The sequence below is a fragment of the Opisthocomus hoazin genome, chromosome 18 (assembly GCF_030867145.1).
Source record: "Opisthocomus hoazin isolate bOpiHoa1 chromosome 18, bOpiHoa1.hap1, whole genome shotgun sequence".
Taxonomy (NCBI): Eukaryota; Metazoa; Chordata; class Aves; order Opisthocomiformes; family Opisthocomidae; genus Opisthocomus; species Opisthocomus hoazin.
In genome coordinates this window covers 13,351,483-13,422,897 of record NC_134431.1, presented here as the reverse complement: position 1 = coordinate 13,422,897, position 71,415 = coordinate 13,351,483, and the positions used below count along the sequence as shown (strand labels likewise).

Genomic DNA, 71,415 nt, shown 5'->3' with positions numbered 1-71,415 from the left:
AACGCGAGGCGGTGGGGGCCAGCGCTGCAGAGACGTGGGCTCAGCAACCCCCGGCCCCTGGTCACGAGCGGGTTTGGGTGGCCGCTGGCAGCAGAGCCCTTGGCTGTGCCCCCACTCCTGGGGCGAGGCAGAGCCTGGAAAGGGCAGAAACCTCACCGCAGCCACCCTGTTCCCGTGGTGGGGAAGCGGGGAGGGTCTGGCACCAGCCACGAAGCTGGGCAGGCAGCCTGGGGTCGGGGCTGTCTCTCAGCTCGTTGCTGCGGGGTGGGAAGGGCAGCGATGCCGGGCTGCGGCTGGGCCCTGACCAGGACCCCGGCACTGGCGTTTATGGTGACGCTTCCCCAGGACAGCAGAAGGGCTGCACGTGCCCCAGCCCACACAAGCCAAAGCTCACCCCGACAGCCCCAGTGCGACGGCTTCCTATGAAAAAGATTTGAGTCCGTGATGCAAATGACTGGGCATGCGGGCACGGCTGCTGGAGGCGGCCTGGACTGGGTCATGGTGACGTGCCCAGGACAAGGTCTGGACCCCATGGCTGCTCCCACCCCTGGACGGTGCTGCCAGCGCTGCCCTGCCAAAGCCACCCAGCCCTCGCCGCCTCTCCTGTGTCCCTGCGGCTGCACGTTGCTGCACCGCAGCTCTTACGCCGGCACTGCGACCCCCCAGCCCGTGCCCACCGCGGGCTCCCGTCTGCCCGGAGCAGAGCTGAGCTGCCCAGGGCGAGCTCGCTTCGTCCCAGGACAACATAGGGCACATGGTGCAGGTGAAAGAGGATGCTCTGTCAAGCAATGTATGAAAAAATACAATAAAATACAATAATAAAAAAATAAAATACAATAACAAAAAATAAAATAACATTAAAATAAAATAACATAAAATAACATAACATAAAATAAAATAAAAATAAGCAGAGTTTAAGGAATTGCAAAGTGATTGTCCTGTGCTACCCTGACCAGTCCGGAGCCCCGCTGCCACTGTCTCTGATCCGCACCCCACCGCTCATGCACAGCGTTTAACCCCTGTCCCTCTAACACAGCGACCCGTTGGGCTCGTCCCGCTTTCCCAGCCTAGCACTGGGCCAAGGAAGGAAGCCCTTGGGCCCCTTTTTGGGGGGCCACAGGCTGCCCCTGCCACCTGCCATCACAACCCCGCTTCCACCCGGGACGCTGGACCGTGGGTTTCATTATTCTGCCACCCGGCCACAATTTCACAGCTGGGCTTCGCACACAGGAAGGCGGCAGGTTGGGCTGGTGTTTTGATGCGGTTGTTCCTCAAAACGAGGCCGGAGCAAAGCTGAGTGGGATCCAGGAATGGCACTTGGCCGCGGTGGGCTGGGTGCCGGCGAAGGAGGCACGCTGCTGCTGCTCAGCGCCGCCCGCGCCCTCGCTTCCTGGCAGCTTTGGCCAGCTTTCAGGAAATTAAGAGACAGCTAAATGGAAAATCATCACTCTGTTCACTTTAAAATGCACCGGACATAGATTTTTTTTTCGACGACAAATAAATCTTTGGAGGCCTCAGCCTTCCTATTGACCTGGGGAGACACAGGTCCTCGGTGCAGACAAATGCCGACATTCAGCAGCAGACAACATGGCCCCTGGCACCACAACCTGCCTCCAAAACCCTCCCTGCCTTCTCCTCCTCCCGGCTCATGACAGAGAGATAGAAGAATTGCTGAATAATCTCCAGCCCCGATAGCACTTCAAAGGCAGGTTTCTGGGGCCAGGCTGAGCTCCTCGCTAGCGCTGTGCTGGATGCAGCGCTCAGCTCTAACTCCTTTGGCAGCCCCACAGCCATATCCAGAAACTAATTACTTAAAAAGGAAATAAATGTCACCCGCACGGTTGTAAGCAAAACCCTGGGCAGGACGAAGAGCCGCACCAGGATCTGCATTCTCACGCAATATGAGCAAGGGAGGAATGAGCTGTTTTCATTCATTGAGATGGGCTGTTTACTCTGAAGCCTACTGATGACGTTAGACATGCCCACTGTATGTCTTTGAGTTCACCAGGGCAGTTGATCAGACACAGTGCTGAACTGCCTCTGCTTTCACCCCACAGCACCCTCTTCCCCCAGGATGGCTTTAGGCATCATCACTTTCTGGACAGCAATACACACCGGTGCCAAAGATGCAGCAACTTCAGGCACCAGTTCTGCTGTAACCTTGAACTAGATAACTAGCACAGTCAAACAGAATAATTTAATTTACTTTCACAAGCTGATATTCACAGCTTGGAGTGGTCAAAATCTGAGAACCAAATTCCTAAAGCAAGTTGGCAAGGGAAAGTCCAACATGACTGAGTAACACAAAGGAGGCTCAGGGGTGCAAGCACCCTACCAGAGCCTCCCCGCAGCCTGCCCGTGCCCTGGCTGGATCAGAGATCCCTTCACTGGAACAGGGCTTTGGCAGACCACTCATTTTTGGATGGATTCAATTTACGAAAAAACCCTTATTCTAAGCAAATAACAGAAGCAGAGTGGTATCCTGAGGATCCTGGGGCAGGATCCAATCTCAGCTATCCCGGTTTCCACCGGAGCTGCACCAGGACAGCAGCGCTTTTCACCCTCCACTCCGCACAGGCTGGCTGTGAGCCAGTGGCTGGTGCTGGGCACGAGCACTGGGGACTGCACAGCTCCAGCCTGATGCTCCAGTAGCTCAAAAACACCGAGATGCCAAGAGCTACAGGTGACTTGGGACAGGCAGAGAGCGCAGTGGGACGCTGCGAGGGACGGCCGTGCCCGCGCGACGCAGTGCCGGGTCAGGGTGCGAGCAGGGGACGGCTGTGCCCCAGAGCCCGCCAGTCGGAAAGCACTCCCTAACGGACTCCAGCCAAGCAAACATGGTGCCATACAGTATCGAGTAATTTTAAAAGTTAAAATAGTTTATTGCTGTTCTTTGTAGAAATGCACTTAACTTACATCATCTGTTCTCTTCCTTTATTTGGCTGTTGGGTTATAGGCATAAAAAGGCTACGTTCACCCATTTGTTCAATGACATAACACCTTCCTCTCTTTGCTCCACACATGATATTCTCCTAAGCTTCGCTGGCCAACAGCCCCAAAACTCTTCTGCATAAATACTGTAAATGTCTCCATAGGTTGCAGCATTGTAACAAAAGATCTACCAAAGTAGACAAAATGTTCGGTATTCTTGGTTGGTTTTTTGCATTTAAAAATATACCTAAATTTGAGATAATCTTAACAGAGCAACAATTACAATAAGAAAATAGTACAGTGCGTTGACTAACGGAATATTCCGCTTTCCTTCAAGCCAATATTCCCTTTTGCATGTTGAAGTGATTCAGCAATTACTTAAGAACTTTTACCTACATACAATAATTTAGTAAAATGAGAATTAAACAAGGCAGATACTTACTACTATTCTTCTGTCTGCAATTCACAGCTCATGCGAATAAAATCGCAATAAATATTAAAAAATAGTTTTTCTTGTTTTCTTTTTTTTTTTCTGTAAGGCATCTCTGAGTATTACAAAGTTTTTGTACAACCAAAAAATAAGATTGCTTTTTTCCATGTTCTCCGAGTACCCCTCTGTACCTCAACAGTAATTAGGAGGACTGCAGGTTTGATGAGGAGGGGAGTGCTGACGGGGTAGGGCTGGAAAGACGACCACAGGTGATGGAAGCAGACTGCAATGCGTGCAAGAATCTGTAGTTTTCCCATGAAACATTTCAGTCACTTTCAGCACATCTTCAAGACAACTATCAGTCCAGATTGAAAAAAAAAACCCAACTTACCAGAAGTCCATTTTCATGAGCACAGTCAGACTGCACGGGTTTGGGTTCGCCCGTAACACTATAAATAGCTCAGGTATTGATATGCCCCTACGCAACGGGGATGAAGGGGCGGCAAGATTTTTTTTTTTTCCTCGTTTTATTGTTTGAGGGTTGTTTTTGTTGTTGCTTTTGTTGTCCTAGTCGTATCCTTCCACTGTAAAAGATTGTCCCGGGTGGCGAGGCGCGGGCAGGGCCCTCACTGCATGCGGTCGGGCTGCAGCTGCTGGGGCTGGTACTGCACGAAGGCGGCAGCGGGCGCTGCCGGGGTGCTGGCCGTGAGGGGGGGCTGCACTGCGCCCGTGTAGCCGTACCCCACGAACCCGGCCGCGGGCGAGGCAGCGTAGGGGTACTGATCGTAGGCAGCTGTGGTGTACTGGGAATAGGCTTGGCTGGCGGCGGTGTAGTCGATGTAGGGAGACGTGATGGACTGCACGGGGGTAGGGATCACCACGCTGGGCTGGATGATGGCTTGGGGGTAAACATAGTGAGGCGTGAGTCTGTGGAGGCAAAGGGAGAGAGTCAGCGAGGGGCTGGGCTCCCTCCAGCCCGCGTGGCCCCATCCTTCCCCCCCGAATTCATGTGCGTCAGCCACAGAAACGGTGCTCCCCAGCAGTGCTGCCCTCGAGTTGGGGGTGCTGCTCGGGCTGGAGGGAATGAAAAGCAAAACGCTCCTAGATCCCGAGGGTGGAAGTAGCACAAGGTGAAGCACGGACTGCAAGAACAAACACGCGACCTGGTCTCCATCTCTTGTATCTCCCACTGCCCAGGCTGCTGGCCCTCAAAATAACCTCCTGGGGCTATAACCTCCCTGTGTCACCTCCTGGTGACACAGACCCTGCCTGACCAGCTTGCTGCATCTCCCCAGCCCCCACGTGCCCTGTCTGGCCCCACCAGCCTCGCCACCTCCATATCCTCCAGGTCCACGCTCTACCTGCCCCCCCCTGCCCCGTGCCCCCCAAATCCTGGGGCAGGCTCCTGAGGACCCCCAGCCCTCCCGGCACCGGGGACACTGGGTCACTCCAACCATCCCACCAGGGACCACCACTGTCCCCAGGGCCTTCCAGCTTGCCAGCTGTTATCAGTTACTACACATTTAAGACTATGTTTCCATAACACTGGATGTTTAGGGCAATGCTACAGGATGTTTGTCGTAAAACACGAGACATTCATTCTGGTTTTCTTCCCTTCCTCAGCAGGCATCGTGCCAGCAGCCCCCGGGCCGGCAGCGATGCTCGTATGCCCATGGGCTTTCACACCCAGGCTCTGCGGCCAGCCAGCCCAGCATCCCCTCTGCCCGCACGACGCAGGTCCTAAAGAGCTGCTCTTCACCGCCCGCTCTGCCCCGGAATTCCTTCTTCCAAGAGGAATTTAACAATGCCACAGCCAACTGAAGCCCACAGACCGAGATCCTGGAGACGATTAATGCAGGATTGCCTGCTAATTTGCTAGAAACTGCTCACGAGGAGGAAAGAAATAGAAAGCAGCAAAATGAAAGGGCTATATTTTCCAAAGGGCCCACAAGAAGTCAGGCCTCAACCACGAGCCAAACCCGCGCACACCTGAAGGTTTAGGTCCATCCACACAAACCACCATGGGCCAGGCAGGCAGGGCACCGGCCCCAGCAGCTGCGGAGTGCCCAGTGCCTGCCCGCACAGCCCGCGGGAGCCGAGAGCAGGCTGGACAGACCTGGGGCTTGTTTAAGAAATAGGGGTGAGCAGCCTGTCCCCAGCAAACGGCACGTGACTGCTGAAAGATCAGAGCCACGGGCACCAAGAAGTGCACGCTGTGGGAAAGGTCCCTTTGGCCGGCTCCTTGCTCATCGCATCAGGCAGCAGCAGGATCCAAAAGCCATCCTCCAGAGAGCTCGTTCCACCCTGCCCCCAAACCCAACTCGTTCTGGCAAACAAAAAAAAAACCCAAGGTAAAACTCTGCAAATAGTTTATGCAGATTGAAATATTTTGGGGATTTTTGTGTGGATGTGTGTGACAGCACATTTTCAAACGCGACCACTTTTACGAGCCTCCCACAGGCTTTTCACAAGACGCAGGCTTGTATGTGCCTAAACTGCTCGCTCAAGCTGAGCTCAGCTGCTCAGGGAGAGGATGCCTTGCCTGCTCGCCTGTCCAAGCCCTGGGGTCAGAAGCCCCGGCAGACACTGTGCTGCCCAGCAGCAGGACCCGCTGCTCTGGTGCTTCCTGAGGACTCGCAGCCAGGGACTGGAAACGTCAGCTGGATGGGTCACCAGCTGCCCTCGTTCCACCAAGCGCCCATCCTACGTCTCGGCCATCACCTACAACGTGCTGGGGTCCACCTGGGGCTGGTCCCTCCTATCCAGCGGTTATGGGGCTGCTCCCAGCCAGCACTGGATGGTTTAACCTGCTCTAGGGGCAGGAGAAAGGCTTCTCGCAAACAAGTGCTCATCTGAACTGAGTTTTCTCTAGTTTTCCCACTCACATATGCACTTTGGTTTTTCTTGAGGCAATTTGCATGATGAGTTCTTCTACCCCCACGCAGCAACACTGCCTCCAAATTCAGAGCCCTTAGACATAACGAGGCCACGTCCTGAGGAGCAGCACCGGGAAGGAGGACGGCCAGTGGAGAGCAGCACCTCAACCTTTGGCTGATCAAGTGCAAGACCATCCCCAGAGGCCAGAGCCATCCCCGGCACAGTGCAGAGAGAGGGACATCACAGCCCTTTCATCCATAAATGCACCATACTCAACATCACCCTGTGACTAACAAGAACGAGATGAGGCAGCAGAAATTCCCTGAACCGCTTTTAGTTTAGTGGCCACCTCGTCCGAGGAGCTGGGCCCCATCCCAACCCAGAGGTTCCTCACACTTGGTCACTGGGGGTTTGTTTTGTTTCATTTTGTTTTAAATAACGCAGAAGTGCAACACTGCTCTCTTGCCCTGCCAGGGTCTGGGGAAAGGCTCCGGAGAGGCACCCCCGGGCACCAGCCCATGCAGCCACTGGGGGCAAGGCAAGCAGACCCCACGCACGCCTCTTGCTCTGTCCCCTTGTAAATTGGCAGCTTGGACAACAGCCGGCATCCCAGACTGCTGACGGATGCTCTGGCTGCCTGTCGCTTCTTCCTACACGTGGTGTCCCACCACTGGGCTTCCCACTACTCCAGTGCTTGATAAAGTTAAAACCACCCCACAAACACAACGAAAAAACCCCAAATGCACAATCCTCGCACTCAGGACTCACTAAAAACACCCACCAGCAGGGGCAGAACAGGGGCCCGAACTCTTCCTGCCCACAGACATTCAGCCCGCACCTGCAAAATGACCAGGAGGACGGTCCAAGAGCCTCTGAGCAATCCAGCCTGAGGACCACCCTGTCTGAGCAGCTCCGCAGGTCACCGTCACCCCCCGACGTCCCTTGCCACCACCCAATCACTCTTTGGAGCCAGCACACCCCATGTAGAGGATGTGGCCACGTGCGGGGCCGTCAGGGTGAGCGCACGCTCCCAGCTCATCCCCGAGAAACTCCACACGTCGGCTGTGCTTCCACGTACGCAGCTCCTCCATCGCAGCTCCCACGGCGCGCTCCACAGACAGCAAATCCACGACATCCTGCACTAGATTTTACAGAGCAAGGAAAAACTCCAGCGCTTCAATGCTACTTCAAATACAAAGCACCACTAGCTAAGACGACAACAAGTGTTCCTGTACTCAGTTTCCAGAAATACACCCCAGCCCAACACGTACACAAGCGCACGTCACACACTGTAGTTTACTGCGCTAGAAAATCACACTCGGCAACTCCAGAATCTGCTTCCACGTAGCAAGGAAGGTTCTTTTGGTCTGTGGGTTTTTAATAATTCAGCTAGAAATTTCAATCAGGATATTACGCCATTTGGACTTCTGAATTAGGTGGACAGATGGCAACTCACCAATCAAAACAAAACACACAACCCAAGGTAAGGCCACTTTGATGACTTGCAACCCAAAAAACCGCACAAAACCAGTGCAGCACGATGAAGTTCTCTGTTGGCTAAGTTGAGCGTCCACAGAAGGTCTTAAAATATTTCTCTTCCCATTCTACAGGTTTTTTTTTTTCCCCAAGAAAAAAAAAAGCACTCTTTTGGAGTTCTTTCTCTAGAAAACAGCAAACTCTCATCTGAATTTCTACAGAATGAGTCACATCTGTGTTTTAAGATGCCTTTTCCTTCCTCCCTGCAGTTTTCTTCTGTCCCCCAGGATAGGCCCTGCCAGCCAGAAGAGAACTTCACCTACAACACACGCAATGCGATCATTAGACGTCAATCAAGCGATCAGCCATCGCCACCACACATCAAAGTCATCCCGCAAACAGCAGACGTACGAGATGCTTACGGCGTTGCAATAAACGGCAGGCAAAGGCCACAGAAGGCAACGAGCATGGTCAAACCTAAGCCTAGAGCCGGTGGTGGACGCCAGAGGGACTCGGTACGGCCGTCGCGGTGCAGGAGGGCAGCCGGGACCGCCACACTAGCCCACGCTCCTAACTACGTGCCACGACGCCGCGCTGCCCCGGCAGCCAAAATTGAAAGACACAGAACAAAAGAGCTGGTTACAGAGCCATCGGCAGAGGAGACGCAGGCTCGGCTTCTGCTTTTGCTGTGCAAAACGAAGGACAGAACACAAGCAGCCCGGTTTTGGTGCAGTCCTGGCTGGAGACGTTCGAAGGCACCAGTGAGGCTTGCGGCTGCCAGGGACAAGTCAGAAGCCTGTGTGTCCTACACCCCTTCCCAAACACAAGGAGGAGGAATGAGTTAACGAGGGCCTTTGCCTTGTCAGCAGCCCTATCTGGCAGAGCTCATCTCTGAGACACTATATATTTGATTATTTTAGGTCAGATTTATGCCTAAAACATGTTTTAGCTGCACCTTCTCAGCTCTCCCCTGTCCTGCAGGACTGCCTGTGCATGAGCAGCTCCTGCAAGCTGCCTGGGTCCGGGAGAGCAGCGTGGCAGGAGCTCCCCACCTCCCCAAGCTCTGCCAGCCATGCTGGGAGCGGTGGGAGACAGTGGCAGTCCTCTGCCAGGAGGGACACGGCATCACGCAGACACTTGGGAAGCACGGAGTGGGCACAGGGCTCTTGGCAGCCTCACAGAGATCAGCACACAAATGCCACCGCCACGACCAGCCTTTTATTCCCTGAGGAATACAAGAAACAGAGCCCTTTGTGTCTGCCAGTGAAGGCACAAGTTCTGGCATTTGACCCCAGGAATTTGGCCTCCATTTCCACTAGAGCTGACCCATTAGGTGCTACGGGGACACCCACACTGCCACAACACGCGATGGCAGGCGGTGCCGGGCTTGATGGTGGGTGGAACTGCAGAAGCAGCCGAGCACAGCCACAGCTACCCACAGCAGCAACGTGAAAACTACCTCTGGTGAGGTGACAGCTCCAGCCACAGCCTGGAGGACAGGTCTGCAGTGGGTTCACGAGTGCGAGAGCAGCACACACGTGCCGCTCTGGGAAGCGCAGCCCAGCAACACCGAGAGCAGCGGCAGCCCCAGAGCTCTACACCCACATCAGCAGTGCCACAACGCACGGACACATCCCGGCGTGACTCACGCCCCAAGAACACCGTTCCCAAGGGACGCTCCCGATCCAGCACGCACCCACCTCGTGGAGCTGCCTCACGCAAACCCGTGCGGAGCGCTGGCAGGCTTGGCAATAAGTATTGTACGGCCCCAGCCACAACATGCAGCTGAGAAAGGTGAGAAATTCAGGCCCTGCTCTCAAATCGAGACGTGACGAGGAAGGGCCACAGGCTGGAGCACGGCCAGGGCAGTCCCTGCCTGCCAGCAAGGGCTCTGGCTCCCGGAGATCACATGGAGTTTATCCACCAGCCCTTTGGTACAGGTTGGGACGCTCACCTGGAGGTGACACTCCAGCTGTGGAGTGGTACCTGCATGAACGGGTAGATGACTGGGTTTCCTGCCTCTCTCTTGGGATCAGATGTCACCAGACTGGTGGCAATCACCAAGAACAACCTGCCACAATGGACTGTCCCAGGCTGGAATCGGTGCAAGAGAAAAAGTGATTGTATTACAGGATTGAGTGATAACCTCTGCTGGTTGCTGAGCCTACCAACACCATTGCTCAAGACAGACAAGTGCAAACTTGTCTGAGAGCAATTCATGATTTCAATTTATTCTCATTTTGGCAGAAGAGAGAAAATTTAAGGAACAGGAGGCACTGCAGTAGCTGAGAACCTGTGACAGATCAGCAATGTCCTCATTTTGCAGTGTCAGCACATCTTGACTTCACAATGCAACAAACCAATGGCCCACAGCAGAGGAAGGTGGATCCCACAGAAACAAGCAAAAAGAAATGCCATCTACACCTTCTCCCATAGCCGGTGCAGAGGTGTGGGGAAAAAAACAGAAGAAATTCAAAAAATGAGGTTGTTGACCAAAGATGAGAGTACACCTCCTCAGGAAGGGCTAATCCTATTTCTCAGCTTAACCAAGACTCTGAGATCAACGTGCTGGGCTCCACCGCGAGTTAGCCAGGCTCAACAAGTTACAGCTTTATCCTCTGCATCTTCCTTCCCCTACACCCAAAGGAAAAAGGAAAAAAGAAAAAAAAAAAAAAAGGCATGTTGGGCCAGACCAAAAATAGTTATAGAGAAGCAGGCTGAAAAACACTCAGGTAGCAGGAGATAACATCTGCCTGAAAGAAGAGCCATCTGGCACCAAGGAAAAAGCCACATGGAAGTTTACCCGCAACTAGTCAGCTATCCAGAAGGAAACACCCCTCCTCCTTTCAAGTTATCAGCATGGCCAAACCAGAAATGAACAGACAGAACCACCAGAAAATGCTTCACACCAGTGCACTGCAGGAGCCTGAGCCCTTCAGCATCGGCGCAAGAAGCCCAGGAGGATGCTGGAGTCACCCTGTTCATGCAGGAGGAAAACCAGAGGCTCTGACAGATTAACCCAGGAAGCCCCAGGAATTCTGCCTTTAACTCAGCTTTCCAATTTTCTTCTGCAATTCAGAGCAAACCAAAGGCTGCAGAAACAGCTCTAAAGTCTTTTCAAGTACCTGACAAGTTTTGGCACAATGTATGTTAAATTGACTGCTTTCAACTGGTTCCACTTTTAAGCAGACTTTCTTTCTTTACACATGATCCCTTCCACTGACTTTTAATTAAAACCACCCACGCATCTGATTTATCAAAAACTCGTTCTTGCATAGATGGAAGCATTTTGAAGTAGAATGCTTTAGCTATGGAAGAAGCAATGAAATACCTATTTTTGATAAAAGAAAACCTACACTGATAAAACAACTTCTAAGCCAAGAAAGCAATTCTATTTTAAGACTTTCAGCAATCTCTGCTGCCTGTTGTGCTTTCACTGATCTTTAGCATCCAGGACCTCTCTCCACACCTCCCCGCAGGCCGGATCACAGTGGGAGCTGCCAGCCTGCCCCAGCACGGCTTTCCCAGCCTCCGTTGCTTTGGCCGGAGCAGAGCCAGCTCAGCCATGACACAGGAGAGCTGAAACGCTCAGCGCTGGCGACAGGGAAATTGCAGGGGACAGCACGATCCTGTTTACAGGATTCAGAGACTAAGAAATAGGAGACTCGATTTTAACTCTGAGGTCCGCGACTTCTCATCTTTTGTGATCATAGAGTATATTTAGCTTTGGTATGTAGCTTGCTCCCATCTGTGGGGAACAAGCTCTTCATGTAAGTCATATTTAGAAGCGACCCAGTGTCCTTGCTACCAAATTATCAGCACAACAACTGTCTAGTTCCCTCACTGGTGTCCTCAGCTCGGAGGCAGGCTGGCCAGAGTAGCATTTATCATTCGAATTACTGGGCATGTGTTTAACACTACAGAGTCAGAGACCAACATGCCAACAGCTGCGCAAAGGAAAGATGAGATCAAGTACAAGCTGGACTGCTCCGAAAATTCAGATGCGTGCACGAATCCGCCGCGTTGGGACTAAGTGGCACCAGCCAGATCAGAACAGGAGAATTTGGCATCTGTCACTCCCCAGCTCCTGCAACAAGGGGAAAGGACTGGGGTCTCTGCTAAGGCAGCTGCTCTTGCGCTGGTGAGGATGAAGAGCAAATCCACTGAAGCCAATGGTATCGTGCAGAGAGGACAGCAATGACACAAGACACATTCTGCAAGGACAAAACTAGAGCCAGCTCAGCCTGGCTCTCCGTCACATGCAGGGCTCTGCTCGGACTGCCCCGGGACGGCACACAGCACCCTTCACCAGCAGCCTGGCCCCTGCAACAGGCCTAGTACTGCCTTGCGCTTGGCACAACGTTTATGCAGCCAAGTGTAAGGTCAGTATATCAGACTGTGCTCTCCTTTCATGTTGTTCTACAGGCCTGTAGCAGATGCAGGACATGAGCAAATCATGCCCAAAACCCAAAATGAATTGTATACCAGGCCCTTGGGTCCAATACCAGCATTGGTAACCTTGAAGCAGATGTTCAAGGAAATCCACAAACCCATCTGATCTGCTTATAAATACATGTCTGCTCTTGGAAAACAAAAAAGAGCTCTTTCTGACTGGCAAGCATTTGGTCTGAATAGCAGTAACCGTGCCCAAGAACCAGCAGCTGAAGCTATTTGGAAAACGGATTTGAATGTTTCTTAGGAAATCCCCCCCAAAAGCTTTCATGTTATTGGCACACAACAAACAACAGGTGCCGGGTGCCATCCCCACGGGAGCCGCGTGTGCGGGGCAGAGCAGGCTGGGGTCCTTTGGCGAGCGGGGCTGTCAGAAGCCACAGCATGGGGGATGCCGAGCAGATCGAGGCTAATGTGCGCTGTTTTATAAGCGTAACCACAGAAAAGATGAAAGTTTGTTTCCTTTTATTTTTAACCCGATAGAGATGTTTTAAGGATAAACAGCTGCGAGAAAGGGTGGGCTGACAAAGAGAGACTTTCTTCACTTCCTAACTGCAGCAGCAATGCATGAAATCTCAAAGAGTTTAACTCTTTCCAATGCTGCCCGAGACCAAACGTGGGCCAGAGTCAGGGGACCATCAAAATAAGCAACTACACAAGGATGGGCAGCAGGGTCTCTGGAGCAGCAACAGCCAAAGCGCAGGTATGGAAAGAGCTGGATCCCGCTGCAAGAGACAGCCACACGTTTCCAAGAGCTCAGTCACTGGTAGATCTCCCACACAGATAGCTCCCTCGCTGAGGCACAGCCGCAGGAATGCATCTGCCATACGCTGCTCGCGTCCAGAGCGGCAAGCATGGCTGGGAAGATCAGAACCAGGGAATCCCCGCTCCCTGCACAGGCTCAAGCCTGTCTCAAGCACTGGAGCTGCAGAGGAGACGACCGAGACAGGGGCACCAAGCAGCTCTGCCATGTCTCCACGTAATCCCAGCCAAGAGGTCTCCACAGGCACTCCTGGCAGCCACCAAGAAGTGTCACGTGTTTTTTAAAATTTCTTAAAAGGGGAGCTACTGCAGTAAGAGACAGCTGCATCTGGGGAGAGGGTCTCCCCCTTCTCCCACCGCCTACGCGCTGCTCCGTGCCGGCTGGTAGCTGCAGCGCCATGCTGAGGCACTGCCAGCTGCCTCCAAGCACAACACAGTCTGTAAGCACCAGGCTAAGCCAGGCCTGAGGACGCTTCCCTGAACTCAGAAGCCAGATCTCCCAGTCACCCGGACACAGACACATCCTTTGCCTCGCATTACTGTTACGATCTCTGGTTACGACAACCTAGAGGCTACTTTTCGAAACAGGATTTACTACCGACTCCATGCTGTCTGCTGTGCGAGCACCTCCCCTGCCAGGACAGCAGGAGGAAGTAGAGGCTCTTCATGGTTTCTCTTTCTGTTCCTCATACCCCTGGCGGTATTTACAGCTGTTTGGGTGCCTGGGGCTGGGGGGAAGCCTTCAGTTTATAAATAATCCTCACTTCTGTCTGATAATTTTCATAGTTTCCATTCATTTCAGGTTTCACCAAAACCTGCATTTTGTGGCTTGACAGCTGGAACATGACTGGCTGGGTTTCTCTTATTTAACTGCCTAGCAGCAAATGGGTTGTTCATTCATTTCCCCCTTGCCAAGTCCAGCTCGCACACTTAGTACCCCGTGTCCCACAACAGTCATCTTTTGGAAACTGCGTGCCAACCCCTGGGCACAAGCACTTTGCAGCGATGGAAGCTGCAAGAGGGAGAAAGCTGTGACGTGCTACTCCACTGCCAAAGCAGGCAAGCCACCGAGCTTCATCTGGGGAAGGTCAGGATCCACTCCACACAGTGCAGAGCAAATGGGCAACAGCAAGGGGATGAAGCTTCCACAGACAGGCAGACCCTGATAAACTCCTTATCTATCCTCAAATCCCACAGAGGGCCAAGGAAATTGTGGGTTCAAGAGAACGCAAGAGTGGAGCCTGGCAGGCTCTTAATTTTGTTGGTCTGCTGATGAGACAAAGAGGGAGCCGGCAGCCAAGCTGCGTTGCTTGACTGAGCACCTGATGCTTTGCTCAGAAGCCACAGAGCAGCCCGAGTCATGGTGCTCAGGTAAATGGCTCCACATTGTGCCAAACCCACATTTTCAGTGATCCTGCTCCAGCAATAACTGAATGCAACGAAACTCTTGTTTACTGATGCTTGCAAATAATGACATATAATCCTCTTCCTCCAGCCCTCCACTCTCCTGATTCCTGTCTCTTGGCAACTGATAAATAATTTATAGTGCTCTCTGCTGTATGTGCTAACTGCAGCTCGGCTGGTTTAATGATGAAACCAATGCCTTGGAACTGGAACTGTAACTGCCTAGATCACACGGAACATGTGGTCAGTTGATCACACACTCCTCTGTATGTGAAACTAAAAGCAAACTGTTCAAACCCAAAAATTATGTTTTCTAGAGCTGCAGGGCCACGGCTGCTGTGTAGGAATGGCACCCACAGGAACAGCAGATTATCTGCAAGAGGAACAGGCGTGCACCAGCTCTCCTGCCAACACAAGGAGCTTGACATGCTTCACTTTGTTCTATTCTGTTAGCACGCGTGAAAAAGCTCCTAACAGGCTGGTTTTACTGTCAACTTCTCTTGTGCGCTCCTGTGCAATCTGGAAAGCCTCTGGGTTTCACATCTCAAAGGCACCGCTGCTGCCTGCTTTGGAGGCTAAGAAAGCCATTGCAGCCCCCATGTGAGGAGAGCTATCAAAAAGCAGCATCTTCTCTACGTAGACTACTGCGGCTCTTGCACCAAAAAAACCCCAGAAACTCTTCATTTCATGGCAGATGTTCTTCAAGTCTTTCCAACAGAGCCATACCTACTTACGAAAACTGGCATGTTTGAACCGTACACAGCACACGTGCTCTGGGTGTGCGCTATTGTGGCAACACAGTCTCTCACAGCCACAGACTCACTGGAATGAGATTACCCAGGCAGCTGGCAACTGCAGCCATGCAGGCAGAGGAGTGAAAGTTTCTGTTTTGTTGTTAGCAGATTTTTTTTCTTTAAAAAAACACCCCAAAAAAACATGAGCAGAGAGCAGGAAAGGGATGAAGTATTTCTGTTGACAAAGGCCAAAATCCCATCTATTTATATTAGACACACAAAAACCACAATAGAGCAGTGCTCAAAAGCTTTAAAAAATACACCTACTTTCTTAATGCTCTTAGAAAATAATAATAATAAAACCCTATCAATAGTCACTTTCTGAAACCGTGTAAAAAAAGAACTGCATCAATCATTAAACAGTTAAATGAAGGCAGTATGACAGTCACTATTGTTCTCGTGAAGCACACTTGTCTTTTGCCGAGCAGCTGCCAGATCCTATTAGATGTATAAAAAGAGGACTCTTCTAACCGAGCAGGGATGGTATAAGCTATTGAAAACAGCAGACAAAAGCCCACTTTTGCAGACTATTCAAGCCTTGTATAACATCTGTCCAAAATCAATTTTTGACCTAATGTTACTTTCATTAAGTAACAGACTTGGTTTCCAATGCAATTTGTTTTCTCGGATAAAACTGTACCCTAAGCATTATTATGTGGGAAACGGCACAGAGGAAGCAGAAGATCTTATTTGAGAAACATGAGAACAGAATTTGCCTAATTGTTTTGACACCTTAAGTACTATAATAGAGAAACTATTTTCCATTTATTTGAATTCTTGTGAATTCTTGACATTGGCAAAGCAGCAAGCAATGCATTTGGTTTATTATGACTAAGATTTACTGAGGATAAAAGAGGATCTTTGGGAATTACATTAAAGCTGACAAACGCACAAAACTTCTGAAACCTCCACCAGAAATAAAGTACTCCAAACATTAGCAACAGCTGCTGAAACTGTCCACTCTCAATGGCTAAGGCTTTTTTCACACATTTTAAATAATGAAGAAGTTGATTCATGAATCTGATTTCAAACAGACAGTTAAGAAACATTTCCACTTACCCAAAGGGTCTCTGGATGAAGGCTGGATGTAGCTGCTGCACACCTATGGTAAAACCTAAAAAAAAAAGTTTAGAAAAAAAAAGAAATATTAGTGAATGGCATCCATTGTACATTTGACTCACAATACACGTGTATAATTACACCTCAGACCACATGTACACGCATTTTATCTGCTAAGCATGTGAGCAAATTCAGGGGCCCATTTAGAAGTAAGTTAATTTTAATACGCGTACGTGGTATGCACAAGGACCAGAGGGGAATTCAGATTAAAGAACAGCATGAAAGCACTGTTATTGAACAGACAATGGGGCATCATGCCTTATTTTACACACTGGGTACTGTGGTCGTTAAACTAAAGCGCAAAATGATGAAACAGATCTTGCTGTTAACACCAGCGTAACGAAGAGGGTGACAGGAAAACAGATCAGCCATGGAAGGGAACGGCGTTAGCTCAGCTATGTGAGCTCCGGCATGTAACGCTAGCGTAACAGGTACGAGTAAGAAGATATGGAAGAGAGGTGACTGGACTACACAGTGTCCTCAGTCAACAACTGGAACTATGAAGGACAAGCATGCGTCATCAGAGCCGATGGATCCAGCCCGGGTAACTTGTTTCCTCGTGTTACAAGTTATTCTAAGAGAGAGAGACGGGATCTCGTGGATGCCTCACCAGTTTGAATGCTCCTAGGCTTTGCTCCCAGATACGCCAGGTTCACATTCGCTTTCCTGCCGTCGATGATGGGGTTGGGGTCTTTGCAGGCTCTCTCAGCCGCAGCTCTGTCTGCCATGGTCACCTGGAATTAAGCGCGGCCTTGTTTGTAGCAACAGGGCTTCACCAGCGCTCCAGCCACCGGCACCGAGCAGCGCGTCCGCTGCCCCGGTCCCAGCCGGGAGCTGGCGGGGGAGCAAGGCGGGGAGGGCTCCCGGGGCCCCGGCAGCAGAGGGGGCTCCCCCTCGCCTGGGGCTCTCTGACGGGGCTGAGGGAGCCGGTCCCGAACCCCCGACTCCGGGGCCGTGCGGGGGGACCGGCAGCCGCCACCAAGGGCGGCCCAGAGGGGTCGCGGATGCCGAAACGAGCGGCGAGGGGGGGCTTTCCCTCTCCTCCTGCGGCCCCCCGGCCTTTGTCCCGCCAGACCCCCTCCCCGGGGCGGGTCCGTGGGGGGCAGCCCCCCGCCCGTCCCCGCGGATCCCCGGGGGGGGGACACGGCACACGTAGCGGCACGGCGCGGCACTTACAAAGCCGTATCCCCGGGATTTGCCGGTCTGCCGGTCGGTGATCACCACCGCCTCCTCGATGTCGCCGAAGACCTCGAAGTACTTCCTGAGGGAGGAGTCGGTGGTGTGGTAGGGCAGCCCCCCGACGAAGATCTTGGTGAAGGTGGTGTCCTTCTGCACGGTGTGCATGGTGCCCGGGCGCGGCCGGCCCCGGCCGGCATCCAACCCCGCCGAGAAGAAACAACCGCCCCCCCCCCCCCGCTCCCCGCCCCTCCGAGCCCCCGCGGCGGCCGAAGGGAGCGGAGCGGCGGCCGGGCCCCGGGGGCCTACAGCCGGCTCATGGCCGCGCTTTGTCCCGGGAGCGCGGGCAGCGCCGTGCCCTCCCGCCCGTGCCGGGGAGTAGCGGCCGCGCGCCGCCGCCGCCGCCTTTGTAGGGCCGCGCCCGCCCCGCCCCGCCCCGCCCCGCCGCGCAGGGGCCCTCGGGGCGCGTAGTCCGGCCCCGCGCCCCCGCCGCGGCCCTGCCGGCGGGCGGCCCGGGGCTGGGGCCGCGGGGGCGGCGGGCGGTCCCGGCCTGGCCGCTGCCCTCCACTCCTCCCCCACGGCTGAACCGCCTCGCCCCGCGGGCGGAGCGGCCGTTGCGGGCATCGGGACCACCCCCCCCCCCCCCGCGGCCAGCCCCTCCGGCCGAGCCGGGCCCAGACCACAAGTCCCGGCTGCTCCCGGGGTGGGGGGGGGGCTGCTCCTGCCGGAGCCCGCCACAGAAAACCGCCTCGAAAAGGGGTTTTCACCCCCTCCTTCCCTCTGCTTGGTCGCACAGCAACCCCAGCTGCAGCGGTGGCCCCCGGCAGGTTCGCTCCCGGGGACAGAGCCGTCCAGCACTGCCCGCCTGCACCGGGGCCGCGGGGTGTGTGGGGGCCGAGGCCGGAGGGAGGGGTGGTCTTGGGCCAGGTACACGAGGAGGAGGAGCCGGGGGTTCAAACGCTGAACAGGCGTCCGAAAGCATCTTCCTGACGCAAGCGCCTTTGCCACCAGACGCACGGACAACATCTGCCTGTGCGGCCTGCCTGCATCGCTCCCGTTTCCACGGGTGGTCAGCAAGGGGGTTCCTCTCTGCTGGCCCCCTTCTGCGTTTTGCTCCCTCTCAGGATGGGCAGCTCGTACAAGGGAGGCTGTGAAATCACAGAATCGCAGGATGGTGGGGGTTGGCAGGGACCTCTGTGGGTCACCCAGTCCAACCCCCCTGCCAAAGCAGGGTCACCCAGAGCAGGCTGCACAGGACCGCGTCCAGGCGGGTCTGGAATATCTCCAGAGAAGGAGACTCCACAACCTCCCCGGGCTGCCTGTTCCAGGGCTCCGTCACCCTCAAAGTGAAGAAGTTCTTCCTCATGTTCAGACAGAACTTCTTCTGCTTCAGTTTGTGCCCGTTGCCCCTTGTCCTGTCGCTGGGCACCACTTAAAAGAGTCTGGCCCCATCCTCCTGACACCCACCCTTGAGATATTTATAAGTATCTAAAAGGTCCCCTCTCAGCCTTCTCTTCTTCAGGCTGAACAAGCCCAGCTCCCTCAGCCTTTCCTCATAGGAGGGATGTTCCAGTCCCCTCACGATCCTCGTAGCCCTCCGCTGGACTCTCTCCAGTAGCTCCTCACCTTTCTTGAAGTGGGGAGCCCAGAACTGGACACAGTACTGCAGATGGGGCCTCACTAGGGCAGAGTAGAGGGGAAGGTGCTTTGATCAAATGCCGGTGCTTTGATCCGACCTGGGAAAGTTGGGATCGAAAGCTGGGAGTGTAATTGCTGTAGTGCAGCCCCACATTCAATCCACGTAACCCTCCATCCATTGCTGCAGGAAAACAACGGCTGAAAAGCTGCTCAGTGCCCCAACACCTACCCCTGGAGAACACACTGGTGGCGGAACGCTTGCAGTGCCTGTGTTCCTCCTCCCCAACGTGGGTTAGAGCCGGGGATGTGGAAGGGGGTCCTAGAAAACATTTTTCATTCACAGTTTCCATCACCCAGAAATTCATCAGCCAGAACCTCACGAACTGTCCCCGGGCCTTAGGTTTATCTTGCCTATACGGGGTTATCAGCTGGCAGAGAAACAGAGAGGTTTTTTTTGCCACATGATAAATGCAGAGGTAACGGTTTAGCAAAAAAGCCAGAGAAGTTCTAAATCATCATCTACTTTGGCTTCTATACAGCAGGTTCAGACTCCGCAGACATTTTTCTTTTACAGAGCCCACAGAGAAAAGCCAGTTATTTCAAGAGAAAGGAATGCGTTAATGTCTGCACTCCGTAGTTAGTCATTAATATTTTTCTTGCACTGCTTCCACAGTTCTAAACACCCTATGCTTCATAAAAGAAAGAAGAAAAAAAAAAAGCCAAGGAAAGCCATTAAGCTTTTCATTCCTAAAGCACCAGACTTCAAGACTAGGACGCGTTTCCATTGATTGCTGTGGAAGAAAGATGGAGCTGGGCCAGCAGCACCCAACATCACTGCAACGTTAGCAGCCTGCTGCGAAAGGGACGGCCACGCGGGAATGCTCCGAGCCTTCGTGTTTCATGCAGCGATGGGTGTGCAGCCGCTAGCTGCCCTGGGCCACCCCAGCAGCAAGCCCAGACTCCACCCTTGGGGTCGGAATGCAGCCAGAGGCCGGGCCCTCTCTGCCACGGAGTCGTGCCCCTTCCATCTGCGTGACTTCCACCACAAACGGCACAACAGCTGCTTCCCGGGCCGCCCGAGCCGACGGCAACCCGCTGGCATTCGGTGGCTCTCCTTTCACAGAGCGTCACTCTGCTCCGAAGGGTGGCAGGGATTCGGATCATCCGAACAGATCCCGGCTCCTCTGCAGGGAAGGCAAGGCTCGGAGAGTTCTCAGAGCTAGCAGAAGTATCTCAGTTCTCGATGCTTACACTGGGCAGGGGGAAGAAACAAACACAGCACGTACTTTCTTCCTTTCCAAACATGACCCCACATCCCTCAAAGGAGGAATCCCCATTCCTCTGCTTTCCTAGAGGCAGGAAGAGAATTTCTTTTACAGGGAGAGCAGAACGAGAAAGCAGCTGGGGCTAGCCCAGTACTCGGAGAGTGCTGCTGACCCTGCCGGACGGCTGGCGTGGCTGGGGGAGCGGGCGTTTGTTTTGCCCCACCCTGGAAAGCAGGACGGGAAATGAAATCTCCTGTCTCATGGTACAGCTATTACAAGCACAGGGTCTAATGAGCCGTTACCACAAACACGGCAGGAAGGCGAAGAGAAAGCGAGTAAGGGTAACTTCGTGGGAGTTGCCTTTTTTTTGCATTTTTTTCCCTCGTTCTTGGGATAAGCAGTCATCCTCCCCAAAACACCAACACATTGAATACAGCCACCGGATCAAAACTGCAAGGAGCCTGGCAGAGCTGGTTTGCTGACACCTTCCTGTGCTTTTACCACAACGATGAGAGTACCCGAGAAGCGTCCGTTTCGAGTTTCTCTGGTCAAAGAGAGCCCCTGCAGAGACAGATGTGTCTCACAGCTCGAAGCTGCCTTGGGGAGCGCTGGGCAAGGGCCAGCACAAATCTGAGAGCAGACTGCGAGCGAAAAGGGGAGCGCAGATCTGATACGTGCTGTTGTGGGGCTGTATTTAGTTCTTTGCATTTATTAAGAAATAAAACTACACTGGTCAGTCAATGAGGAGGCTTGGAGAAAAGTAATCTTCAGCAGCGGAGTACAACCGTCCACATCCTTAATGTACAGGATTTGTATTGCAAATCCAGAGCATCCTATTCTCAAATAGATTGGGAAGATTAATTTTATGGTAATTCAACATAGTTAAGAACTCACTAACTTTTTACTTACTTGTTAACGTATTGCTTGAGGCTTATGCAAAACTGATAGACAAAGGCTCCTTCTGGTGGGCTTCAGCAGCATTATCCAAGACATAAAATAGAGCAGTTGCAGATCACTACAGCAAATGTCCTGGATTCCAGTGAAAATCTCAGAGAAGGCGGCACTGCAAGACCAGCCAGGTGCAGCACCACACAGAAATAGTCCCTACCTAAGGGAAGAAAACCAAATTATGGCAGAGGGAGTTGTACCTCTGGGAGGACAAGAACAGGGTGACGAGATGGGGAAAGAGTAGCAAATTCATTGCAGGAGAAAAGCTAGCCCTGTTCCTCACCTTCTGCAAAACTGCAAAGTCTTTTCTGTTCGTGTCCCTGCCTTGGCAGGGAGGGGTGGAATGAATGTCAGTGCAGCTCTGTGGTGCTCTCCTTGTGTACTTGTCTGGGCATTTCCCTTTCATCCCCTGATGTCTTTTGGACAATTGTGTTGAGACATCGCAGGTCTGATCTGAAAGCTGTTGGAGAACCTCCCTCATTTCTTAGGAAGCAGATGGGCTTTACTTTTAAAATGGAGCAGGGCTACTGTGGACCTCCGACCTTTTTCAGTTTCTGCTGCTGCTTAGCCAAGATTTCATTGCCGTAGGGCAGTGCCCTTGGGTTTTGTCATGGATACCCACTTACTGGTTATTGCAACAACAGTAGATGAAACATCCCTCTTAGAAGCTCCGCAGTTAAATAAGTTAACTGGAGAGCAAGGGACTTACTGTGGGAACCGTTTGGTTTGTTAGTTTTACTAATGCTCAGTCTGGATGCTGGCCACCAGCTGGGCTGTGAACAGTAGCAGAGCTGGGAGACCTTGAGGGAAGCTGCATTCGGTGGCATTTGGTTTAGGTTATAGCAGGAAATTCTGCATCTGGGCCCTTCGTCTCAGATTTTCTGCTTTGATGCCCTGAACACTTCATGACAATTTCTTAACTCAGAGCTTCTGTTGCAACAAAAATTAAAAAATAAAAATTCTTCCTGTTTGGGCCACTTGTAACAAAATATTTGAGTGGAGAATGTTCCTAATCAGGACTCCTTTTTGTATAGGCTTTTGCTTCAGGAGGAATCTTCCAATGGGATTATTTCCTCTTCTGAAATATTTCAGAACTGTGGATGCTGCGTGAGCTCTGTTCTCTTTGCTGGCTACGCTAGTTACGTAGAAGCAGACCATCAGCTCTAGTAGTCACAGAACGACCTGTTTTACTGATGCAAGTAACCTGCAATAAGAGAACATAATAGGATGCCACATGGATATGGATGTTGGTAACTCTGGGATTGAGAGAAGCAACGAGACACCTGACTGGACCACAAACACCTTCAAGAGAGTGGTGAAAGGAAAGGTCGTTAAAAGACTAGTTCTACTTCTCCAAACTTTCCTGCCCTCCCATTTGATAGGCCTGCGCAAAATGAACGTTGTGTGTCTGTGCCAAGACTAAGGACAAACTGAATCATGGTAACGGCTAACAGGATTCCCTAACAACAAAACAGAGGCTAGGCAGAGAAACTGGAGGATCTTGGCACAGGAAGGCAGAGCTGCAGTGCAAGCCTTGGCTGTAAGTCTGGTTTAAAATATAGGCATAAGAGGAATAATGGCCAATAAAACTAAGAGGCTGTGCCTCGCATTGCTCATACACCTGCAACTACCAGCAAGGAGAACTTCTATATTCAGGAATGTTGTGCTTTGTTCTTTACTGATGTTACATGTCCAGAGCTTGCTATTTCTTCCCCCCTGCCATAGTCCTGCACTTCCCAGGACAAACAGACTATGTCAGCAATCAAAGTCACTGGATGGCAAACCGCTTCCAATTGCTGCTGCTGGGTGCTGCTGTTGTCAGAGCTTCCTTTGCTGCTGGCCACCAGGAGATGCGTTGCAACAGTGAGGCTCCCTCAGCTCGCACTGCCACCATCACCATCTCCTACGAGTTTCTCAGAGGCTAGGTGCAGCTGCCACACCATAGCTTGGCACTTTTTCTTCCACGTGCTCTTGTGCTGAACGTGCACGTCACAGCACGTCACTGGGGAAGAATGAGCCACCTTCTTGGGACCAGGAAGGACTGGGTCAGCAGGGAAAGCTGCTTCAGTGGGCTGGTGGTGAACATGTGCTGCAGCGCACCCCGAGCGGTCCACCTTATATTTGTCGGTGCTGGTATCAGCAAAGCAGTGCTGGTTATTCTGCTCTTGGGGAATTTCCCTTCCATGATCTACGATGTGTTGGTTATCACAGGTAGCCTCCAGGGAGGTGTGTGTATGAATGTTCCAGTCAACCAGACTATACCCAGTCTTGGCAGAGCGTGCTGGGGAGCTGAGGACGCAGGAGAGCTGGCCGGGCTTGCCAACTGGGGATTGTCACAGTCTGACAGCAGGGAGCTGGGCTGGCTTCCTGAGCAGTGAAAATACTGCCTTCGATTAGGACGGTGACTTGTTTTCTGGCACTGTTGGCATCTATACCAAATAGTTTTGTCATCATCGGTATTATAATGTCTCAGCCCAGAGCAGTGGTAACCCTTGCCTTTCCAGTGACCTTGGGGATGGTTGCTCTTTGGCCTATTAGCGGATAAACTAATGAAAAGTGCTGTGATGTTCATATTGCAGCTAAATTATGCAACAAGTCCATGAAACCCTTCACTAGCTGATTTCAGTTTGTTCTTACTTTGTAGGATAAGACAGGAAAGGGATGATAAAGTTTAGAAACAGAGAAGCAAACAACTCGTGTCTGTTTCTCGACCAGAAGTTTGTATCCAGATTTTCTTCCACAACTCCTTCATTGATACTAAGTAATGGTGAACAGAAGGTGTAATATAAGCAGATCCATTTTCCTGCTATTGACAGCATTAGGTGATGTCAGATGAACATTAAATATGTAGGCCAAAATACTGCCGATTTCCTCAAGTTTACCTTTGGTGATGCAGTGGAGGAAGACTCTCTTCAGGAACAGGCTGAGGCATCCCCAAATCTGAAGGGCAGGGCAGGGCATGGGGAGAAGGGAGAGAAAGATAAAAAGAGACAAAACCACTGGTCCTCATCTGCTAAATACAACTTCCAATAAAGGTATGGTTCCTGGCTCTTCTTAGTGGAAATATCGTCCCAGCTCTCTCAAGCTGGGATTTAATTGTTGAAAAGGGTTTTCCTCCCTGAAAAAGTTTTTTAGAAAAAACATTCCATTTGAGTCAAACTGCAAAGCTTATATCTCAAAATAGTTCAAGAAATGTTTCCGCTATTTCAATTTTATGTTTTACTTCATACTTTTGTTAGCATTTGAAAACCATGCACTACATTTTAAAACGAGCAAGAAATCATTTTGTGTTCTTTAAAGGAAGGAAGCAGAAAATGTCAGGTATTTTGAAACAGCATTAGTAATTCCCCCCCCCCCTTGAATTTTTGTTGAGCTGTTATGTTAAAGCTAAGTGGTATTTTCTGATATTAAAAAAGAAAAGAAAATGCCTGAAGGCTCCTAACAATCTCTGCCTGAGCTGCCAGGGCCACATCCCATGACCTTTTCATGGGATTGCACGTGACACTGGTAGCACAAACTGAGCAGGAACCGTCCACCCACCCCAACGAGGGAATGGTCAGCACGCAGTAGAACATTGAACAAGATGTCTCAACACAGTTGTACAGGCAAGAGAGACATTCTTAACAGCTAAACAAAAGTGAATTCTGAGCTGGAACACATCGATAGCAGTGGGTCAGACCTCAGGCGGGCCCTTTCTATCCAGCTTCCCACAGACGAGCGTACTCGGGTCTCAGCCACCTGGATTGCCTCCTTAATCTGGTGGCGTCCTCTTCTGCAAGTTGCTGTGTTTTAGACCTTATTAATACAGACTCTTCTGTCTTGTCACAGCAAATGAGATAAATAATCCATCTACTCTGGTATCACCCTTCCAATTTCTCATAGTTTTAGAAGATATTTAATGCCCACAAGGAACCTGGTCAAGTGCAGAATACCGTACGCACACAAAAAATAGATAATTGGCATGGTATGTAATTAACCTTCTTTTAAGGCTTAGTCAGAAACTCTGAGAGCCTTCTAGTTACCATATCTACTGTATTCAAACACAAGGCAGCAAAGATTCGTTGCAGTGGCTCTGAACAGGGTAAGAACACAATTGAACTGTCAAGACATCAAAACAACATATCAGCACTGGATACAAAAGCTATATCCGTGGACCCTGGAAAGGCATTTAAATAGAAAAACACAGTTACCCAGACTGAAATCTGGGCAGAATGATTCCAGCTTCTACGTGATCTCAAAAGGCCTAAAACATGCCTTTTACAAAAAACTCAGTTACCACACCACCAAAGGGCAGCACAGTCAGACTGCAGAGGTCAAAGCTCACTCGGGTGATGCCGTCCAGTTCCTTACAGCACGACACTCATCGGCTGGAGCATCGCAGTCACTGCTGATGAGGAAGAGCCAGCAACAGCTCAAGAGGCAATTGCCAGCAACATGATGTCCCCAGCATTGCAGCAGGACAGTGACATCAGCAGAACATGACAACTGAAACACAGGCAGGCCAGTCCCTGCTGAGTCACATGGAGCAGTTACTACAGCATGCTTTTAGTTAGTGGATAAGCACAAGCGGAACAGCAGAAGACAGTAAAGAGGGTGTATATTACATGCATTCTCAGAAAGACAGAAAACAATTGATTGATCAGTTGATCTGTGTTTTTGAAGTAAAGTTAAGCTCATGAATGAAGCACATGGATTGGTACTAAGTCAGGAAAGCCATTCTGCTTCTTGGAGTATTGTTTTCCTTTTGCCAGGCCGGGAGTGCCAAGGCTAGTCCTACCTCAAAGGACACTTTGGTCAGCCTACAAGAAGAAAAAACAATTCTTCCGTTTCCTTACCAGAAGGGCAGCTTTGACAGCACTGTCCATGAGGATAAGGCAGCCTCGTAAGAGCAAGATAGTAGCAAGTAGGTTATCAGATGACTCCCTGATAGTAACGTCACTATTGGGGAACTTTTCGCTGGGCCAAGCTATGTTCAGAATAGTTTGGAGAGTTCAGTCATCTTCTCTCTCATTTTCTAACTGCTGCTGGCAGGACCACCAAGGAAAGGTGCTCAGATGATGAGCTGGATGACCTAAGCTATTGTGAAAGACATAGATCAGCATTACAGCGTGACTCGAACTGTACCACACAGCCTACGGGTGAACAAAAGCTTGACAGGAGAAGGGTTCAGTGAAAAAGGTTTTGCCAAGCTGTTCTCTTTTAACAGACATTTCCCATCCTTCTGTGTTTTTGTGAAAAGCCATTTCACTCGTGGATGTGTTTCTGAAGTGCTACATACTAATGTTTGAAGTCTGACAACATTCAACAGATGTAAAAGTTGTTCTTTACAAGTATCTAGGTACTGTTCCATAAATTAAACATGAATGCATAAACAACCAATTACTGTCTGCAACCCTGCTGCTTTAGACCGTGAATGAACATTATGCAGAAAAAGGAGACCTCCAAGGAAAAGAGTCAGATGGCTGCAGAAAGAGTTTACCTGTCAGTGATATCTGTCCTTTCGAGTCCATATAAATCCCACTCCATGTTACAGACGGAACATGGCAGACCGCTGCCCTTCCAAAGAAGAGAAGATCGTATTTTAACTCTATTTTTAGTCATCTTAGAATAGTTTGAGCTACTGCATTATTTCTGCACTTTACCGATTACAGTAACCATGGCCTATCCTAGACGTGTCTCCCGTTGTTGCAGATGAGTTGTTGTACTGTAGGCTAGCAGAGAAAGAGGACTGAGCTGGTTGACAGTGGCTCAGAAAAGGACATTAGAACTTACACCTTTCTGGGAGACGGCACAACGGTGATTAAATACCTTGGGAGGGTTTGAAGGTTCCCAGGAACTGAATGTTATCATTTTTCCTTATCTGGTCCAGCAAACCAAAGAATGCAGCACTATTAATGATTTGCATTTAAGAAATATTAATGACAGAAATCATTCGGTATCAAGCTGCAAAGCATTTGTTAACACACCATAAAGTAGGAGGGAGAGACTGAACTGACCCGGGTATTTAAAGAGCAGTTTCCAGCACTTTTCTATTACTACAACAAACTCATTGTTGGATCTTAGCACACACATACTTCACAGGTATAAAGCAGTTATTGCCTGCAAAAGATATACTGGACAGTAAAGGGTAAAATTTCCTTATTCACAGTTAAGAGCATTACCTTAATCTTTTATCTCGGTCTGCTTCTCAGAGGCACTTGATACAGGAGCTATACGAAACACTTCCTTGAACACAGAAAGCCAGAGATTGAGTTACACGTGGTTGAAGATCTGTGCCGCTAGTAGGACAAAAGCTCCTGTATTACCTGGCACCTGCCTGCTAAATTATTGAAGTGTCTCTTCAAACTGAATATATTCACCGGATAATTAGTCAACAGAAGAAAACGGTCTCTCTTTGCAAAGCCAATGTTGACAGGTATTGAATCTTTTACGCACTGCAACAAAAAGTATTTGCAGAACCAATGCGACACAAACATGTGGCATTGCTCTGCCACTGAGCGAGCGTTCCCGAGGCACGCGGCCCCCTGTGCGACATTGCCTGCGTCTCGTATCCCCTTACAAGCAAGGCCTGCACAGCGTGAATTCCTTTTACCTAGCGTAGCACTATCCCCATTTCAGAAGCAGGTAAATGGCACAAATAATCGCAGGTTTGCTTTGCATTTGAGGACCGAGTCTGATCAAACCGATATCTGTAAGCCTTGAGCCCAGCCCTGTGCCGCGTCAGGCGGGACCCAGCCGGGGCAGGGCAGGCAGATTTCTGCCGCTTCGAGCTCCCGATGCCAGTAGCTGTGATACCCCAGCGTGCCACCCCAGCGGCTGTACCCTTGTGAGCCTGTTTCCTGCGGCCGGTTCTTGGGAACACAGGCTGCTCCCTGTGCACACAGAACACACCGCACAGCGAGACACATGAGCATCTGTCTGCTGAAACCACCGCCGCCAGCCGGCTGATGTTGCTTCATTTATTCTGACCTGGCAAGGGAAGAATGGTAGCAGTTTCCACACTTAAAATGGCTGTCCCATTGCTGAAGACGGTAGGATGGGCGCTCTACTGCTTGTACGTAAACCTAAGCTCACCTGGAAATAGGAACAGAGGGCTCTCAGCTGTTTGAACAGGAGCTGTAGGATGAAATGCACAGTTCTACCAACTCACAACCCGAGGTGTGCAAAGACGACATTCTGTCAATGCAGATATTACTGGGGCGTTTTCTTTCAAACTACACCTGTCACCCAACACTAAGGGGACAGACAGGTTCTTCTAAGGATCTTTGACAGAATGGTGATGGCACTAACAGGACATTATGATAAGCATAGCACAGAATTTACCATTAAAATGGCACAGGATTTCTGCAAGCAGAATCAACATAGTACAATCTATAAGTAGCATAATACAAAATTTATAACACAACTTATAATTTCTAATAACCTGGACCCTCTGCAGATCAGGTCAGAACTTAATACATGGTTTGCTGTATCAATAGGGAGGTGATCGCGCCCCTGTACTCATCACTGGTGAGGCCGCACCTCGAGTCCTGTGTTCAGCTTTGGGCCCCTCACTTCAAGAAAGACATTGAGGGGCTGGAGCGTGTACAGAGCACGGCAACAAGGCTGGAGAGGGATCTGGAGAACAAGTCTGATGAGGCGCGGCTGAGGGAGCTGGGGCTGTTCAGTCTGGAGGAGGCTGAGGGGAGACCTTATTGCTCTCTACAACTACCTGAAAGGAGGGTGCAGTGAGGCAGGCGTTGGTCTCTTCTCCCAAATATCTACTGATAGGAACGAGAGGCAATGGCCTCAAGTTGCGTCAGGGGTGGTTTAGATTAGATATTAGGAAACATTTCTTTACTGAGACAGTGGTCAGGAATTGGACCAGGCTGCCCAGGGAGGTGGTGGGGTCCCCATCCCTGGAGGTGTTCAAAAAACATGTAGATGTGGCACTTCAGGACATGGTATAGCAGGCGTGGCGGTGTGAGGTTGGCGGTTGTACTTGATGATCTCAGAGGTCTTTTCCAACCTTAATGATTCTATGATAATCTAGACTCAGAAATCATATAAAAGCATACGAACCACTCACTCGGAGGAAGCAGACAAGGACAGAGGCATCCCCAGCCACCACGAGGTTACGGTTCTCACTGCCCAGCAGCAGATCGGGTCCAGGTTCCCCACTCAGGGCTTGAACTCCATTTTATAGACAGTGCTGCGTGTGCTGTTACGCTGCCCTGCTCTGCCATGGGGTCAAGCAGCACCTGGCTGGCCGGGCGCCTGGGACCTTCAAGGCTGGCAAGGGAGGGAGTAATAGGCCTGGCACCTGGGGATCTTGGTGATTCGGAGGAGAAGGAGAGATCTGCTTGGTCTGTCTGCTTGGTTCACAGGAGCTTCAGGGCCTGATGATGAGGTAAAGGGAAAGAACGCATGACCCGCTCGGTCAGAGAATGGCTGCTTGCCTTAGAAAAGGGCACGTTATGCTAACCGCATCACCAGGCGTCGGGAGCAGGGGCTGCCGGTCACGTATGCCCCAGGGACAAAATTACTACATGGGGTGAATAAGCAATTTTAAAAATTATTCGAATCTTATAATTCAAGACTATTTGTCCCTTTTGGTATCTGGTGCATTTCCCAGCTTTGGAAATGCAAATGACATTGAATTTCAAATTTTTGGACAAGTGGCTGCGTTTTTAAGTAGCTTATCACTGAGCTTACCTGTTTGTTTTCTTAGTGAAGTATTTTTACTGGCTTTTTACTTTCTTCTTTAAAGAAATCCAGTTTCGAAAAAACCCCCTAGAGTCACTTACCAGTTTTAAGCCTACAGTCTCCTACGACAGCAGTATAAAAACTCATCGAAGTCATTAAGATTTGCCTTCGAAAGGGAAGTTAATTAGAATGCCAGTAGCCAATTGTCCAGCTCATGTGCGAACTCGCTCAGCTCCACCCTCACCCAATCCTCGACTCCCCAAACACGCTACCAACACCTTTACCAGCACCCAGGGTCCCCGCAGCCCGGCAGCCGTACAGAGGTCTCTCTCAGCGGCTAAAAGAGCTCCTCAGAGTTTGCTCTAAATAGGCCTTGGTTTACGTTCATGGACAGGTGTCACGTACACTCCTGTAAAACTCAAAAAGTATGTCTGTCTTGTATGTATCATCACCCGTTCTCTGAGTATTTTGGGATAGCTTGGCACTAGAAACAAGCGCACCCTGTGTCACAGCACAGGGGCAGGAGCTCCCAGCAGAGCTCCGGTGCAGCAGCCACCACGGGCGCCACCTCCTGGCACCGCCGGAGACCGACAGCGGCCGCTCCCCATCGCACGGGGAAGAGCGGTTTGTGCAGCCCGCAACTGCCGGCGTTGAGAGTTGTATTCGGGAATTGTTCTGCTCCGAGCTTGTCCCGTGCGGTGTGTGGTGTGGCAGCACCAGGCGACGATTCGCGCCCGGCTGGTAAACTGGACAGCCCGGGGGAAACGTTCTACGTCGCGCAGCTCCATCGAAACCTTGTGGAAGGAGGGAAGGTAGTCTGACCCCAGACTGCTAAGGACGCTTCGCTAGCAAATCTGGAGACGTAAAAACCTAACAGCATAAACCTTCGCATTTCATTTTGCCCTGGTTCATCTCTACAAACAGCAACAGCAGAAAAGCAAATGAGAAATAAGCGGCTTCTGTAATTTCAAAGGCCAAATGGTGCAAACCTTTCCAGACTGGTTTGACACAACTCCTTAGAGTGAACAGCTGCCCAAACAGCTCGTCTGCAAACAGCGCTTAATCACAATGAAATTGAACCAGGCCTAAGCAATAGTTCTATTGAACTTTCCCCCATACACCTAACCCCAACTCTATCCCAGGTCCACGCTTCTCTGGAGAATGACTCAGGCTGACCCGTTTTCCTAGCCTAGGAGCCAGGCTGCAGTACTCACCAGCTCAGCTATCGCATTGCATCTGACAGATGGTAAATTAAGATACTCTGCCTGACTGCTGTCACTGTGCAAACATGTCTTGCTTTCATTTGTGAAACGTTTTAGCAGACAAACTTTTGTCAACTGCTTAGTTTTCCTAAACACGCTTTATTAAACCAACATGCAAGACAACGGACATGCGAGACTAGCAGGAGGGAAGTTAAGATAGCGTACCTGAAAATGTTTGTAAGATGGCCCCATTTTGGGGGGCTTAACTGAGTTGCTCCTTATGCCAAACATTATTTTTCTGCAATAAAACACAAACATTGACAGCAAACTTTCAAAAAATTAATGAAGTTATTTTACAAATCTATCATTCCTGTGGTTAGGTCTGGATGCACACACTAGAATCTTACATTCTACTTAATTTAGCTTTTTTGGACAGGTAACTGCCATAGAATGGCAAGTTAATACATTTTCAGAACCTGCGCTAACACTTACTTGTGCGTGAATAAGCTCCCACTACGTTTGGTGCTTGAAGGGATAGAGCTGTGTGTACTTACAAGAGAACCTCACCATAATTCCAGGGAGGACTAAATTGCCAATGAATTCTCTTAATTTGGGTAATGGAAAACAAATCAGTTCAAAAATCTTACTCTGTCCTCCCAATTGAATATATCTAATGTGCACAGCAACATAATGGAAAATATGACCTCCTAAAATTAGTCTGAACAATTAATGTGATGACTAAGTAATTCTGAAGCCTCTCTGACAGATAAACCGATTCCAACAGGAGAGTAAGTACTCAACATACTAATACAGAACTGTATTACCAGAGAGACTTACCAGTACTGGCTTCATAAGGCAAATATAGTTTGGCCAAACTTCGTATCCACTTCAGTAGATGCAACTCCATTGGATCCAGTGGAAATCTACCTGCTGAACTGGAGTGAATCTATTTTCTCATCACTCATTCACACTGTTAAGTATTTAAACAAAGAACCAGATTTTTTAAAACAAGAAACAGATGATACATTCCATTCTTCCCTGTTCACACCAGTGGGAGTTCTGCACACAGGAGATTACAATTTTTAAAAAATTTTTTTTCCCATCAATGACCGCACACATTTAACCTTGAGCCTGCAATTGCTTGGTGGCATTCATTTGACTAGATGTCTGGAGAAATGTGCTAACAACAAAAGATTACAGCCTAACCATCATAAAGTTTAAAAAAAAAAATAAATCAACAAAACCAAAAGAAATGTTTGAGCAGATGATCAGCTATTGATGTAACTGCTGGGAACTCTTCTCTGTCTTAAAGAAAACAAATAGTCCACGAATGTGTAATCTAAAACCATGTAAAAAAATAGAAGTAGCAGGAAAAAAAAAAAAGTCTTGCGAAAAAAACCCCAGAAAAGAGCATCTCTAAACAACAGCACAGTATATTTTGTGGACTTTCCTCAAAGATACAACTATACGAAACAAGAAATACCCAGCGAAGACTGATGAACACCGTAGAGTCTGCAGTTAAAGGACCAGGAGGCTATAGAGAGTTTGAAGACAGTGTGATCCATTTGCACTAAATGGATCAAATTGTCAGGTGTTTGGCTGTTGAGATAGCAAGGAACTTGATTAATTCTCATAAAACAAGAGGCCTTTCACACTAGTCCTCTTAATTCTTTGACGTAAAACCACAGGAATCCTTCATAATGAAATCACAACTGGAAACAGCATTAGATTTCCAGCTGAAGCAATCGGAGGATGAGTAACTTTACTTGCAGATAATGTATCTGAATGACAACGGAAGGACAAGAAGCTGCTTTTAGATGTGAAGAACATCACCTTGCCCATGGTATTATAACAGAACTTTTGAATGCAAAAAAAATTTAGTAAAAATTTTATTTGAAATGTAGCATGAGTCCATAATTGTTACAACATACAGTTTTACACAGAATTTGTACAATATGACAGGTATTTCTATACATGCGCCCCTCCCCCCCATTTTTGTTCAGTCATTATCAAACAAACAATAGTTAAACAGGAATAATAAGCATTCACTTCTATGAAGAAAACTTTGGCATGTATACAACTGGCTAGTTAAAAGTAAACAGTGGTAGATTCAAGTCAGAAAGAGACCCACTTGTTTTGTTTCACAGCATTTGTGATCAGGATGAAACTCACCAGCACTATTTTCTAGTTAATACAAAAATGAGTACTTTATTTGCAATCCAGAAACCCCTGTTAAGGGACAAAAACACGTTAAGAGAGATGTAACCAACTTTTAACTCTAAAAGGTGTCAGTCTTAAAGCAGTTGAGGCCACGAGTATTTTGCACACATCGGTTTGGTGATGAACAGAACAAACCCTGTAATGGTTTGCTCCTGTTACTGAACTACGGATCACCTGGCACAACTGACAGTTTCTCCTTTGGACTAGAACAAGCATGAGTATCGCTGGCTCAAACGTCGTGTCCATTGCTGGACTGCAAGAAAAAACTAAAGCAGAATTTGCACTGTGCCCATACTCTGTCTCGCATTTCTGTCACTGCTGGTGGCCACTTACATACCTGCCAAATTCATCCAAAAATGAGGGAAAACAATTTGCAAGGCATTTCTCCCTGGCATACAGCAGACAATAGTTCCATTTTGGAAATCAGAAATCAATGAAAGAACCCCTGAATAATAAGTAATAACAAGCCTCCTTTGAGAAGAATTACTTGCAATTCGTCAAGTACTTACAAAAAATACAGTTTTTATACAACTTCTCCAGATCTATTATAATTAACATATTTTAATGTAGTACTAATAAAATAAATCCATAGATACAAATGGTTGCACTTCTAAGCAGGAGTATGTAACTTAGACTTAGATTTTGCTGCAATTTCATTATTGCTGTGGAACAGACAGTGATTAAGCCATGTGAATACCAGCCTCTTTCTTATACACATCGGAATATCTAATTTGAAAAATGTTCTCCAGCAAGTCAGAATATTTTTAATGTAATTTTTTGCAGTTCCTGCTAAATGTTAGCGATCCAAAGTTGACTGAACCGTGGTGCAATATGGCACAAATGGCAGTAGAGCAGTGGAGTAGAGGCAGGAATGGCAGAAACACGGTAGAGTAACACAAGTCAGGCTCATACTCACTACTTCTTATTCCTAGGCTTTAACTCTTCTGCTGCATTTCGCAGAAAGATGTAGTTTTTCTTTTGTGGATTATAAAATTCATGACCCTAAAAAGAAAAATGAGCTGTATTTAGTCTCTTCAAAGAGGAAGTATCAGCATAACCTTAGAACGCAAGAATATGAATATTCCATTAGTTTAGTAAGATTTCATCTTAAAGTCTTTAAGACCAGATACTGCACAACACCAGAGGATTAGAAAGCTTACTGTAACAATTAACTACAAGAATTGTGTATAAAGTAAAATTTAAGGGATGTTTATCCTTTCTTAATATATATAAAAAAGTTTTCATACAAAAATAACCACATATCTCTAAGCACTACTTTATTAGATGCAGTATAAGAGCTCAATGTTTTGGTTTTTTTTTAGATGTCATTCTAGGCAGAGAAGAAACTAAAACATCTATGGCCACCCAGTTTCACTGTGTATTTTCTATCTTTTAAATGAAATAAGGTCACATTTTTTCAAGTGAAGCCCAAGTTCTCCAGGCAGCTGCACAAATCTCTCTGTTCCCCAAGTGCAAATGCAAATATACTATTTTGCATATTGACATTATTTGCACACACATTACCAACTCAATACGCAAGTATTCAAATCGGGGAAAGTAAACACTAATAAGACTATTAAAGTACAATGCACAAATGGAAAATTACCAACTCTACTTGACAGAAATGGTTCCAGAAAGCAAATTTCGTACTTAGTACCTACTGGTTTTACTACTCCCTATTGGTTTATCTGAAAGACACGTTGGTCCATACCTACCACTGCCATCTACCCAAGCATTTAGGACAGAAGAATTCATCTGCCCTCGCGTCTAGCAAAGTTATCTTAAATTGGACAGCGTCCAGAAGACTAGACACAGTGCAGTAAATTAAAATTTTGCTCTCTGTGGCACGCAATTGAGTTAATCTGTGTGATTTCTGCATTCAGTTCAGTCAAAAACACACAGAATGTTATCCTCAACGTTAAACACACTCGTTCTAACAGGAAAGTAATACTTGTAATGGAAGTTGCCATTGCATTAAACTCAGTTACATTTCAACCTTGTTATCCCCTTCTTAAACTATTAAGAAGCATTGATTCTCCACATTATGGTTTGTGGTGGTTCTCTTGCACCTATAGGATTTATTGAGTCAAGTTTGGAAGAGAAATACATAAATAGGTGCCACCAGCAAGCTGCACTGCATAGTACAGGAAATTTAGTGCATGGCATTCAAACGCCGGTTGAAGTGTTCATAACCACAGTCACAGCTTTTTTGAAGTTAAGCTGCAGAAGAAGCAGAGATGTGCATTTCAAAGGGGTTTGTGGGAACCTGTTAGGGTGCCACATTGCCCCATGATGCTCCCCGCAGCAGAATGCGTGTGAGCAACCAGAGTAACTCCTGAATGATGTAATTTACATTTTGCTCATCCCCATTTGCAGAATAGCATTGTTTAGCGATCTTATCCAGCTGAAGCTAAAAACCAAAGAAAGCATTATTTCAGTGTTAAATTTCATCAGATGTCTGAAACACCCACCGTAAATTCTCTTGCATGCCTGCGCAATGAGAAAGACTCAGCTACTGTTTACAAAAAACAGTGACAGCCTCATGTGAAAATGGCAGTCTTAGTTGTAAACTGCACGTATGAACACAAGTCTAAACCCTTCTTACCTTTGACCAATCATAACTGGAAGCATATGCAAATATATTGCCATTATGGTTGAAACAACAAGCAGATATCGGCTGGTCAAGCTGCTCTGATGTTTTTAGCTTCGTTCGTGCATCTTTATCCCAAAAGCTGAATCTACCATCAGATCCTACTGTTGCAAGAGTACCGTGGACAGGGTGAAATGCTATCCCATTTACCTGCAGAATCATAAAAAATGCTACGTAAAACACCACACATGGGAACACTCGCAACACACGTGCTCAATCCTGAGAGAGTAAATACACGGGAAAGATTTTTTTCAACTAGATACAGTTTTTAACTTTTTAAAAATGTTTTCAGATATGTTCTCCGGAAAAAACCAAAACAAATAAAAACCCCAAACCCCACCGAAGCAACAAGGAAAGCATCATCTTTTTTGTAGTACCTAAAAATTCAAGGCATAATCTCGTTACACAAATATATTAAATATTGCTTCAATATCAGCAAATTAACAAGTGTCATCTCCACCAAGATAATGAATGGTTGATCTGGTGCTTGTTTTAAGGGAAGTAAAAAAATTTGTCTTTCCTTTTAATGTATGACTATGACTGGTCTTTAAACGTACGTCCAAGACAACTTTAGGCAAGATGAAAGGTCAAGGAGAACAAATAATTCATGGCCAATTTTACATTAAGAGTGTATACTGCCCTGTATAAAAGATCTAGTGATAAATGCTGAATACTTACAGCATAGATATCCTGAGGTGCTGAAGTGTTTGTTCCATTGGAGCGATGACATTTAAAAGTGAAATTATCTTTTGCACTGGGGGGTGGGGAAAAGAAAAAAAAAAAAGTCTTTTTACTTTCCTCATTGTAAACTGAGCAATAAAGAAAGGATGTTTTAGTAAATGGTACTTACGGATTTGGGGGGTTAATATAATGAATAGCTACTCTTCCTTCAATACTTCCCAGGGCAAATCCAGTAGGTTTGTTCACTTTGTCTTTAAAAATGGCAACACAGCGATGCTAAATTTGAGAAAGATACAGAGGATTTTAGACAGAGGCCTGAGGGCCAGATTTTCTGAATGCTGTCTGTTTTCCATGGGTACACAAAATGCCACAAACATCAATGCAAAGTAAAGCAAAAACACAAACAAGGTCAAAAGATAGTTCACGTTCTATTGAGAATTTGGGTCACCGTAGTTACATTTCTAAATCCTTACAAAGATCAGCTATAGCAATGGCAAACCAGGACATGTGCCATACCGAGATCTGGTGTTGAAACACTTGTTTTCACCAAAAAATGGCAAGCCCAGAATTTCAACAAACTGTATAAATATGCTTGTAATAAATATAATCACTTACTTGGTGTTTAAGAGGAGATTCTATTCTTCTAAACTCAGAAGGTTGATTCTCTAACTGATAAACTATCAAACCCCTTTCTGCAGTGGCCACAGCAGCCATAGGATGAACCTGGATAAGGTTATAAAACAGGTTGGAAGAGAAACACTTATCTTAACAACATGGCAGAGAATTCTATTTATTGTTTTGCAGAAATCCCTGAAGCAGTTAAAGGACTTAGACTATTTTCTGTGGGGAAAGAGAGGGAGGGAAAGGGGAAGAAGAGAAAGAACAAAGTTCATTTGCAGACATATCTTCAAACAAATCAGTTCTTCCCTGCCATTGAGAAATTGCACATACCAAAAATCTTCTAATTATTACCTGACCTTTCCAATGTGAGTTCCAATAGCGGTAATGCAAACTCATGCAGAGATGAGGGCAGGTCAGTCCTAGGGCTGATTTTGTTTTGTGATGTTAAAAGGATACTAAGCATGTTTCATATGATGCAAATACCTGCTTTCCAGAGCCTGATCAAGAAGATTAATTTATGTTTTACTGCTAAAATCACACAGAGATGGAATACTATTCTATGATTCTACACTAACAGTCGGTATTTAGTGCTAACCTACAGAAGCCTCAGAGACTGCCAGTTTATTCGTACTCCCAGGCATCCAACTGACACTACTTCACCGTATGTCATGGCTTACCACATCTGCACAGTAACATCTTTCAGGGAGCTGCAATGTCATCATGGGTGTTGGTGAACGGGTATCCCAGAACTGATGGAAACAGAGAAAGGAACAAACTCATGCTTGGAGTCAAGGATACACCATCTGAATTACTTCAGTAAAGAGAATGCTGTTGGTACCAAACTGTTTCATCCTCGTTTACAGTCAGAATATTGCAACTATCTGTGAAGTCAGGCTATTTCATTAATCTAGGTATTGTATTAGTATTTAATACATTATTTTCATTTCACATAAATATTTTCATACACAGGTTACTAGCATGTTTTTTGTCCATTTGTTCAGGCAAAAACCATACCTTCAAAGTTTTATCCCAGCTTCCTGTCATCACACAGCTATAATTCGGTGCTTTAATCCAGTGGATAGTCTTCACAGGAGCATCATGCTGAAGAAAAAAAAAAAAAAAAAGGGCAAACACATACATTTACTAAGATAACAGTCCACATTTCTTGTTTATGCTCCTCATATCTTTTGCATATGTTTACACTTTTTATCCATTCAAGAAAAACAATTCATTATTTTAGTCACAGCAGTTAGGATAAAGGTTGGTCCTGGCCTTATTGTGTTGCTTAGTGCTGTCAAATCACCCACACAAAGAACTACAATCAAGTCACCCTATAAAGAAAGATGGTCACAGCAGAAATACAAATTATGAACAGCAGGACTTTCCATTATTTATAAAGGGTATTATCCATCATGCTAAAAATCAACATTTTAATACAGTACATTATTTATTACAAACTAATATAAAAACCAGCTGCTTCTGACCAGAGCTACAGAAGAAAGGCCTATGTTAATTATACCAACAAGATTTTAAAATCAAGGCTGAGAATCTGAATTCTACCCCCTCAAAATACAAGTAGCAATCATGAAAAAGGCTAACTTTCTTCTTAAATTATACACCTGGCAACTCATTTCAGTCACCATAACTACACATTCTATGGACATTCAATTCTAAATTGAGAATGAAAATTATAAACTCAGTTACTACTGCAGCAGAAAACTGGTATTTGCAAAAGTGAATTCAATGACTTTTTAACTATTTTTTTTCCCCCCTATAATGCAGCAGGGTAACTCAGTGAGATCAAAGCAGCAATGGGAAGAGCTCTCTCAAGTAAAAGAGAGGCAACAGCTGCACAGGTGACTGACATCACTTCGCTTGCAAGTCTCCCTGTTGATGTGCACTTCATTATCTCAGAAATAGAAAAAGCACCCTACAACCTCTTCTTCATATAGCAGTATCTACTTCAGAAGCACTAAACATTAGCTTAATTTGCTAATAAAGGTAGCTTTTAATAAAAAGAGAAGAGGAAAAAAACTCCACCTTAGAACTTGGGGCCTGCTTACTTACTTGTGCAATCTGAATAGCTTGATTACTGTTGAGATCCCACATTTTGGCAGTTTTATCACAGGAAGCAGTAAATACTTTACTCCCATCCTAAAAACAAGAACAAGGCCAAGAGATTAAACAGCTCTATCATGCAGTATCTACTAGAAAACCGTCACGTCTTACTTCTCTTCTAGTAATAGCATAACATTAGTGTAACATATAAAGGGATTTTAAGACAAAGAAGAAACATAAAAAGGGAAACTTATTTACAACTGTATGTCATAAACAGAGAAAACTGTGCTAGCCATTACCTAGCTTTAAATACATTCTTCCTTCTAAACTCACTTTTACCCTTCTTACGCCCACATTAGTCTGTTCTGTTACGACATGCTCAGCACACATTTACAGTAACATAAGCCTACACAATAATCACGGGATGCATCCACACGTGGCATGTGTGTCTGTCTGGAAGCCACATGCCAATTTATTTAGGGTTTTGGTAAAAATTGTTTATTGATTTTTAAATGGAAACATACATCACTCCAGCAGCCATCTAGTACAGGACCTGTGTGCATCTGCTGAGCCTTCGGAATTGTCTGTCCATTATCTTGAACTTCCCAGCAGCGAACCTGTAACAGGAGAAGCATATACAGACATAACCTTGACACTACGAACTTAGAAGACTTCTCTTCTAGAAGATCCCAGCCCCAGTTTATACAATGAAAAGTATGATTATAAACACCAAGCTTTTTTCAGAACTAGTGAAACCTTATTTTCTCTGATTATGTCCCTTTTATCTGTACAGCCACAACTCAACCCTGCAACTTCAGCCCCACCTCAGAAGTACCTTACAATCACAGAACACCTCCCAGCGCTCTCCTGGAGGGCCCTTAACCGCCAGCTAGGAAGAAGCTGCCTGCTGCAGGCTACCGGCAACAGACCAAGCATAACAGTAAAAAAAATGTGCTCACGTTTGTCTTCCCCTCCGTGTTTGTGCCAGTTGGGATCTCACCCTTCAATCCAAATAAATTTCAGTAAGGTTGTAGGAACTCCACCTTTCTGAGACTACACTGTCAAACTGGATGATTTACCATTGCATTCATGGTTCTTTCACTGGGCAAAGTGTAACTATCTTAGCCTAACTGCATGAGAAAGTGAAGCTAAAACCCAAACAAGTAGGAAAAAGAAAAACCAAAGTAATAAAAATGTAACAAGGAAAACGCTGACTACATAACCCAAGTTGAAGCTTAAAACACACAGGCAGAGGGGAATGACATATCTGAAGATCACACCTCAATTTCTCAGCTGAAGCGGCTCAGCTATGTCAAGCTTAGTGCCTTGGCACCACGCACAAGTTTTGCAGTTCTGCAAAGAGGCAGATTTTCAGGTGCCCTGGCACAAGTTTTTAGGATCACATTTTGCAGTTTAGGCACCGATGCTCCCCCTGTATTCATCTGTAGGTCTGCTTGTGAGGACTTACATCATTTGCCCATGATCCTGCAATGAGGAAATTACCCGGCAACGTCGGCGGACTAAACGCTAAGCAAGAGATGCTGTCATCAGGTGGGGACGTTACTTCAATATCCTATAAAGGACAGAAGACAAAACAAAATTAGCCACGTCTGAAAACCGTCCACTGAGATCCTGTTACTTCTCCGGGGTGAGTGAGCAGGCGCTGCTGTGACGCGCTAGAACACAGCGGCAGAACAGTGGCTCCCGCGGGGCTGTGGCGCATACCTTCATGGGGTTATGGTTGTCTGCAGTCGTGCTGCCGAACATGCTGGTACCTCCCGAACCGAAGCCCGACGTCGATCCGAACAGACTCATCCTTGCCCTGCAAACGAGGAGCAAGCGTACGGAGACCCGCGCGGCCCTCACGCACCCCTGGGGTGTCTCAGCGCAGCCACTGCACCCGCACACCCCTCACCCCGCCCATGAGGCACCCACGGATACAAAAAATACACGAAAATAAAAAAAAAACAAACGGCCCTTCTCGGTGGAGTCGGATCCCTGACACCTCCCGGTCGGACACCCGGCCCGGCTGCCAGGGTCCCTCCCCGGCCGTCACCGGGCGAGAGCTCACCCCGCCCCGGCCCCCAGCCGCCCCTGGCCCCGCACAGCCCGCCCCGGAGCCGCTCCCCCTCCGGCACCCGCCTCAGCCTCCCGCCCCCGCCTGCAGCCCGCCCGGCGGGGCAGCCAGGACTCCCGGCAGGCGGGGACGCGCCATTTCCCGGAGGTCCCGCTTCCCCGAGGGCGGCACTGGGCGGCACCGGGCGGCGCGGGGAGCGGCCCTCGGAGCGGGCCCGTCCGGGTCGCGGGGCGGACGCCGGCGCTGACCCTCGCTCACCCGTGTGGCGGGCCCGCTCCGGCCCGCTGCCTCCTGCGACGCGGCCCAGCGGCGAACGCGGCGGCGGCGCGCGACAGGCCGCGGCTCTCTGCGCAGGCGCCGGGGACGGCGGGGCGGGGGCGGCGCCTGCGCCCTGGCCGAGGCGGGCGGGAAGGGGCCGGGCTGTGCCGGGACCGTGCGGTGCGGTGCAGCGCTGCTCCGCTCCGTGTCGCTGCTGCTGAGGAGAGGGGAAAAGGCCGGGTTGCTTTTCGCGAGGAAAGCGAGGAGCGGGGTTAGCGGGGCAGCGGGCACTGCAGCTACCGGCGAGTCGGGGTTCGCCGCGGCGACGGGCCGCCCGCTGACAGACAGAGCGGGGCGGGACGGGGAACTCGCTCCCTATCTCGGCCCGGGCCCTGGGAGCCGTTCGGCGCCTCCGGTGGCAGCGCCCGCCCCGCTGCCCCCCGCCCCTGCCCCCGCCCCTCCGGGGAAGGGCCGCGCGTTCTGCTGGGCCCCCGGGCACCAGAGGTTAGCCGTCGGTGGGAACGCTGCTGCTGTGCCGGGAGTGAAACAGAGTTTTAGTTCCTTTTGAATTTAACCCTGGTGAAACGGCAGTGAAGGAACCCAGCCGGCTCAGTCTACTGCAGATAGGATCGGTGGGAGCCATGCTGGTGGCTGTATAGGTCTGTTTTGGAAGAGCTTTCTGTGCAGTCCCTTTAGTTTCCTCACATAAAATTTCTTGTACACTTTAATCGCCACAGTTTCCTGCTCCTTTTTACTGGTTTAGATCCAACTAAATGAAGAAATTGAACAAGGGATTCTGTTATCACGTGCATCATTAACAGGATTGTTTATTAAGTTCTTTGTCAATAACATCTGCTTGCTGACATGTTCACTGAAGACAAACAGTGGTTTGGTTGCTGGAACATTTACAGCTGCTGGAGATAGGCAGTAATGAAGAACTAACTCTGACTTTTTGGTCTGAATTTACAGCGAACACAAAATGCCACAATGCTGTACTTAAAATAATTTCCAAAAGGAGGCATGTGCAATAAATGGTTACCTAAGTCTTCTTCTCTCATCAGAAATAAAAAGGTTGGTACAGCATCATCTTGTGCTGTAAGAACAGAAGGCAAAGCAATTCCTTGATACATTCCTGAACTTAACATTTTCTGGCCAGAAAGAACGCCTTCTCTTTCTGTGTACGTACCATTGCATTTGGCATTGTTACAGTGCAGAAGACACAGGATGGAAGCAACGGTATTTCATCAAAGAATACTAATTTCTCTTATGGTTTGAAAGAGAAAAAAGATAATGATAATCTAGATGCAGTGATAAAGAAACCTAACAAGGGGCTGAAACATACTCCTCTGTCTCTCTGCATTTTTTCTAAGAGCAGTCAACAAAACAATACCAAGAAAAACGTTTCATTTGCAAACAAGCATTCATAGCCATCCACCAAACTGCAGCTTGTTTGGTAAATAGACTCTGGAGAGGTAGTCTGATGAAAGAGAAGTTAAAACTTGAATTTCAGCCTTCAGTTTTGATGCTGCCATAATTTCCAGCTACAAAAAAAAGAACAAGTTAATGTGTGATGCTGCTGTAACAGCCTGCTCCAGTGTTAGGTCTTTATTTCAGTAAGAATTACACTTGTTGGATGTGCCTGTAGAACTGTAAAGTCAGTATTACTGGAAATGGTGCTGCAAAACCCCTGTCACTGAGCTGCGATTCATTTCACTGTACGTTCCTGTGTTCTCTAGTCTGCACCTCACAGTGACACAAACAATTTATAAGATGAGCATAAACAGGAAGGAGAAGGTACACAGTACCTTTTCTTCCTTTCTAACCATTTCACACAATATGTGCCTGAACTGAGATACAGGGTTTAAAAGCTACAAGCAAGTCAAGAGGTCTAGTACTGAGTAAGTAACTGCTGCAAGCATTCTTCTACTTGCAAAGATGTAATGTATTCTGTAATGTTTAGGAAAGCAGTAAAATCCCATGTAGAGTGTATGATCATCACATGACTAATGGCAGGAATGCTTAAAATGCTGCCAGTTCAGGCATGAGCCACTGAGACCCACTGATTCGGAGTGACTGGGCATGGCCTTTCCTGATCTTGCTGCCTTTTAGGGCTGCAAAACCTTACTGGTTCTGCTGTACCAAGAGTTTGCCATCATGAAGAGGAACAGGATTGCAGACGATAGGGTTTGTCCTGTGGGGGGTAAGAAATAGGAAACAATAGGTTTATACATACTTCTTTTTTCCACATTGGCTGACTAGCAATGTAAGGTCTCTTTTGTATACTTGCTAATTTATTTTGATCTTGCTTTGTAAATGGAATCAGGACATCTTTGCGTATATTTAATCTGAAAAGAAAATAAAGTTGTTAAATATTCTCATATACTTAAATATTTATTCCAACTTATTTCTTTATATTAAGCCAAAATAATACATGAAAAGAATAATGCATTTAAATGTCTTTAAATGTCATTTAAATGTCTTTTTGTGCTTTTCAGTTGTCTTTTTGTGCATTAAGTCAGATTGCATTTCCTGTCTATGAAACAGAAGAATACTTGTTTCTTTTGGGGAAATAACTAACCTCTGAAGATCAGATGGAAGGAGACCAAGCCACTTTATAGATGGAACGGTGAGATGATAGGCCTCAAAAGACATTGACTGAAATAAGAAAGGTCAACTATAACATTCAGTGACTTTTAGTTTAAATTATTTGAGATATATACCTTCTGGGGTCATGGTCAGATTGCATTACAAATATAATTCAGTATTTTCATTATCAGAATGGTATAGCAGATAATAACGCAACTGAAGTTTACCATATCCCCTTGCTGGAAACTGTTCCTTCACTAAGACTTGCAGCCTGCAGCCTATGACAGTTTCCAGACTAGTCCAATTTAGGCTGGTCTAGTCTGAATTGTTCTGTTTTGTTTTTTACAGTCAATGTGAGTCTGATTGGAAAAAAAAAAAAAAAAAAAAAAAGCCAGGGGAGCAATGACAATCAAATCTGGAAATTTCTGGTATTTTCTCCTGGAAAGTACCACAGAGTATAAAAATAGCCCAAACAAAGTTTCATCTGGTCCAGTATCATGGCTACAGTAAATACCTCAGGGAAAAGTGTAAGAACAAATAAGCAATTAATAATACTTCTCCGAGTACTCCCCCTGCTCCCAATGGTTTGTGACTCCAACTTTCTGAGCCAGAAGTGGTGGTGGTGTAATACTTGATTTTGTCGGGTTACTGTTACAATCCATGAAAACTTTGGTCATCTACAGCACCCTACAGCAAAGTATCACAGTGAAATTACATATTGCATAAAGGAATACTTCCATCATTTGTAATGAACTTGACATATTCTAGTTTCATTTGATACACCTGTTGCTCTGTAACTGAACAAAATAAACTTTCAAAGGAATCTGACAATTTAGTTCTGGAAGATGGTGTTTTATCAGCTTACACACCTTTGTAGGAGGGGTGAAAGCATGACAGCTCACCTGAAAGCAAGGGAGTTCTGTCTCCCTGGATGTCCTTGAGGCATCTGTTATGACATATATTTGAACTCTGACATCATTGATGTCTTGACAGTTTTTTGAAATAGTTTTTTTGGTTTTGTTTTTTCACTTTGGATGTTCTTTCTCCATTGTTCTACTGAACAGCTCACCCATCTGCTCCTGCCCGCTGCCTTCACCTTAGTCTGCCTGCCTTACATATTGTCTTCTTGTACCTCACCTTTTAGCAGTGTAATATAACAATGCTTTCTTGTTCCCTTTGCCTCTTGTTCCATTATGTTCCACGCTAATGCATCTATCCATAAGCAAATTCTCACCCCAGCCCAAAATCTTCACCAACATAACATGATTTTGTGGAGAATCACCCATCTCACAAGTGATGTCCTCCTCCTCCCAAGGTCCCTTCAGCCTTCATTTCTCTTCTAAGGCAGAAACAAAGCAAAATGGAGAACACTTTTGTGTTTGGACTTCCTGAAAACTGCCTGTGCAGCAGGGAAAAACTGAAATACAGTTAAATGAACCACCTGTCATTGTTATCCTTTTTTTTTTTTGTTGCAGGAAGAAGCTGTTTTTGCAGATACACCAGACCTAAAAACTGTGTGTTGAAAACAAAATGATAAAAGGCAGTAACCGTTCTAACAAAGGCTGTAACATTTCATACATTCCAGCTTCAAGGCTGGGCTACAAAACAATGTATCTGAAGTGGAAAAATTCTACTCACCACAGATCCGTATTTGTAGATGCACATTATTTCTATACCTAGGTTGCAGAATACCAGATGTCAAGTGTCTGTTTATCTGCACACTGGGCATGTTTAAGACAGCTGCATTAAGAACTCAATTTTATGGCATCACATTTATGGGTTTATGGTTAGTGAGGTTCTTTATGGTTTACAACTATTTTTAGAGTATGTCAAAATACTCAAAATTTGAGCATAATATGTCACCTTTTTATAGTTAAATGTTTCATGCTGCCTGTGCATAGTCATTACAAAACCAAGGATTATCAGCTCTTTTACGCATTATGCAACATCTATCACAAAAAGTGTCTGTCCTGTGTAGTCTGTATTGCTTAGTGCTATGGCTTTGAGCAGCTGCTTCTCATTTTGCAGTAATCTCCCTAATTTTAGGTGGTATTTAGGTAGATACGTAAGAGATTTGTACATTTTGTGTATGTGAATTCAGATTCTGAATTCACACAAAGGGATACACACTCACATACACAGAATCCCTCATGAAATGAAGGACATTTCAGACCTGCCGCTGATGTAACAGAATAGCACTTCCAGAATGTGATGGACATGTTTTAGGATTAACTGAACTTTATTCCTGCTGGCATCAGACTCATTGTTTCTAGCTTTCACTACTGTAAACCATTGACATCAGTGCTGAGTTATTAATACAAGAGCATGTGAACTACTTTAAAACCAATAAAAGACTCATTTTGCTCTAACATAGTATTTTCTTCACGTCTGTCTCACCTAAGGATCATAATGCAGTTAAAAATTTTGCTTTTACCAAACTGAGCAATATTTACAAATGTTCCTGTTATTTCCTTTCATTTTACATAATGAATAGTATAGCCAACAGCTGGAGTTCTTGACAGAGCAACGTTTTCAGTGGTATTTAACTCTTTACAGATATAGCTAGGACCTCCTGAGACTTTTAGAAGTGATTAAGTGCCTAACTCCCATTAATATCAGTGGAATCACGCAACAGATCATAAAGTTCCATTATCCTTACCCTCATTTTTAGGGCCACAGGTACTTTCAAAATCTAGTTCTATTCTGAGCTATGAATTCTATTTTTTTTTCTTTTTTAGATACAGGGTAAGATTCTTATTAACACATCAAAGCACAACAAATCATCGCAGAGGGTAAGGGTATATTCAATGGCGATGTAAAGCCAGTACTGATGTTTCAGTTAAACTCCTTCCGTAGTTCTAGATACATTCTACATAAATCAGGAACCTTCTGATTGTGCTGGACCTCTGTGCTTTGAGGACCTTCCCATAAAAGTGAGAAACGACATTCTAAATAAATTTTGCTTTCCTTTTATGTCATTGAACCTCTACAGATTTACCGTGTGGATCTGCATCCATGAGAGTGAAAATAGGAATTTTAAAAGAATCCCACAGCTTTCTGACCAGGAGTCGTGTGTTAAGATCTGGTATGCCTCTTCCCTAAGGAGATAAAATAAAAGCAGACAGTTTTAAATTAATAAAAACAACATCTGGCTACATATGTGTTTAGATTTGTCATTTAAAAGCAAGCAAACAAACAAAATGCTGGCAGGAATATTTCTCCAGCAGCTATTTTGCAGGGAAAGTTGCATGCTCCTATTTTGGCTCTGTGAGGAGGGAAGGAGGAATGGGCTGGGGAGCAGCGCAGCAGATGTCCTGGTTTACAGGCACTGTGGAAGTATCATACATTCCCCTATTTAAGGAGTTAATTTGTAAGGGCTGGGAGCTGATGTATAGATGTACTCTGGTATCTGTATAAGCTGTTGTAAGAAGGCCACTTTTTTCTTCTCAAAAATATTTATGGCACTAATGAAACAACATAAAACAAGTTCTTGCTATGACTGACTATAACTGGACAGTATGCAGCATAGTATAAATGCTTATCTCTCTTAGGTATGGGGATATGTTTTTTCCTCGCTGTAGCCCAGAACATGTTCGTGTGCATATTCCATTTACACATGATTAACATGAAGTTGGTAAGCTAAGGAGGCGTCTGGAGGAAATAAATCTTTAGAATGTGTATTTTGTGTTTCTACCAGGATACTAAAATGAAATAAATATTGCTAGACATATTTCATATTAATTTGATTATGGTCTTCTGATCAAGTTTGAGCACCACTACAATGCTAAAGTATCATTTAACTGTTTGTGTCTAGCTAGATGATATGAAGTGTAAGACGCATACCGTAATCATTATACATGGGGACAATCTATTGCAGAAATCATCATCCAAGAGTCTCTGAAAAGTTGCATCTTTTTCTACAATTAACATAAATTTGGCATGTGAGATTAAGTCTTTTCTGTTAAGGCTAGCTGCATGTAAAAACACCCGTCACACCAATCAATTAAAACTAAATGCACTAAAATACCTGTTCTGGAGCCAAAAGCAGTGTTCATGACTCATTTTCAGAGCCAAGAAGCAAAGAAAAAATTACCACAACATTGTTTAACTTGGAATATTCTTTGTTTTTACTTTATTTTTTCAGTCTACAGTGAGAGTTCTTGCTCAAAGGATACTTTTAATTCCTTGAACATTAGATGGCACAGTGACTGCCTAAAACAACAAAGATGAGATTAATCATTTTAAATAGTGAAAATGATATATTTTAAAATAACAGCATTAGGTAATGAAGGACACAATTACATCCTGAAACAACCATTCATCTTCTGTATACAAGATCAATCTTGACATTTTCACCTCTTTATAAACGTATTCAACCATTCATCTCCTGCTCTATTTTATGTTTGTGTAAGAGTCCTCCTGTTATAACAAGATGCTTTCAAATGTTTGTGCTACTGTCACAGAAGATTGTTGTTGGACATTACAGTGATAACAATGTCCTGATTAATTTTTTATCTGTCTTAGCCGGAAAAAAAAGTTAGCTTGGTGTGAAAATTGCAAATTTAATACAGGCTTAAAACATTTAAGTATTCTTTTTGAAAGCCCATTAAATCCTTGTTTTTATTAACTTACAACCTGATTTTATGACTATTTTGGAGTAACATTTGAAGAATTTACATCTCATATTAGGATTGGCTCAACCTGGCAAGCATATGGATGAGGAAACAGGAACTGCAGGAAGAACTTGGCAAAATAGTGTATATATATTAAAGTATGTGGTCTGCTTTTACTTCTGATTGCTAAACCACCTCTGGTGCCAGGGTGGAACAACTCAACAAATAAAAATATGAAGAGCTGTAGAAGAGCATTAATAACAGGGGTCTTTACGCTCTGCTTAAAATCAAAGTATAGTAGGCAGCTAAGGTTATCTTTCCATTTTGAAATTACCAACTTAGGCTTACAATGAACACATTTTCCAGCAAATCATGACAACAGTCAGCAAGTCTGAGTTCTGTTCCTGCTTTCATATTCTGCACAGCTATAGGCAATCTTTCAAGACTAGATTAGTTGAATCTTATCTCCTCAAACCACTTTTGGCTCTTGACTTTTGTGAAATTATGGTTATAAACCTCCCTTTAGCTCAGTGCCACCTTTGATAAAATTAGTCGACAATACAAGCCCTTCTCATGTCTGTAATTTCTGTGTAAGTGAGAATCCTGAGACAAACAGCCTGGTGTTATATACCTTTGGTTGTACAGTGCTGGGCACATGAAGACAATATCAACCCTAATGCTGTGGAGCATCATCATTAAACTTCTGTAAATGAGAACATAATTCATGTCTTTAAAGAGATTTCTAATTATACAAGCTCAGTTCAGTCTCTCATCTGTGCTGTTGCTACTAGAGGAGTCTGCCCAGCGTGGCAGTAGCAGCTCACTGAGGACCATATGAGTATGTTAACCCAGGCTGTAAGAGTTGTTTTCTTACTCTGCCAAAACCCAATCTATTGTGACAGAGAGGAAGTATGTTCAGAGAACTCAGGATGGTGTGATTCATAGTACTTATTTGACAGAACATTGTAATATAAACCCTAAGATACACAATATATACGCCTTCCTCTGCAAGGCTCCTGTGGTAGAAGGTAAAAACTGTATCCAAAGGACATGGAACTGTATCCAAAGGACATGGAACTGTTGGAGCGGGTCCAAAGGGGGCTACAAAAATGATCCGAGGGCTGGAGCACCTCTCCTGTGAGGACAGGCTAAGAGAGTTGGGCTTGTTCAGCCTGGAGAAGAGAAGGCTGCGGGGAGACCTGATTGCAGCCTTTCAGTACTTAAAGGGAGCCTATAGGAAAGATGGGGACAATCTTTTTAGTAGAGACAGCAGTGACAGGATGAGGGGTAATGGTTTTAAACTAAAACAGGGTAGGTTTAGGCTGGATATAAGGAAGAAATTCTTTACAATGAGGGTGGTGAAACACTGGAATGGGTTGCCCAGAGAGGCAGTGGAGGCCCCATCCCTGGAAACATTGAAGACCAGGTTGGACAGGGCTCTGAGCAACCTGATCTAGTTAGTGGTGTCCCTGCTCGCTGCGGGGGGGTTGGACTAGATGACCTCTAGGGGTCCCTTCCGACCCCAAACTTTCTATGATTCTATGATACATTCTTGGTGAGTATATAGCTGAGCTTCAGAATTGCAATTCAGTTGAGCAATACTCTTTATCTTTCTTTTTTTCACCCAAGTTGTAATGTCTCAGTTTGCCACCAGTACAGGTCTGTATAATAAATGTATGTAGTAACCTGAGCTACAAGAAGTGCAGGATATCATGCAAAGGTAGATGCTATGAATTACTGTTACTGTTTTATAGTACATACTGTTGCACCGCAGGTACAATTCACTTTTGTACCGTCTTCCTCAGTGTAACTTAAATTACCAGCAACAAAACCTTTAGTTGTAGACAGCTGAAAAAAATAGTAAGTTGTATACAGTAAATTGGAAATTACATGCTGTTGTATATTGACCAAGCAAAACAGAAAACTTCTGAAAAGAACTCTGACCAGTAACAAGCAGTTGTTGACTGCCACCAACCTTTGAAACACTAAGCAATGTTGTTGTCATCGTGGATATAAAGGCATACTTACAATAAATTATGTTAACTGCCTTTAGATCCAAAGGAATTCTTGTAAGGCACGGGACACAAGTATATCTGAAAGGTTGTTACATCTCTGACTTACTTTAATTTTTGTAAGTAAAATCATGGAGTACGAATTGCTAAAGAGATGTCTTGCACTCTAAGCACTGCCTTCGCCAGATAATAGCAAAAGGCCCTGTGATTTTACCTGGCAGTGTGTCCCAAACTTTTGGAGCAAGCAAAGTCTACAAATTTTCGCTAAAGAAAGAAACCCTTCAAGGGCTATGACAAACCATAATTGAGTTTCAATTGCACAAATGACACTTTTTATTTTAACTACAGATTTCCAACTGATAACTTTTCTTTCTATTTCAGCTTTCAGTTCAATCTATATGTTTTGGAAATAATGATAAAAACATTCATAATAAGCCACTTACTATATGTAGACTTCTCCGAGGTATCTTAAGCATGCAAGAAATGTCATTGATTATATTGTCCACAACACTTTGACTACCAAACAGCAGTGTATCTGAATAATATATATCTCTATCAAGACAAAACATTGTATTTGTAATTATAATACTGAAACAGCTGTAGGCTCATGAAAATTTTATAGAGAGCATGGATAATCAGATCAACCTAAAGCCTTTTACATACAGGAATCCATTATCCTACACGTTTGTATCCTACAGGCCATTTTTCACAAGAACATTCTTAAAATACGACTTTATTTGAAATTACAGAAATGTAGTATGTTACCTTTTAGTTGCATAAGTATTGCTCTGCACCATCTTATAGATAATAGATAACATTTTGAGCATCAGAGCTGAAAAAGATACATTTTAAAAAATTTTTTATTCATTTTCAAAACACATATACAATAATATGTCTTTATATTGACCCATATTTGTGTCTCTCAAAATAAAACTTTGAAACATATTTTAATGTGCTGTGAAAACACAGAGAGACTGTACTAATCAAAACACTCAATAATTTCTAGCACAATTAGAAAAAAACATGATGGAGTTAAGTGATGGAATGTATGCCCTGCTGTCCAGGCCAAGAAATTAAACGACTGAGTTAGAAAAAGAAATTAGCATGTTGTCCATATTCCAACATTCCTTTACCAGCTAGCTTTTTGAAGGAGGGTGACGTTTTCACATTAAGACTATTTGAATATGCTTTCATTCAGGGAGGGTAGAAACTGTAAGAAAGCTGTATTAATTTCACTGTCACTCACTATAATTTAACAGAGAAAAGAAAAGCTGAAGGGCTGGTCATAATATCAGGTTATATTAGCCATACACTTCTAAATCACGATGCTTTTTTTTTTTTTTTTTTTAAGTTTTGAACGAAAGTACAAGACAAAACATGAATTCTGCTTTTGGACTTTTTTAACTTACCAAATTTTTGTGCTGATCTAGGGCAGTCACTTCTTATTTGTTTTGTAGTAGAATGTGGTATCATCTGTAGACCTACAGAATCTTTAAATCTGAGACATTGCAAACAAATACAATAAAACTGTAAGCTTACTAAATATATGTAAATTGTTCTCTGCAAGGTAATTCAGACTCAGACCCCTTTCCTATAATCAAATATGCTAGTGCTATTTTCAGACTCAGTACAGAAATCATCAACTTGGGTGGAGTTGGAGTGGCTGAAGGAAAAAGGCCAGCAGAAATCATCTGCCAAAATGACCCACTCAAAATGTTACTGAAATGCCCCTGTCTGATCATTGGCTTCAAAACATGAAAAATTCTCATAAAGGTACTTCAAGACTAAATTTAAGCCTAAAATACATGTTTCCAGATAAAAGTAGAGACAAGAAGAATATTTTATACATGTTTCTAACTATTAATACATCAGCATCAATTATTATTTGTAATGAAAAATACGGAACAATATGAAAACAAAGGAATAACCAACAGAGGAAAAAATGGGAATCATTATTGGAATACAAATCAAGTCTGACACAGTGACTTTCTGATGAAGAATGTATGAAAAAGTGTTATTATTTTATATGATAATACTATTATCTGATTTATGACCTTAAATTATTATCAGAATAACTCAATTATATTCCATTATTAACTTTTGGAGACAAAAATGTTGTTCATCCTATTCTCTAAAGATTTCTTTAATCTGAACGAGCTCCACTATTTCATGTTTCACCATTTCATGTCTGAAGGTGCACATTTCGCCAAAAGAATCAGTTATTTTCTTAACAAGACTTCGTTATTTTACTTAAAATTATTTTAGCACCTTATGGTAAGACAGCCCTGTCTTTAAAACATTATTTTTAATTTCAGAGTTTTGTATGTACTTTTAAAATGTATTGGTGGTAAAATGGCCATAATTTTATCGAAAACCACATAATATTTCTAAATTTCTTCATCAGAGGTTTTGCTCCATGCATCCTTTGGGTGGCAGAACACACCACGGTGCACACGTGAAGTGACAGCAGTAACAAACAGCAGAGAGTAGCATCTGCCTGACAGCTTTGCAGTAACTTTCTTGCCTTTAGGCAGCAACATTTAAAAGTTATTTGTACATTTCACTTGCATACTCCCTGCATTGTAACTGCACGGGTGGAAAACACTAATCAAAACTTTGCTGGCTGCTCTCTCAGGTTAAAGAAGCAACGCTCCTTTCAGAAAACAGTGTGCTGAAGGACCTAAGCCTTGTGGCTCCCACAGATACTCCATAAAGGCAACTGTGAACTGGCATTAGGTCGGACATCCAGCTATTCTTCCTAGGACTGCGTTTACCCTACCAGAGTAGTTTTCTATAAAATCTTCCTTCCACTAATGGGATTTTTTTTTTCTTTTTTCCTTTTCTCTGGAAAGATACAGCTGGACAATGGAAACTGATTGTGCTGCTTTAGGCCTGGCATTCTCACTGACTGACATCATTCTCAGGTAAATACCTCTCTGGGCATCTACAAATGTTTACAAGCAACATTGCAAACATGAAATCTTTCTCTCATTCTACTAGTTTCTGCCCAGCAGATTCCAGCTGTGCAGACTAGGTATGAAAAGGCTGCCTACAAAAGAAAAAAAGTGACCCACTGACTATATTTTCTTCCATGCATATTATATTTTGGCATTCTGGTTTTATTTCTCTATTTATTTTTATTTTAATCTTCTTGAACTGCTGTATTAAAGTGAGATACAGGTCACTGTTCAACAGAAATGCATATCTGAGGTTACATTTCTCCACCATAAATAATAGTTCAGCTTTTTTTAATGTGAGCGATGGGTCTTATTTTTAACATACTGTGATGTTAACTTGTTTTAATTTGAACATTTTTCCCCCTATGTGTTCTGATGGCAAGTAACATCTCACATTTGTTTTTCTAGCCTGGAATGTCATTTCCCTGAAGTTTGCCAAAAACTGCAAAACTTTGTTATAGTATTTTGATTTTACAGACATATGAGTGAAACATTTTTGTCAAAATATCAAGACACAAACCATTGAATTCCCTGGAACATACAAGCGTATCAGTTAACTGATGACCTTCAGACCCCTCAGGTATTGTGATTGACAGAAATTTATTATTCTCATTAAATGAGTACTCCACCAAACTGTTACGCGTGGAAGCTTTGCTATGCTTTCTCAACCTCAAATGTTTATAATGTGTCCACTTACCAGCACCCCTGCAATTTTAGCAATCTAAATATCCTTTAACCCACTGATGTCCAAAGCTATGACGGGGGCAAGAAATAGATTTGTGTCTTCCTTTATAAATTTGCTTCTGTATTATGGAAAGCAATTAATCTCTCAGTTTCAGGTATTTTCAGTTTAAATGAGCTCCTTGGAAAAATACTGTTGCACAAGCAACTTCTACAAATCACAAAGTGTGTTATAAAGGAGGACAGGTTGCTTTTTCTCTGACCCTGTATAGATAAGCTGGCATAAGATCTGAAATTTAGATAACATTAGAAACTTGTTTTGCATTATTTGTCTGGTAATGAACTTAGAACACAATAAGGAGGCAAGAAATACAGCAGGAAGGGGTGAGATGCATCTTCTCTGTAGAACAAAAAGATAGGTTTATCACTAGCATTCTAAGAAATAAGATATCATTGGGAAAAGCAGAGAAAAAGAAAAGAGGAAGCACAGCAAAGGCACTGGAAGATGAAATTGCTAGTAATTTTTTCCAGCCTAAAACAGATTTTTTCACTCTAATACAAGTTACCATTCCCGGTTTCTACTACTTCCAGAAAATGATTGTTTATAGAACCTTCCTTTCCTTTCTAACCCCTATTATAGTACTTTTACATTCCCCTTTATGCTATGGTCTGCTGTTACATAATATGATGCCTGTTCATGCACAGTGGTTTACTAAGCATTACATTTTATCTGTTACTTTTTAAGAAGTCAAATTATTTATTGATTCTAATACTTATAGAACTATTTATGATTAACTTTTCTGGAAGTTACATAATCAAATTTATATTAATGGAATTTATATTAATATAAGGCAGGACTTTAGAATATATAATACTTACTCTACATTCCTCCAATCTGATCTGTTAGCCAATGTGAGAACAGGTGCTTTTTTTTCGGCCAAGCTTTTAAGTACATCTTGAATAACATTTTCTATTGCTTGAAGAACTTCACAACTGAAACAAAGAAAATTAATGATACAGTTCACATCATAAAATCTAGTTCTGCTTTGAGTTTTGATCATCTGTCCTCACTCCTACAAAAATCATGTAATCCAAAACTGCTTCAAGGAGATATTTGTTTCAAAAATGTAGAGGAACTCATTTGGTTTTTTGTTTTGCTCAGTTTCCTTAAAATCTTTGATTTTCCATTCCAGATGCATGGCTGAGGACACAATTAAAAGTACATTTCTGTTCAATCCTGAAACCATCAAATTTTTCACCAGCTGAACTTTTAGAGCAACTGGCTGGTTTGTGACTGATGATTAATGTTTTACTATAAATGATGTAATATTGTCTTTGGCTATGATTTCAGCTAAGTTGTTTTTAAATGCTGTAAATTTAAAAAAATATTCAAGAGTACAAATACTTCCTGTTGTACCATTGCACATTAACCTTTTGATCTGCTGCCCTGAACAAACTGTTAAGAGTTTTAATTATATGAAGTCTTAGTCTCAACAGATGCCCTATGAAAAGAATAAACCCTGTATCTTTCAGCGAAAAAGACAAAGTAACCTTGCAGCATATCCCTTACAGCAAAACTGTAGGCTGGTTTGAGTGTTATGACAGATGCTTTTTATTTTCATAAGCAATCTGACTCCAACATTTCAGCTGTCCTTAAACTTACAAGTGTACCATATACCATCATGAGTTTAGGTAGGAATTAAAAGAATAGACAAAACTTATTTTAGCTCAAAGTTTTATCAGCAAAGTCCAACTTCGTCATTAAGTAATATACTAAGAAAAGATGATCAATACCAGTGCACACCACACAAAATGAATTATTCCACTGTTACAAAATCAGCAAGTATGGTTTTTAAAACTTGGCTATGAGTCTCCTTAAACAAAAATGAAGTGTCTTTAGAGATCTCTTCTATCAGCTGAATATGTTTCTTCTGTTTTGTAGCCTAGCTTCCACTTAACTCCTCATTCTGCTGAAACTAGATTATCATTTTTTTGAAAGCAATTTCTGGAAAATATTAACCTTTTATTTTAAAATGTTATTCATAATAGTATCTGTATAAAAAGGCCCTACTAGCATTACTAATATTTTTGTTCAATAATATTAAACCGTTCAACAAACACGATGTAAGATCTTTTCTGTTTTTCAGATTAATAAACTTCAACACAGAGAGACTAATGGCTTTCCAAAGGTGAAACAGTGAAGCATTTACAGTGCTGATAATACAAGAAGGCCTGGTCATGCAGCCAACATGCATTTTCTACTGTATTATACCTTCATAACCAAGTCCAAGATTCCCTAACTTTCAGACTCATAGTCTCTTCCTCCTAATTAAAGTCCTACATCTCACTGCCACATCCAAAATAGAAATTCTACTAAGCACAGAGGAAATGGTTTCCTGGTGAGCTAAATGTGTAATGCAGCAAGCAGTAAGAGTAAAATAGGTAAGCAAAGCTGACTGTGATGCATACCGCCAACATAACAAAAACTAGAGTGTTGAAGACAGTGGGCAGATGGACGAAAGAATGGATAGGTAGACAGGAAATCTAAACCATGTCATTGCTTTGATACTCATAAATAGTTTACTTATTCATTTCGTTCTGTCCACTGTAACTGTCTTAATATTCCAGATGTACTTCAAAGTTTGCTGCAGAATATGAAAATCCAGATTTCTGCTCCAATCCAAATTTCCCAATTTATTGGCCAACAGAAGATGTAAATGCGGCAAAATAGGAGGAATAGGACAGCAATTCTCTGTGTACCCCCTGCTGATATTCTGTCTCCTTTTGCAGAGATTAACTGAATTTTAATAAGCAAACATACAATGCTGGCCAAGCATGCCTACTTAAAATTCACGCTGGTTTCGTTAACAGCAAAATGTGAGCAGAGAAGGGGTAGGCACTGTATATCTCATGGGGTTTCCCTGATCATTTCTAACAGGTTGCAGCATAAGTAGATACTTGTTTCTGTATAGCACAAGAAATGATCTTCAACATTAATAGCATAAAAGATCAATATTATAGCAGCTTTAGAAAGCAAACAGTATAAATACACAAGAGAAACTGTTACATATAAAAATCTGCAATGTAATAAACCAACACACTCCAAAACCCAGAACCATATGTTGCTAAAGCCATGTGGTTCCCATACCCTGTCACAAAGACCAAGAACTCTCCAAGTCATCATCATTATTATTAATATTATCATTATCATCCTTTTCCTTTTAAAATATTTTTAAGATGCTCCCAGTCTGTTCTAGCCTCTGAGGCTGATACACTGGGTATGGAAAAAGTCTTTAAAAAAATGATGAGATTTTTCTGTTAGTGAAATTCAGTATATTTGTTTTGTCACGGTTTTCTGTATGTCTGTCTGTACCTACAGACTTTTTGAAGAGGTCTGAGGGAACGGAGATGCTGTTTGCAGTGTGACAGCCCCTTCTCCCCTGTGATTTGTAGGAGAGTATGTTTTTCACTTTTGTCCAAGCCCATTAGGTGCAATGGTGCACTACCTACTTAAGTATTACCACAGAAAGAGGGTATGGGTACAATTTTTTAAATCTTTTACCTAGGGACGTGGCTCTCATGACCAGACAGACTTGTTTCCCTGAAGCTGGCCTTGTTCCCAGCTGGCACTTCGGTGGAACGCACGCTGTGGTCCTCCATGAAGGTTGGTGCAGACCAATCCAACTTCTCCGGAAGGGATGAAGCCATGTTAAAAAGAGGTAAAAGAGATTATCAAAGAAATTAGAAAAGGCTGTTCTGTGTGCTGGACTTAAAAGTCATGATCTGAGGTCAAACCATAGGGCCAGAGAGAAAAAGCAGAAAATTTCTGTAGAAACCAAAGTCAGGATTTTCCTGCCCTTCCTGACGCACTGACCAAGGGCTTTTCTCTCCCTCTCTCACAGACAGCAGCCAGCCCTGCCCTGATTGACTGACCGAGGGCTTTTCCCGCTCTTTCTGGCTGACCAATGGCTTTTCCCGCTCTTTCTGGCTGACCAATGGCTTTTCCCCCTCTTTCTGGCTGACCAATGGCTTTTCCCACTCTTGCTAACAGACAGGGGATGGCCCCGCCCACCCTGACTGGCAGGGACCTTCTCCCGCCCTTCCTGACCACATCGCCCGCTGGGGACTGGGGACGGAGCCTCAAAGCTGTCTCTGGAGCTGCGGTGTGCGAGCAGATATTTAAGCACAAACTCGGTAGCACCCAGATTTCTGGACTATATCTGGCCAGACTGGCTAGAGGGTGGCCAAATTGCTCATCAATACTTTTCTCATCCTTTCTGAATGATCAGCAATTCTTTTCTTCCCTTAATATCAAATGTCTTTTCCTGACTGTTCTAAGTGGCTGGAAGAAAGCTGAAAAAGCTGAAAGCTCCAGTGTTGAAAAATCAGCTTCTTTCCCTGCAATGGAATTCAATTTGTATTGAGATTAAAGATCTAACACTATTTTTATCATTTGCCTTCAGCATTCCAAAGTTTTACAACAGACTTGAGATATGTTTTGAAATCTTTCTAAATACACTGTTAAAAACTTGTGTTCTGAGGAAACAATAAACCCCTAATTCTAAGAGTCATGAATCACCAGCTTCTAAGGAAGCCAAGATTTAAGAAAAAAAACACTAAATTTTGTAAGGCTTATGTCTGAACCGAGACTTTTATGAGTCACGTGGCGTCCTTGGCCAGAGGGCATCGCTTCAAAATGGACGACGCACGGCCAGAGACAGATTGCAAGTCTGGAATGAAACCCCACACGCGATTATCACTTTGGTGCATTTCATACCTGTTGTCTTCAGGTGTTCCCCTTTTCCTACAAAAATTCCAGTCTTCTCTTTCCCTTCAGAAAGTTTAAACTCTCTGTGATTTTGAGAAGCAAACATGGTGCTTCTGGGAGACCCTGTGAAGGGCAGGAGAGTGTACCAGCACGTGGCTGGTTCCCCCTCACTGCCGGAGCAGCCCCGGGTACTGTTGGGAGAAGAACACACGCTCGGTTTCTTCAGCGGGTTTTGAGTGCAGAGATCAGGGCTCCTTCACAGGCAGCTCAATGGTGAAAAAAAGCAAATCCTAGAAATTTAAACTGCTCTTACCTTGCAGGTGCGATATGCCAAAGTGTATTTTCAACTCCTGACTATGTCATTGTAATTTGACTGCCTGATAGTGGTCATTCTGAGAGTGTTAGCAGTTACTTAGGAGATAAATATCTGAAGACTTGTCCTTTCTAGGGAAAATTTTTTAAAGTTTTTGATAACATCGTCTTTTGTGCACAGCAGTCAGTAATATTGGAAGCTGTGCTCTGTCTAGCCCACTGCCAACAGCATTTCAAAAGTTCTGATGCTTAGACTTGTTGTTAGCAAGTTAGATGATGTAGTGTTTAAAATGTTAGAGGCAGCTGGGTTCTCCTCTTCCATTAGTTACTGCCCCTGAACCTTTCTTCTTTGGTACTCGTAACAGTAAGCTGTCCAAATCCAGCTTTTGTAGGTAATTAAAAAATTCATGCATTGATTTATTCAAGAAATACCTCAGGCTATGATGATATGAACACAAGGTGCTTCAATTAACAAAGGCAAGCAAAAGAAAGAGGAATTAATAAATTGAAATTTTCAAATCTTTCATCTTAAGTCTTTGGCGTTTAGGTACCTTGAGATCACTCCAGAAATATCTATGTAAAATCTCTGTAGCTCTTTCCAACAACTCAACATCAAAATCAACAGATTTTTGTTTGATATGGAACTGACAAAATTATGTCATGCCCCTAGCAACAGATTGCAAACAAAACTATATATATCAACTTGTGAGAAGATAATTTAATGACTTATCTCTTCTTCCTAGCAGCAAACAGCAACTATAAAAAAGCACAACCAAAATACTCAATGCTTATATCTGAGTTAGCAAAACAGAGATTAAAAAACAAGCAACAATAACAAAAATATCCACGCTTCAACCTTAATATTGCACACATACATGTAAATATATATACTTCCATAAAACCACATGAATTAGTATCTGGAATATGACCAGTAAGTGAACTACAATCAATAAATGAACTAGCAGGTTCATTTCCTACAGGCCTCTTTATTTATTTATTTCCCCTCTTTAAACTCTGCTTGCAAAAAAAAAAAAAAAAAAAATCAATTGTAAATACTGGCTGCATTATTTATGTATATTAGAAGGAAAATTACTAGGAAAACAAATAAGGACCCATTATTAAGTGTTAAGACGGAAAGAAAAATGTGCAAAACGCAGTGTAACATGCAGTTATCTAAGTGTCTGTCTTGCTCCTACGAAGATGAGCAGTAGAGGGCACCACAGATGGCAGGGAAAAGATCACTGCTTTGAAGCTGTTAAATTTAACACTGTGATTTGACTAATCCTTGATAAAACAAGTATGGTAGGTAATGAAACACCTTCAGATTTGTTTGCTTTAAAAGATACCCCGTTACCAAAAAGTTCCCTGAAGATTGTCTCCCATTATAAACATGTGCTCTTATCAGGATACTTTGGCGGAAGCTATGCTATGAAATAGTCTGTATGAGCTGTCTGATGCCAGTTTCAAAGTCTGGCTGTAGCTGCTGAAGAAGAACCTGTCTGGATCAAAAACTGCTGCTATCACAACATACCACACAATAAAAGAGCTATACCGAACAAAAATGTACATTTATCTTAGTGCCAAGATTTTAAATAGCTTGTTACTGATTTCTCATATATAAATAACTGGATCAGTAGAATAAGTACATACAAAATATGTAAAAGCATATGTATGCTTTTTCCTTTTCTTCACTGCATACCTTATCAAAAGATTTTTACTCTTTTCATATGTAGTTAGTCTCTTCCATTAAGGTTTCATGATTGCTATGGCAAGTACTTCTCTCCAAATGATCTGTCCTTAACTCTTTTAATAAACTGGCAGGCATACCAGTGGACCTGATATGACTATTTTCAATTAAAGACAAATAGCATGTGAAATCCAGTCTTTCATGCAACCCTAAAAAAAAGGAAGACCTCTGTAAAAGGTCTTTATTTGGGGCAGATAGGAGTATGAAGGAGTTAGATGGAGGGTTAGAAACTACACTAAGAACAGGAGGAAAAGCTCCCCACCAGCTGTTGGAGAGCTTCTTGGCAGTATGCCTACTGTGTTCCAGCAAGCTTCAATTTCTTTCAGGCTTCCTTGCTTGTGATCTGGACAATCCTTGGAAGGACAGACATTTTGTGAGCCAACAGATTTTACTGTGAGTAAGTTAGGATGAAACTGGAGCCAGATCTATCACCTGCCAGTTACATGAAAAGTTACTGTCTTTTCCTAATGAGCAAAGCCCAGAAAAATAGGAGATTAAAAGCCATTCACTGCTACCAGCTAACAACTTCAAATAGGATATCTCCTTCCAACTAACATGGCTGGTTAAAAAAACCCACAACAGTAATACATGTTTTCAGATTACCTAGCTCTGGAGTGAGAAACACCTGTAAAATATTTATTCTGCGAGGAGCTAAATCACCGTAAGAGGAAGTGGGTTTTTGTTACCATCCCTTCTTTTTGTGTTTTATCTTTCAGCCAGAAATAAACTCTAACAGGCCTTTCTTAAAGAGAAAATTAACTTTCTTATAACCTCTGTCACAGTAATTTTCAGGTCCAACACTTTCTAATGCTTGTAGGGGCAGTAATGTATTTTAGGTGGCAGGGCAAGACAGGTATTTGTATTTGAGACAAAGAAACACAAAGTAAGTTAAATAAAAGAATGCTTTTTCCCAATTAAGCATAAATGCTATGTGCACTCTGGTTCATTGACAATAATTAAGCTGCAAGCAGGCAGCGTTATGCGACTGCACATTCGAAGACATAATTTTTAAATGCTGAGATGTTAGAGCTTGCCCAGCACTATCATAGCCACTGTTTCTCACTCCTAAACTAGTCTCACACTAAGATAGGACACTCCTTCAGCCTGATTCTCCCTCCGCAGTCCCAGTTACTGTTTCAGCCTCTCATACTTGCCACAGTTTTAAAACAAGACTGCAGGCTGTAGGCATATAACGCTGTCTGAAAAAAAATCAGTTGTAGCAGCTCTAAGGCTTGGAAAAGTCAGATGAAAATGAGAATAGGATTTTATATGGGGAAGTTTGGCATTCTACTTGTTTTATCAGTCTTTTGAAGAACATATTGTGGAGGAACACAGAGAAAATATTTTGAAACATCCAAGTTTCTGTGTATCATAGAATCATAGAAAGGTTTGGGTTGGAAGGGACCTTTGAAGGCCATCTAGTCCAACCTGTCTGCAATGAGCAGGAACATCTTCAAGTGGATCAGGTTGCTCAGAGCCCCGTCCAACCTGACCTTGAACATTTCCAGGAGGGGACATCCACCACCTCTCTGGGCAACCTGTGCCAGTGTTTCAGCACCCTTATGGTAAAACATTTCTTCCTTATATCTAATTTAAATCTACTCTCTTTTAGTTGAAAACCCCCTTGTCCTATCCCTACATGCCCCCGTAAAAAGTCCCTCTCCAGCTCTCTCGCAGGCCCCTTCAGGTACTGGCAGGCTGCTCTAAAGTCACCCTGGAGCCTTCTCTTCTCCAGGCTGAACAGTCCCAACTCTCTCAGCCTTTCCTCACAGCAGAGGTGTTCCAGCGCTCCGATCATTTTTGCAGCCTTCTCTGGACCTGCTCCAGCAGGTCTGTGTCTGTCCTGTGCTGAGTGTAAGTGACTGCTGAAAATAAAACAAAGAGATTGTCTTGCTGTTGAAGAACCTACAGTTCTCTCACATACAAATAATAAATATAATTGTCTATATTATGGACAAAATGTTAAACTCTTTCCCTGCTATATCAAAAATCTTGATATATATACAGTATTCTATATCAAAGTCCTGCGACAGCTGGATAATAAAAGAGATCAAGCAAATACACGGTGCCACTCTCTGCACCTAATGCCTGTCTATTTCTAAGAGAGACAAATAGTTAGAATTTGCCTATTACTCCATTTTTCACTGCTAGGAACAGGAATTATATTAGATTCTGGGCTGAAGTGCTTATATAACAGCTAAATAAATAATAAGGCTAGGGGACTATGGGTGAGTTACAGCCAATTCCCTCCACTCTCTCTGGCAGCTCCTGGAAATCAGCTGCTCTTAGTGTCTGTATGTTAAGAATCTGACCAAACCCACTTGTCAACAGTGGTAAGTTCTCAGGTAGCTACATGTCATACCATAGAAGCAGTAATATTATCTAATGAACTGATCTGTAAACATCTATATAGTTGTAAAAATCTAAATCTGGTTTTAACTGAACATTGAATAAATAAGTTATTTGGAAAAATTCTGATTAAAAAAAACGTGTTAAAGGGAAAATATGTTGAAACAAACAAATGGAGGACGTTTGTGCTAAAACACAACTGGAAAGCAAGAATGTCTTCTATTCTGCATTCATGTGACAGCTTGAACATAGCGGTCTTGGAAACAGCTGCACCATTGCTTCTGGCTCTCAAAAGGTAAAATATCTTGTTTATTTTCTGTTTCCCTTTTGTTGGCAAAATTCTAGAAAGCATGAAAACTCAGGTGTGATTTTGCTCTTTAAACCCAAAAATGCCAGCTGCTGTACATTAAAAATACTTGAGCCAAAATCTGTTCTTTCATTTATATGAATGCTACAGCAGTGTTGTCATGGCCCCAGATTTATGCCAACAGGTAAAACTTGGGATGGACTTTAGACCTTTGTTATTAACTATTTAATAATGCCTGGGGAAACTGAAGTAAGAGGATGACGTAGAAGTCTATTCTGACACTGTGTACTGTGGGCTATATAAAAAACTAAAAGTGTGAGGCCGTTGATTAACAGACTTCTACTTCATTTTTGGAAGCCTAGATGAAAATCAACTTTATGTCATCCTTTAAAATGCATTCAGTGATTTTAATTAAGCTACTAATGTTAATTGGCCCACACCACAAAAATGCCAGAGGGACTGTGATGTCATTTTGGATAAATGGCAACCTTTGCTTTTGAAGGTCTTAAGGCTCAGTAAAAGGTATATCAAATAAAAAAGTAGCATAGATGTCTTATCTTGGTTTGCTCTTTTTTTCTTTTTAATGGAGAAGAGAAAAAACATGATTCAAATATAAACATGAATCCAGCCCAAAACGTGTCCTACCAAGCTGTTGTATAGGTAGTTCTGGATCCAGTGAGATTGTTAACTGGCCTTCAGTCAAGACTTCCCTGCGCTGCCTTTCCAGGATACATTTGTAGTCCATTCAAACATTTTGCAAAATCTTTCTGTGAATTCGCAGACCACTCTTTTCTCTGTACTCAGAGCAAACTCACATGTGTCAGCTGGATGTTGCTGCTGTGAACCATCTTCTGTATTTGGGCATGGAGGAAGGTATGACATTTTGCTCTGTTTTGCCTTGTTTCGCTGCTGTAAGAAGGTGTTAATTAAATGTTTGGTTAATAAAACTATAGAGTCTATCCACATAAATACAAACTTCTACAATATAAAGCTCTCCCTGGCTGATCTCATGTATTGATCCCAAAGGGAGTTCAGTGCTGAATCTGGGCCTTAAAGAGATGAACAGAACAAATTCATATACTGCTCTCTAAAGACAAAATTTTCTGGCATAAACAGGAGTTTGGGGGTGTGGACTAAGGGCTTTTCTACACTGGAAAATTGACTGGAATTGCTATTGCAGAATAAGCTATTCTGCAACAACTTACTGTCTGACCCATGACTTTTTCAGACTAGAATAACCACACAGGCAGCTATTATGGATAGTTTATTCAGAAATAGCTATTGTGGTCACTTTTCCCACACAGATAAATGCACAGTGCCCATGCATACCTATAGTAAGGAAAAAGCTTGGGGTTTTTATGGAACAATGCTTTTTTTCTGATACATAACATATGGCAAAATGGTAAAGTAGACAGGGAACTTTGAATCAGATCCTGATGCAATTGACTAAGATCCTTTATCGAATTTACTAATATAAGATAAATTATAATAATTTACTGTGATTACATACATGCTAAGAACATCTCTCCATCTGCAAGGCTATGTCTATTACAGGATGTTGCATCAGCTTAACCAAATTGTATTTTAAAAACCTATATCTAATTAAGTCAGTGCAAATTTATTAATGAAATTATTTGCTGTAATCTCTAATTAACGGATCTCACATCTCAGTCATCAGCCTTCTGATAACATCATACCCATCGTTAGAAAGAAATATACAACAGTTCTATGCCTCTGCAAAAGCCAAGCTTTTTTGGAGTTAGGTCTTTGATTTTAATACACGATAGAAAAACAACAAATAACAACTTGCTGTCAGTAGTACCTCTTCTAGGTTAAGAAATCCTGTTTCTCTCTTAGGCACAGGTGGATGACTGGTGGTTCTAGCACTTGTTACCATAGAGAGAGTTCCTCTCTAAAAATCTGATGTAGTGTTAATTTATTATGTCAATATTTTTCTGCATGCCCTCTACTCTGTAATGTTAAAGGGTCTCTCAAGCATTGTGCTGGAAGACATCCATGTTTGGATCCACTCACTAGGAGTTTAGAGTGCCAGGAGTGCAAGACTGGGACCCTACCATGCCAAGGAGAAGAAATAAAAAATAACTGGTGCAGAAATAGCGTTTCTGAGGATACTGTCATCCATCCATCAGTTCTAAGAAAATTATATTTAAAGCTTTCTCTATAAATTAAGCTGAAGGTTTTCTTTCAGCCACTTAATAAAGTTTGATACTTCACCAGAAAGAAAACTAACATGCTCATCAACCAATTCAGGTTCTTATTTGGTGTGGAGAGCTGGATGAGATCATATCCTCAGCAAAATTATAGAATGCTAAGAAGCGAATCAGGAGAGCCAATTCCCAACTCTCATTTTAACGACAGGGTGCCTCATATTAGTGATGTAATGTAAGCAAATAATAGGTGTTGCTGAACAGCTGCTATTACACTATATTGGCATTTCTCTCTTAAAGATTCAAGCAGAAGAGAACTGTTCCTTTAACTTTTAAGTAAATTGATTCTCTAGATGTTTCAACCATATTATGATGGCCAATACATCAAAATCTTCATTTTTACTTAAAATAATTTTAAAAAATATTCCACTAAAATTAGTTAATTCCTGTAGAATTTGCTTATTCTATAGAGACTACTTTTGTTGAAATGTAGACTTACTTCCAGAAAATTGGATTCACCAAACAAATTATATCATGACATGTAAGGAGAGTAGTAATAAAAACAAAATGTTGCCTCTTGGATACTTTTAAGACATTTTTGACTTTCTATAGTTTTTCAAGGACTTTTGATTATAAAGATTTACAATATAAAATAAACAGTCACATATATATTCCAGTATATTATATATTCTGACAGAGAAAGGCAAAACTTTATATAAAGCCATTTTTGCCAACAAAAAACCAAACAAGTTGCCACAGGAAAATAAATACTCAGATTCATACAAACATATTAGCAATAAAATGGTAATTTGAGTAATTAATAGGAGGAAGACAATTACACCACATCGCTTGTCTGGAAGGATACAGATCTCTACAGATTTGTTTATGCATTGGGATTACTGACACACTACTGCAATATAGGCACTTCTGGCCTGGCATTTGGAAGTAATCCTAACTGTTCTAAGAAGTGCTGTGCTGACGGTATGTTTTCTGGGAATCACGGCTCTACCCATGGGAACTGACGGGAATCAGACTGTCCTCTCATCCTGGCAGAATGAATGGCCACAAGAACAACTTTGTATAATCTCCTTGGGGAGAAAAAGGCTGTGGCAAAGGATTCCCAGGGAGTCCTGAGCAAAAAGAAATGAGGTTTCATTCTGGTGTAGCAATCCATTACAAGATTATTACCTAAACCCTTTCATGTCACTGTTACATTGGAAAGAACCAAAAGAATGGCTGGTAGGAAGAAAATTATAAATAGGAGTTGGAAAACCAAACTAGACATCTCCCAGACTAGAACTGGAAGAAACAGGACAAAGAAAGGCCCAAATAGGATAAATCAGTTAAACAAACGGGCAGAATTATGGAAGAAAATATTATATCTTTTTTCTGTTGGAATGTATTTTGAAAAATTAGGGCATAGCTTTCAAACTCAGAGACTGGAGTCATGAAAGTCATGAAAGACATGAAAGGTGAATGACCAAAAATTTTTCGTAACACTCTGTGCTCATCTTTCGATTTCGGTAGTGTGCATCTCTTGGGAACTTATTTCGCATTCATACTGTACTTATTCTCCTTGTGCGAAGGGTAAAATAACACAAACCAAAGAAGTCACTGTGGTCATATCAGATGGATTTAGTCACTGATAATGCAGAATTAAAAACAAAAAACCAAAACCCCAAATCAATCATTTACATGATGCAAAAGCCAGTATTTGTGGAGACTCAAACTGATTTCCACTCCTAGCAGAAAACTTCTCATTTCTTGAATTATGTATTGCCTGTTTCACAAGATAAGTTCTTGCAGAATATATCGTCATCATCCTCATTCATACTAATTTTCTACTATTATGGGGTAACAATAACACAGTCTAGATTTTTTTTCTATGTGACAGATCATTCAGTCTTTTGCTGGAGAGTTAAACTGAGGGAAAACTTTTACTTTGAAAGGATACATTTGTTTCAGTGTTTTACATTACACCTTTGTAATAAATATATTAACATTCTAGGTCAGTCATGCTAAAACACTGTAATAAACATACTTTATGCTGAGTGTTTGAGAAATTATTATCAATAACTGTTTTCAAGTTTTCATAACTGTCAAAATCCCAAAATGGATTTGATATTTGAGAAACATCTCTGCAGCACAAAAACTGTTCTGTAATTTTTGCAAATTGAATTCCTAGGTAAGAGCCTTGCCTATAAATGCAGTGAGGCAGATTGGTGCTAATGACACATAAAGTTCATCTTTGTACTCCATTCATTCTCACATCATTACTGGCAAGATTAGTAATAGCATATTTGCATTGATTTATACGAGCTATTTACAGTCCCCAGGGCACAGATGCAGAAGTTCTTCATCCATGGAAAAGTCTGCCATACGAAAATATTTACCTTTTTTTCTAGTCATGCTCCTCTCTATGTGGCAATAGCGACATGGAGTTTCTGTCATTTGAGTATCCTGTGTCTACTTCTCTAAAGCCAAGTATAATGCAAAGATACAGCTTTGCTAATAACCGAGGAAGGTGACCTAGAGATGACAATGAGGAAAAGGCTGAAGTTCTTAAACCCTTTCTTGCACTGGCACAACACGGTCCCAGACATCTGTGTGTACCTGCACATCTTGGCAAGGAAAAGGGCAGTCAGCAGTGGTGGAGCAATGCAGGGACTCCGCAGTGAAGCTGGACACATCCAAACAGATGGGGCTGGTTACACTGCGCCCAGTTTTGGCTCCCCCGACTCAAGAGCAGTGTGGAGAATCTGAAGGAGGCTCAGCAGAGGGTCAAGAGCACATGACCTAAATGGAGAGACTGAAGGCGCTGGGCTTGCTTATCCTGGTGAAGAAGAGGCCAAGGACTGACCTCTGCCTCAATGGTAATTACGGAGACGGTAGCCAAGTCCTTCTTGGAAGGTAGTGTCATATGACAGAACAAGGAGCAATGGCCATAAATTGCAGGGTGGGAGGTTCAGTTGAAAATTGGGAAGAATATCACTCATTTTTCAGGCATTCTTTGAGAGACAAAACCAAAAAAAAACCTCAACAACTACTAAAACACCACCACAGTATGACTAAAATTGATGAACGTAACACAAAATAAAAAATCACCAACCTCTGGTTTCTTATTGTTTCAGATATGTCCTAGTTTCAATATAACATATATTACACCACTACAAATTTTTATCACACATATGAGTTATATACATATGTTACACAAGTTACCTGTATGCTACATTTTTGTTTAAAATTCTTTGTATGCAATTAGTAGTTGACAAAATGCCATTTTTTGGTGAGGGATGAGTTCTTTTCATACAAGCAAAACCCAGAAGTGCTTCATTTGCAATGTAATATTGACTTTCACCTCCTTGAATCAAAAATTAGCTTTTCATAATGAATTCACTGAATTGTGAGCATCATTGCATCATTTTGTCCAAGGGGATAACGAAAAAAGTTGGAAAGAAAAGAAGAACTACTGAAAGGAAACTGCAAAAATCCATTAGCCCAAAAAATGTGAGCATCCTAATTAACTAGCAGTACTTACCTGAATAATCAAGACAGGTTATTTCTTGTATTTATTACTGGTGCTTTCAGGTATTTATTACATCAGCTGTGATATGTATCTAATCATCTGTTCAGAACACCACATTGGAACGTGTGTGTTAAAGGGGTTAATTTTGATAATTTGAACTGCAGATATTCTATTTAAGGCACTTTGTGACACCAACAAGCTTTCACCTTTCCCTTAGCATTTTAAACCTACTAGCACTTTTCAGATTTCTTGTACTAATTTTAGTGCTTCTCAAACCCAGTTCCAGCCATTCAGCTTTTCAGCACCCAGTGAGAAAATTGGTTTCCTTTCCTTTGCATCTTTTCAGTTTCCACAGACCAGTGGTCAGTATTTTAAATACAGACTCTCTATTCAAGAAGCACAAAATGTTTACAACGTGGGTGACATAATTATCTCTACAATGTTAAAACCTGAGGCATTGACTCACCTACAGGCAAACCAAGGCTTTCTGACCATTTGATTGCTGTCTCTATAGAAAATTTGCAATGGTAACGATAAGGACTGGAGGTATATAAATATTGATGTATGCTTTATCAGATCAACTAGTGTTTGAAACTTTTTTTTTGAAAGACATCCCTGAGAGTTCACTCCCACTTCACTTAATTCATAAGTTTGAATCTGATTTAATAATGCCTCTGTGCTTCAGCATACTGCTGAAGGGACTCACGAATCGCCACATAAATATTGTCGATGAGTGGAGCTTTTGTAAGAACTTCCTAGAGCAGCTGGCAACAAAATATGCGAAACATCTACCATACTTCCCTGGATTGGTCTAAGAGATGGAAAAGTAGGAAGAGAGCAAACACCACAACACTTTGTAGACCTGTTTTACAACTAAGGGCTAAATTGCCTCCTATTCCTAATAAAAAGCATAAGACATATTATACTTGTTAATCCACCTAGCCTAATATCCTGCTTCTGACAACAGGTAATGCTGGACATCATGAGAAGAGTATAAGGCAAGAGGCCAGTGATGCTTTCCCAGCATACTCTCCCAGTCTCTGTCTGTTTATGACTCACAGATTTCTGGAACTAGAGGTGTGTCTTTATATTTGTCGAATTTCTCTTCTATGGATTTGCACGTGCACTTCTTTAACATACAAAATGTCCTGTGATAGGGAGTTCCACAGATTAACCACTCACTCTCAAAGATGCATATCCTTGAACCTGCCACTTGCTAGTTAGCTATGATACCCCTGACTGTGTTGAACAAGACAGGGAACAATCAGCCTGCGACCACCTCTCTCATGCCACTTAGTTGGGTTTTCTTTTATTTTTAACATATCCCCACACTGCTTCCCCTGACTCCTATTGTCACAGACTAGGGAATAAAAAGAGAAAAGAGAGTCTGATCCAAGCAGAAGGGAACAGAGGAACAGAGTGCTCAGGATGTTTGCAGGATGATACCTGGGGCAGAGAGTAAGAACAGGAAAACAGGCTGGGAACAAACACCCAGGAAGGCAAGTGGAAATGCCTAAACAACAGGAACAGGCGACGATGCCAGGCAAGACCCTCTGTCTTGTTTTGGATGATCCAGGTATCAAAATTCAAAAGAAATTTTTGGCTATCTGAACTTTGATGGAGGCTACACACTTCCTCTATTCCTTCCTTCCCCCATACATGTCA

At 44.0% G+C, this 71,415-nt stretch overlaps 3 protein-coding genes across 3 annotated transcripts; all 3 read right to left on the bottom strand.

Annotated features, from left to right (window-relative positions):
- Positions 1–2,858: 2,858 nt before the first annotated feature.
- On the bottom strand, positions 2,859–17,787 carry RBM38 (RNA binding motif protein 38). Its single transcript, XM_075438435.1, has 4 exons — positions 17,422–17,787; positions 16,856–16,979; positions 16,186–16,240; positions 2,859–4,288 (listed from the first exon to the last, which is right to left on the bottom strand). Exons 1-4 carry the CDS (start codon positions 17,587–17,589, stop codon positions 3,988–3,990), a joined length of 648 nt encoding a protein of 215 aa, XP_075294550.1. The 5' UTR covers positions 17,590–17,787; the 3' UTR covers positions 2,859–3,987.
- A 15,251-nt stretch (positions 17,788–33,038) lies between these two features.
- Positions 33,039–41,809, bottom strand: RAE1 (ribonucleic acid export 1). The gene is made up of 12 exons (XM_075438835.1): positions 41,725–41,809; positions 41,115–41,211; positions 40,858–40,962; positions 39,914–40,006; positions 39,399–39,485; positions 38,346–38,432; positions 38,009–38,080; positions 37,326–37,433; positions 36,880–36,986; positions 36,708–36,783; positions 35,985–36,179; positions 33,039–34,381 (listed from the first exon to the last, which is right to left on the bottom strand). Exons 2-12 carry the CDS (start codon positions 41,202–41,204, stop codon positions 34,295–34,297), a joined length of 1,107 nt encoding a protein of 368 aa, XP_075294950.1. The 5' UTR covers positions 41,205–41,211; positions 41,725–41,809; the 3' UTR covers positions 33,039–34,294.
- Positions 41,810–43,145: 1,336 nt separating this feature from the next.
- SPO11 (SPO11 initiator of meiotic double strand breaks) lies at positions 43,146–58,233 on the bottom strand. Its single transcript, XM_075438789.1, has 13 exons — positions 58,136–58,233; positions 55,453–55,566; positions 52,345–52,433; positions 51,701–51,767; positions 51,379–51,487; positions 50,685–50,771; positions 48,486–48,522; positions 48,154–48,263; positions 47,309–47,408; positions 45,949–45,986; positions 44,303–44,379; positions 43,958–44,069; positions 43,146–43,265 (listed from the first exon to the last, which is right to left on the bottom strand). The coding sequence occupies exons 1-13, from the start codon at positions 58,231–58,233 to the stop codon at positions 43,146–43,148; spliced, it is 1,158 nt and encodes a 385-aa protein (XP_075294904.1).
- Between the last annotated feature and the right edge of the window lie 13,182 nt (positions 58,234–71,415).

Bases quoted from the DNA above. Each gene is read 5' to 3' on its own strand.
- RBM38 (XM_075438435.1), bottom strand. From the start codon at position 17,589: ATGCACACCGTGCAGAAGGACACCACCTTCACCAAGATCTTCGTCGGG. The intron at 16,241-16,855 runs GTGAGGCATCCA...TTTTTTTTTTAG, and splicing joins GCCTAGGAGCATTCAAACTG to GTTTTACCATAGGTGTGCAG. The intron at 4,289-16,185 runs GTAAGTGGAAAT...TTGCCTCCACAG, and splicing joins TTCATCCAGAGACCCTTTGG to ACTCACGCCTCACTATGTTT.
- RAE1 (XM_075438835.1), bottom strand. From the start codon at position 41,204: ATGAGTCTGTTCGGATCGACGTCGGGCTTCGGTTCGGGAGGTACCAGC. The intron at 38,433-39,398 runs GTAAGTAAGCAG...TTTTTTCTTCAG, and splicing joins AAGCTATTCAGATTGCACAA to CATGATGCTCCTGTGAAGAC. The intron at 36,784-36,879 runs GTAAGTACCATT...CCCACCCCCCAG, and splicing joins TATATTAACCCCCCAAATCC to TGCAAAAGATAATTTCACTT.
- SPO11 (XM_075438789.1), bottom strand. From the start codon at position 58,233: ATGGAGGACCACAGCGTGCGTTCCACCGAAGTGCCAGCTGGGAACAAG. The intron at 48,264-48,485 runs GTATCCTTTGAG...TTAACAGAAAAG, and splicing joins TAATGTTCAAGGAATTAAAA to ACTTAATCTCACATGCCAAA. The intron at 45,987-47,308 runs GTAAATCTGTAG...TCTGCAACCTAG, and splicing joins CATGGATGCAGATCCACACG to GTATAGAAATAATGTGCATC.